Source organism: Xenopus laevis, chromosome 7S (assembly GCF_017654675.1).
Source record: "Xenopus laevis strain J_2021 chromosome 7S, Xenopus_laevis_v10.1, whole genome shotgun sequence".
Taxonomy (NCBI): domain Eukaryota; kingdom Metazoa; phylum Chordata; class Amphibia; order Anura; family Pipidae; genus Xenopus; species Xenopus laevis.
Window position 1 is genome coordinate 80,473,478 of NC_054384.1, and position 60,948 is coordinate 80,534,425.

At 38.5% G+C, this 60,948-nt stretch overlaps 1 protein-coding gene across 1 annotated transcript; it reads right to left on the reverse strand.

Moving 5' to 3' along the window:
• Nucleotides 1–9,698: 9,698 nt before the first annotated feature.
• On the reverse strand, nucleotides 9,699–59,253 carry c1qtnf12.S (C1q and TNF related 12). The gene is made up of 8 exons (XM_018227875.2): nucleotides 57,781–59,253; nucleotides 35,144–35,263; nucleotides 30,446–30,566; nucleotides 30,023–30,207; nucleotides 28,588–28,696; nucleotides 26,935–27,025; nucleotides 14,623–14,701; nucleotides 9,699–10,466 (listed from the first exon to the last, which is right to left on the reverse strand). The coding sequence occupies exons 1-8, from the start codon at nucleotides 57,949–57,951 to the stop codon at nucleotides 10,368–10,370; spliced, it is 975 nt and encodes a 324-aa protein (XP_018083364.1). The 5' UTR covers nucleotides 57,952–59,253; the 3' UTR covers nucleotides 9,699–10,367.
• Between the last annotated feature and the right edge of the window lie 1,695 nt (nucleotides 59,254–60,948).

The window sequence follows — 60,948 nt, forward strand, 5'->3', positions numbered from 1 at the left end:
AGTTTTTACTGTAGTTGAACTGTTAGCTAAACTCTTTATGCGGAAAGTTTTAATGAAATAGCATGGACTTCATTTTATTATTGTCAGTGCAGAGACACTTTTATCCATCCACAGAGACATTAGGTAAGGATGGCATCCCAGAACAAATCCCAAGGTCCCAATCTTGGCTCACACTTCTGCCTATAACAGCTGCCTTTGGCTTCGGGGGGTGCCCTCCGCTACTCTGATGCCGCCAGGTCTTAAAGTGAGAGGATCAGGGAGAAAGTTCTGTGCAGGGAAAGGGAACCGTAATGTATACATGAGGAACGTGGAACAGAGAGTGAAGTCATGGAACAGGCTCTGGCAGTACCAATACTGTACCAGTACAGAATCAGGAGCGTAGTCAGGATAAACAGGCTGGAACAGTACCAACTGGAACACTGTACAAAGTCAGAATCCAGAAGAGTGGTCAAACAGGCATGGGTCGGTTCAGGCAGCAATACAGCAAGGTCAAAAACAGGCAATGGCCACAAACAGAAAATCAGACAGGAATCACACCCAGGAACTATGGAACATAGACCTAAGTTGGGCGATGAGTCAGTGCAGAGCAGGGGGTATTATCAGCAGCCTAATGGCTTAAACTAATCACCTGTGGCCAGAATGGTAACAAGTGAAACAAGCCATTCCTACAGTACTTGCAGATACAAGTATAGCAAAAGGAGTTAACTTTTTCTACTCACATAGGGCAGAGGTAATGCAGACAGCATAGAAACACCAGGCCAGACTCCAGCCAGGATATTACACGTTATTTATTTCCCTTAATCATTTTTACATCTTGCAGTATAATCAGTGCAAGTGAAAAACATCTTTGGGTGGACCCATATTTTTCAGGGCAGCAAATATGGTATTTGGTGCAGTAATTATTAGATCATATTAAAGAATGACATGATCACAACACTTGAGGGTTTTGATTAATCTCCATGGAGACAGGACTTGGCCATTGGATTGGATATAACTCCTGCAGGGTAAGTGAAGTACAAAATTTGCCAGAATAAAAAAGAAGCTTCGATTGCGTTGCTACACTAACATCATACACATAAGAATGGTCTGTATATGTCACATTGCAGTTATAGTCAACATTGGCTATTGTAGACAAAATCGGGTAGGTGGTATATTGTCTTATCAACAGTATTTTATCTTATGGTGTCTGCAATGTTCAATGCTTCCTACTATGCTTTTAAATATCCAGACGCTGATTGCCTTTTTTGGATTTAAACACAAACGCAAAATAAATTAATTTTGTTTAATGCTCTGTCATTGCTCTCCAAATTGTCCCTTGACCCAAAGCTTTGACTTTTGATTTATGGAATTTCCTATTTATAAAAGGAGCTTAATAAGCTGCAGAAGCACTTTTGTGAGTGCCAGGAGAGAGATGAGGCAGCAAGCAAGTCATCTAACACAAATACCCACAAAGTCTGTCTGTGGGTAGGCGTCACAGTCATTTATACAACCTGAAACCTGAATCCAAGGTCAAGAAAGGCAAACCCTGTCCTACGCCAGCTGTAAGGGTGGTCCACTCAACAAGGCTACAGTGATGTCATATAGAGCAGACTAAAGTCCGAGATAAATGCCTTGACTTTTCACTACTTCAGAGCCCTGTGAGGCATCAAAGAGAATTCAATCAATGTATATTTTCTAGCACTGTGTATTTTTCTTAGTTAGGATTGACATATTAAGTGCTTTACATAAAATCTTTAAAGCCTAAGCTCCTAAAACATTGAAACACAGAACTGTACAAACGAAGGCACACATAACGGTATGTGTTACACAAATCAGTTTGATAATTGCTAGTTCTATAAATGAAAATGGTATTGTTTTTGAGACCTTATCATGGATTACTATAAATGAAACATTTTGGTATGCTGAGAGAAGTAAGTCTACACCTACCACTTATTGGACAAGAAGTCTACAAATCAAAACACAAGACCTGTCAAGATATATTTGTGTTTGGAGCACATGGGATCTTCTCATTCATATTGTGAGAATTCAGCTGTAGAAAACTGCCCGCAAGTGACTACACAAAGGAACAAACACACAAACAAATATATTCAAAATAAACTGTATCTTATTTACAGGTAAGGTACTGTATATGTCAGAAATGCAAAAAATATCAATACATTTGCTGTGTAATTAGCTCTATCTGTTCTTTTTTTATTACTATTTTACTCAAATATACAAATAATTTAATTTAGTTGCACCAAAAAAATTGATACAGCCAATAAATTTCATAAAACAGTTGAATAATACATTCATAGAATATAAAATATGAAAGGTGTTTTTTTTACTAAGGCTTCTTTTTCCCTGACCCAAGTCGCCCTAGTTGCAAAATAATACAAAATATAAATAAAAAATATAATGTAAATATAATATAAAAATGTATTTCCTAATAATTAGCCTGCTCTGTTATTGCAGCTATTCCATAACCAACACCAAACTATAGGCCTCAGATTTGGATAGGGAGATAGACTACACTTGGTTCTCTAGAGCACCTAGAGAAGATAAGATAACCTCCCTGGTAGAATAGAATGTAGTATTTGAGGGCCCTGGATATTGATAGAACATCTATAGGAAATCAAACACAGAATATTTTCGGCTGCTGGACCAGGATGCAGAATTTAAGGTTTAAGGCTTCCTGAGCCTATGAAAGGAATACTTAAAGGAGAAGGAAAAGCTTTGTGCACTTGGTGGTGCCAAATTTTAGGCACCCCCAAGTGATTGTATTGACTTATCTGAAACCCCATGCCTGTGCTCCTATCAGCAGAAAACTGCACCGGCCCAGGGTTATACCAATGAGCACCACTGAGCAATCCTGTTCTGTCTTCCTCTTTCTTCGCGTGGCTGAGCATGCGCAGTAGAATGTAAAGCCGAACTTTAACTAAAAAGTCGTCTATTTCGTTCTACTGCGCATGCATCTGTCCTGGGAAATTTGAAGAAAGAAGAAGCCAGAAGAGGATCACTCCGTGGTGCTCACTGGTATAACCCCAGGCCGGTGCAGTTTTCTGCTGATCGGAACCTGGGGTTTCAGGTAAGTCAATACAATCACTTGGGGTGCCTAACATTTGGCACCCCAAATGCACAAAGCCTTTCCTTCTCCTTTTAAGGACAACTATAGTCTGATCATTATAAAATATTCTGGTCAATAGCATCATTTTGGGGGTCCGGGTCCCCCTGCTGCAAACTTTTTCCCAGGCCCCCACCAGCCAAATTCATAGGTCACCCACCTGCCCCACTCCAGAGGAAGCAGGTTCAAGCCCCACTGCAGGCGGGTCTGCTTCCCCTGTAGGTATGCCAGTGATGCTGGTTCAGGAAGGCAAAGAAACCCTCTACAAGACAATTATTATAATTTCTTCAATGTCAGGTTTGGGCAAACTCTAGTAGTTTTCATTAAAAATATAACTTAAAATAAATTTTCTTTCTAGAAAGGCATTTACCGTAAACCACTCTTACATTTAAATATTGCATATCTTCTAATGCCTATGATAAAGAATTATTTTAACCATCTTATCCTAATCCCAAACCTCATTTTTTAAGCAATTTCCATTGGTACTCCATCTCAATGAAAGTGATCTAGTGTATACCAAAACTACAGTAGGTCAACCTTTATCATATGAGCTTTAAGAAGACTTGTAATACGATTTTAATAGCTTGCTTCCACCATACTGATGTATAAAACATATTTTTGTTCAAAGTCTCAAACATCAAGGGAAAACAAATCCATATGTGTCTATATACACACACACACACACACACATACACATATATATATATATATATATATATATATATATATATATATATATATATATATATATAATTTTTTGATTTTTGAGGAAGAATGCCTGGAGGGACTGAAACAAACAGAATAAAACTTGTTGTTGGAATACAAAACTGTGTATTATTTTATTCTATTGTATTCCTTACATTCGTTATCTATTTTTGAATGTTTGGCAAGGATGCATAAATAAATGTACATCAACAGACTTAAAAATTCCCTTTGCACATTTACCCTAAAAATTCTGGAACATGCAGCCATTCTCTGAATGTGTTAACAGAAACAGATCCTGTTGATTTATAACAAGCTACGTATAATACCAAACAGATCTTTGGACTAATCGGTGCTAAAAATAAAATATAAAGCTTACTTTGATCAGGCTGACTGACCCGCTGATTTACATACTTCATACTTGTCATTCTTTATCTGAGTTTCCATTAGAACATTAGAAGTGGTGCTTAGAAAAAGATAAAAGGCCAGAGCTTTGGATATGGGATAACACAGATCTTGCTAAAAAAATGTACATAAGTATAGAAAAAAAGTGTTTTGAATAAGGGGGAAATAAACAAGAGAGAATACCTGACACAATGCCTTTCAAAGAGAAACACTATGGTGCAAATTTACTAGAAATTCGCCAGTGTGACGTCATTGTGGAACTTCGTCGATTTACTAACGGTCGGCAGCGTAACTTCGCTAGCGAAGGAGACTCTATGGGCATTTCGCTCCCTAACGCCTGCCGAATTTTGTGCTCTGGCGAATGGACGTAACTACGCAAATTCACTAAGATGCGGATTTTACTGAACGTTACCTCTTACACCAGACTTGACTTCGCCATCTCAGACCAGGCGAAGTGCAATAGAGTAGATAGGACTTCCTCAAACTTTAGTTGAAAATTTTTCTAAGTCCCAAAAAACGCTGGCATCTTTTCCTTTTTTCAGGGTGATAGGCTGCAAAAGAGCGTAAACATATTTTGGGGTAACCCGCTTCCCCCCTACATTTCCTAACATATGGCACATAAATTATACAGTGGGCTCATGTGAAGGGCAATATAACAACTCTATTTTCATCATCATCATTTATTTATATAGCGCTGTCAAGATACGCAGTGCTTTGATTTTTCTATTTTATTTTATTAAGGTTTCCCTGGACTTGTGTAATGTATTTGCTGCAACATATACGTCCATTCAACTTTAACTTCCCACCGTATGCAAATTAGGCAACGCTAGAGCAACTTCACTTTGCTTGGTGCAGTAACGCTAGAGCAACTTCGCCAGCCTTCGACGCCCTGGACGCAAATTCGGATTTTAGTGAATTAGCTTTGTCCTGGCGAATCTATGCCTGGCGAAGTGTTGTGCTGTGAGCGAAGCCGTTGCTGTCGAATTTTCACCGGTTAGTGAATTTGCCCCTATAGGTGAAAAAAAACCAAATATGTTTTGTAGTTTAAAATATACTTACAGATGCATATAACTGTAGCAGGGCAAGTGTGTTAAATAGTTAAGTAAGATTGTGTATGTCTAGAGGTACATTTAATAAACAGACCCTGAACAAGTTCAAAATGCAAGATGCAATTTTCGTATCTGGGACTTATTTTTAAACTTCCTACAGCACAGTGGTCATATTTACCCTGCACATGGTTATATTTCTAAAACTGGATAAGAGTGGTGTATTTAATATGCACACAGAAATGTAAATTTTTATTCACACTGCAAAGATTGCAAAGAGCTTTTTAAACTTGTTAAAATTGTAAATTGTGAATGCTCACACTGCGTTTTTGTCACGTCAGAAAATATTCGCAATAAGGAGAAAATATTCACAATGTTCGAAAAAGGCGGGCACAGCATTGCAATAATTTAGCGTTCAGGAAAAAACATGGACAATATACCCACAAGGCAGTGTTTTGTCCCAAAATTCTAGCATTATGGGTACCCACTGATTGCAGGCAAAAAGGGATGAGCAAAATATTTATTTTGCCTAGTTTCACCACAAACAAATGCCCATAGACTCTAATGTATGGTAAAAAAAAGGTCACGTGGTGTGAAAAACGCTGCGTGAAAAAACACCCATTGACTTCAATGTATTTGCCGAAATTTTTGTTGTTTCGTGAATTTTCAGCGAAGGTAATGGGTGAGATTTGCCCATCCAGTATATATTGATGTTGGAAAGGTTTTGCTACTAGTGCTCAGCATTAATAATGATTGATCAGGATAATGGCATTAGCATCCAATTCAGTCAGTCATGGCAATTTCTACAACCTGCCAAGGGAACTCTTAAAAACACACCCATTCTCTAGTCTCAATCAGGCCTGGGCCAGGCTGGCCTCGGAGCATTCATGGCCTATGTGAAGATGTGGGGTGGGGGAGGAGGAGTGCGCACAGAGATGTGTTCATAGGTGAACAAGGGTCCGGAGCAGGGGTAGGTGAAAGATGAGGTATGTGCTTGGCGGCCCCAGCCCTAAGCACGTGCCTCTTCTGCCTACCAGAGAAGACTAGAGCGGCGCATTGGTGGCAAGTAGTAGGAGCAGGTATAGCAGTGTTCCCCAACCAGTAGCTCGTGAGCAACATGTTGCTCTCCAACCCCTTGGATGTTGCTCTCAGTGGCCTCAAAGCAGGGGCTTATTTTTGAATTCCAGGCTTGGAAGCAAGTTTTGCTTGTATAAAAACCAGATGTACTGCCAAACAGAGCCTCAATGTATGTTGACAATCCAAATAGGAGCTACTAAATGGCCAATCACAGCCCATATTTGGCACCCCAGGAACATTTTTCATGCTTGTGTTGCTCCCCAACTCCTTTTTACTTCTGAATGTTGCTCACGGGTTCAAAAGGTTGGGGATCCCTGAGGTATAGGCACGAATGCCTTCTCTAAAAAGCATTGTGCGCTTTATTATGTTTTTGTGTACACTAGTGCTTGTGTTATCAAATGAACCCTACAGAATGGCTATCAACCTAAGCTTTGCTGTGGACATATTAGGGGTATAGTTATTAAACATTGGCAACTCTGTACCTGGATGGTAACCCCTGTCAACCAGCCAGTGGCTAGCTCTGTTTAGCCAGCTGCAAGTCAAACAATGGAAGCAAAACTTTACTGCCAAGGTTCAGATTTGCCCAGTGTTAGTAAATAAACCTAACATCAGGATTGGCCTAAGACCCAGCTTTGCGCAGGGTGGGCTGTAGTGATGTGCGGGCTGGGCCGATACCCGCGGGGACCCTGGGTCGGGTAGGTTCAGGTCAACCTCGCCACCTTGCACTACCGGTCTGCCGGCTTCCGACTTACGGCTTCCTTTTTTTTATAGATGCATGCCTTATCACCCGCCCCTTTTTGTAACATCATCGGCGGGGCGAGTCGGCGTGGTTCTATAAAAGGAACCCGGAAGTCGCAGGCAGGCGCAGATGGTGGAAGGGTGCGCGGGAATGCGGGACAGCTACCAGAAGTGGAGGAACAAAGGTCCAGACTAGGGGTAGGACAACATAGGAGGTATGTGCTCAGCACCCCTACAGTGTTGTGCCCGTGCCTCTTCTGCTTACCCCTAGTTCCTGAGTAGCCTTTCATCCTTAAGAACTCCTGTGTTATAATACAATAGATTAAAGCTGATACACACTTTTTGCAGTTTATCTGTGAATTTTACTTTCCAAGCACATGTTCCCAAAACACCTTTTAACCTGCATTGGAACACAAGTATGCCGTGGAGTTCTGTACATTGGGAACATTTTTTATTTATAATAATAAAAGTACCATACAGGTTAATATAATATGTGAGAAATATGTGGGCAAAATACTATGCTGTATAAAATATATATATATATATATATATATATATATATATATTTAGATTTAGTGAGAAAAAGTTATCTCATGGTTTACCACATGAAAACTCCGAGATTCAATTCGAAGAGAAAAAACTTTAATTCACTTCCAGTTTTTCCCCTAGAATTCAATAACGATTTCACTTGATAAACCTTGAGATACTTTTTTCTGAATTAAATAGCATCTCAAATTGAATCTCGTCCATGAGTTTTCACGTGATAAACCTTTTTCTCACTGAATTAAATCTGGCCCTTTTTTGGAAATATGTCGTATATGTTGTAGGACTCCCCCTTTTAATGAAATACTGTACATAAGTCTCACATAGATATCCCATCTCCATTGTAACTTTGTGACTGCAGCGTAACGATAGGGGGTAATTCTGTTACTGTCTATGAAAGGGATTTGCCACCTACAACAGGTGAAAAGTAGCAACCCCAATACATTTTTGAATGGGGCCCCTCTTTTAGCAACCTCTCTTTGGACAGAGACACATGCTGCGACAAATCTCCCCGAACTGCCTCCCACCGGCGATTTAGATTGTAGCACTTGGAGCACTTTGTTTTCTAAAGTCACCCGAAGTTTCCTCGTGAGACAACTTCGGACGACTTCGGAAAACGTATTGCACTGATTGCCATCCCACCGGTGATTTACATTCTAGCCGGCGGGAGGCAGTTAGGGGAGATTAGTCGCCCCGAAGAAGAGGAGATTTGTCGCTGGGCGACTTATCTGCCCGGAATCTGAGCATTTGTCTCTACACTTAGAGACTTCATTTTAACCAAATAAAATATGTAACATATTTCCTTTCAAGAGATACCAGAGAGCAAATGGAACTCCCTTTTAAATATCATTTAGTGTAGAGGGCAGAGAAGTGTCCATTAAACTGTATGGGCTTATGCATTAGGGAATTAAAGGATACCTGCCAGCACCAGTTCCCTTTCTTTGTGCTGGCTTATTTTTTTGGGTACATGCTGTTTTGTGGTCTGCAAAAATAAAAAGCATTAGCTGATCTCTTCTTATTTGTGTTCTATAATGTTCCAAACCAGTTAATGTCTGGCTCAAATGTACTCAAAGTATAATTTCTCAGAGGCGACAGAGCAGAGAAAATCCATGTGGCAAGATGGCAATCACTTCAACATCTGGAGTAAGGTAAGGTTTTGGATGGTGTAGCAGAAATGTAAAAAAAAATAAATAAATATTTTAATGATGCAGGAAGAAAACTTTTGCTACCACTGGAAGCTGCAAGGTTTTATATTGCCTTGAGGTATTTGCATATTGTAGAGAAAAAAAAGCAAATTGGAGGAACTCTTTTTACTATTGTGAATCCTATTTACTAAATTGTCTGCTGTGGCAGCTTGTTATTTTCAACTGGAACACCATTGTGGCAATGTAACAATGATGACATGATGACATGGGTTACTAGACCTGGCAAAACCTTTTTTGTTGGCATTGGTTAGTGATCTATTGGATACCTTTCCGCTGTTGTTACCTTCACCCCCAATTATTATTGGAAATGTTGCTGTGATTGGTTAATTACAAACAGAAATTGAAAAAACTAGAGAATTTATGCATGACAGGCCCCTCTGAAGATTTGTTTGTTGTGGAGGCCCGGTGTAGTCTTGTTACACCAATGTCATTCTAATGGGTGCAACATTACATCCATCGGTGCACACTATACACAACAATTGATTCTGAAGAAGAGCAGCTAATCTCTGTATCCTTGTGTACTGGTTGCACCCTACAATCCAGCATAGGGAGCAAAGTGAAACTCAAGGGAGCCGTGTACTTAATGCTCCCCATCCACCTTTCAATATACAGTATACAAGGAAGGTGTTGGGTTATTGGATGCCCTTGAATAAAGTGTTAGCAGGCAATGCTAGAGCTTCAACAAGATAAAAAGATGAACATAACTTGGGATAGATAAGTCCACTGTGGACAAAAAATTTTATGACTTCACTTGCAATATGCGCCCTGCCCCCCTTCCCATTGTAATTTCCATTGTCATTTTAGGAGCAGATAGCATTAAAGGTTGTGCTATGTTTGTTTGTAAAGAAATTAAGCATAAAGTGGAGTCTATTTACCTTACTGTTGAATTAATATGAAAGTACTGTTTATTAACATACAGCCATTGTACGCAGCACTTTATGATATAAAAACAATACAGGGCCCCTAACAATCTGTGGAATAATAGTGTCACAAAAATAACCACATGATCCCTCTGTTGTGATTCTTTTTTCATTTTTCTTTGGTTCCTCACTGATCAACACAGGAACCACAGCAAATAGTTCTCATTAAAAAACATGTCCGTAGTAGTTGATTCATCAGTATCAGCAAAGTCTTAAAATATATGCACTTTTTGAGCTCCCCATCGTATTCCAGGACTCAACCCATAGCAAAAGAAATTAAAAGGGGGGGGGGACAGGTTCCTCTGCTTAAATCTATATTTTTACAGTGTCCAGAAGATATATTTATATATATATATATTAACTCCTTCGTTGGTAAACAAACTTGCAAAGCATTTTCTCTGAAATATGTTTCTCTGGAAGTGGAAAGTCTATAAGCAGCAGCGGCAGCAACAGGAAAAGTGTTGTACGTCATTTCCATCCCCCATGCTGTAATTGCCAAGCATTTCATCTGGAGCAGATCTCAACTGGACCACGTGGAATTGTCCTTCTTTGCATTTGTGTTAATGTGCATGTCGGAGTGTTGCTGGTTTTTGAAGTCAAGGAGAAGCTTTCTGCAATTCTTGGGGTTGGCTTAAAGACCCATAAGGATGCCCATAAAATCAGACCCATTTTGTACAGTGATCGGAGCTCCTGCACTATTGTCCACAAATATAGAGGTATACTGGCCAACCTATTGAGACACAAAAAAACTGGCATTATGGTGATGCACATATAGTGTAGATATATAATCTCTTGTTATTTGCACATATCTCAGCAGCTTTGAATGAACACGCCTGAGACGGTATTTGCACTCGTTGAAACACACAGCCCATTGCTTTTATAAACTATCACTACAATAATATTTCCCTGTTCTTGGAACCAAAGCAGAGGAACAAACCATATGCTTCAGGACTATTTTAAAGCTGCTCATCTACTAGAAAAACAAATTCTGCAGTGGAAGTCTAATGGCTCACAATATAATGTCTATTCAATCCAAAAACAATAACGCTCAGAGCTCGCTGTCTCATGCAGACAACTGCTAATGTTCCAGAAAACGAACCGAAGAAAGACCGGCTTTGCAGAATTTTATGATTCCAAGATTTTCAATGAAACAAAACAAATATCAAATAAACAGTCTCCAAAGGAACCTTTTCCCAGTACAGTTTGAAGTGGCATTAGCAAGATAAAATACAATGCTAAGCAGGATACTTAACAAAATAACATAAATCTTAGCTAATTGTTTGAACTGCATGAGAGAATTATGCCGCACCCTGTGAGTTTCCAATTGAAAGGTGTTCAACGTACAAAACAGTGAAGGTGTTTCTCTTAAGCACAATCAACTATTACTCTGCTTGTTACAAAACATCTATACATTTTGATTAATATAATGTATGAATTTACAATAAGAGGGGAAAAATGAACCTGTAAAGATATTTACTGTTCTCTTCTCCTTTCCTCTTACGGAAGAAAGAGGAGTTTATTAACATTTGTTATGAACATTTCCCCGAATAAAACGTTTTAGCACTAAAAATTGTGTATTCGAATGATTACACAAAAATGTTATTTATTTTGTGTAAAAACCACAAAAACCTCTAGTACACAATTTCTCCATCTAAAAGCTATGGAGGTCAAGTAGAAGTCAATGAGAACTGTCCTTTTCCAATTGTAAAATCTTTCTTTGCCTTGAGCATTTAGAGGTTTTCAAATTTTTTCATTTGTAATTGCACAAAAATTCTGAGGAAAACAAGGATTTTTAGGTTTTCAAATTCTTATTCAGATTCATTCTGCATTTTCATTCGTTCATATTATTATAATATTCGGATCTTTTGAGTAGACATTTGGGGGCAGATTTATCAAAGGTCGAAGTGAATTAGAGGGAAAAGTAAAAAAATTTGAAATTCAAAGTAATTTGTTGGATACTTCGACCATCGAATAGGATACTACAACTTAGAATTTACTTCGACTTCGATTCTAAGTAAAAATCCTTTGAATATTCGACCATTCGAAGTATTGTCTCTTTAAAAAAACTTCGACTTCAATACTTCGCCAAATGAAACCTGCCGAAGTGCTATGTTAACCTATGGGGAACTTTTTTAAAGTCTTCACACATCGAATAAAAATCCTTCGATCAAACAATTTTTATTCGAACGTACGATTGCAAAGTTTTTCAATTCGATGGTCGAATTTCAAAGTTTTTTGTACTTCAAAATTCGAACCTTGATAAATCTGCCCCTTGGGGTTTTTAAAAATGTGAGTTTCGCCGAGATTGAAAAAACTTCTTCAGAAAGGCCTATATAAATACACCAGTAAACAATTAAAGTAATGCTGTTATGACTCCTCTGTCAAAAGAAACACCACATTTCTTTTCTGCTATTGTGTACACATGGGCTTCTTTATCAGACTTTCAGCATAAACCTTTCAGGGCACAGGCTTGAGCATGCTCAGTTTGCTCCTCTTTCCCTCTCCTCCCCTACTTACTGTAATATGAGCCTAAGATCTATCAGTGAGCAAGAAGACTCAGGCAGGAAGTGATGTCACACCAAGCAAATATGGCAGCTCCTATCCTAAACAAACAGAGAGCTTCTAGAATTGTTTACTCAGGTATGGTAAAGCATTCTACAGAATAAAAATTATGTTCTAGTTTGGACTATTGTGGCTAAACTATTGTCAATAAGTTTTTTAAGTAATTACCTGCAATCCACCCAGTTGGCTCATATGTACCTTATGTGTGCTGCCAAACTGCATGTAAATCATTCACTCATACACTCATCAGTTGGATAACTGGCATGTATGTGACCAGCTTTAGAATGGAATCATTCTATATTCTTAACAAAAGGTTAACTGTTGTTAATAGCTATACTGACAGCATTCCATGCTGCAGTATATTTATACTCGCCATCTCTTTGTTTTTTCATTATATTAATTTCAAAAGATCTCAAACATTGCAGTCTAGAGTCTTATTTACGCCTCTTGTTATTTTAAGCAGAAGTAACTACTGTCATACAGAAGTGTAGAGATACTGTTTCAGGTCTAATACTGTAAATCACTAAAACTTCTTTATAGGAGGGGGGAAATATATTATATAAATAAGCAGAAGAGCAATATAGAATGGTGAGCCTTGAGGCCTCAAGTCCCTAAACATGATATAAAGGGATAGTGACAGTGGCTTTGCACTGTTCTTTGGTGATGTGATTTCTATATAAATATGCACATTTTGTATCCAAGTAATGCATCTTTGCTGGTGGTCTACACGTTATAGCATAACTACCAATGCATGTTTTTGAAAAATATCAAGCTTTTTACTTCTGTCTCAATCCCTAAATGTAATTGTTCTTATTTACCTCTCTGCTTTATTGAACATGGAAAATGATGTCTATCAGGTCCTGAAAAACCATAGCTTTACAGTCAAGCATCTTACTTTAGGGTCCATCAGTGGCACTTGGGGCACTATTCGGGCCCTCAAACTGGAGTCATTGGTCAGTTAAATTAGTCAGGCTGATCACCTTTGGTGTAATCACATCAAAGTTTCATTGGCCCCAGATACACACACACAAAAGATCATACAGTTCAGCTGGAAAACAGTTGAATTGAGAAGTCTGTGACCCTATAAGGTGGTGACACGCTAAGATTCCAGGGAGATCAGTCACTCATCGACAAATCTCCTCTTCTTCGGGCGACTAATCTCCCCAAAAAGCCTTCCTACCGGCTAGAATGTAAATTGCAGACGGGATGGGATTTGGTGCACTTTGTTTTCCAAAGTCGCCCAAACTTTGCTCGTGAGGCAACTTCGGGCGACTTTGGAAAACAAAATGTTCCCAGTGCCACCCTGCTGGCGGTTTACATTCTAGCTGGCGGGAGGGCTTTTCGGAAGATTAGTCACCCGAAGAAGAGGAGATTTGTCACTGGTCGACTTAATGATGTGTCACCACCCTTAATGATGGTCACACAAGGCCAATCTTTTAGCAGACTTTATAATGATCCCATACCAAACTGTTTGTTTTGTGGGTTGTGGATGGGTCCCTACTATAGACAAAAGACACCAAAGCTGATTTGGCAAAATAATTCAGATTAGTGATATATCAGCACACAGACTGATCTGAGTGATCACTGGTGAAAGTTGGATGTATGTTTGGACATAATGTCCAGTGAAGTGAATTACCTTCTAATACCCAATAACCAAATGAATACTGGAATATGCTATGTAGTAGGATAATACTGGTTTTCTATATCTCTGTCTCTCTATGGGTGATCTACATCATTTATTCTATAGGGTAGGGAATAGGAAGTTAAATATCACTGCTAAAAGGCTTAGAGTGTACTTTGTGCAGAATGTTTTTTCAGTTAAATCAATAAAATGGCTAGTGTGGACTAAAACACATAACATAATATATACACAGGGATGTCAGTTACCACATTTTATTTGTAAAGCAGATACAGTGCATGTGGCATAATATCAGATCTCTTCTAATTTGCCCCTGAGGGTATGCAACGGAGGGGTGGGGATATCCCAACTTGAACTTACTGCATTGTGGGGGATTGGTATCATGTTTTAAACAAGAGACGAGTAGTGAAAGATTGTTAGTACAAGAATACAATAGTCACTGTTAATGAGAGAGATGAGTTTACTGACTTGTTAAATCCTGTAAGGACTGGCAAGACAAAATGTTACATGATTCATCTTCATTTAAATCAGAAGGGTATAAATAAAAGGTACAATTACAGTAGGACAATTCAGTTTTCAGCACCCCCCCCCCAAGTGCAGACTTTTAAAAGATGTCTGGTGCTAATGAAGTGCTATTCATTTCACACATAGCTTGCATCCAAAGAATATTCCTTCTTTTTCTTACCTGCAACTGTAACAATCCCTGCACGTGAACAGTGAATATCTTACTGTTGCTTTCCAAACCAGCAATCACTTCCAGGGACCTAAAACAACAGCATTTGTCAAAATGAATGCCCTCGTTTAACTCTGTATTGCTGAGAAATGCAAACTAAAAAAAAAACTTTTATTTATAACACAGTAGAAAAAAATGTATTATGACAACTACTCAGCTACATAAGAACATTAATTAGATGATATGCTCTTCTGAGAAAAGGCTGATATGAAGGGTGAACATTTCCACGCAGGACATGCTATATTAAAGACTATGGTTATCTGTTTTATCTGGTTTTTTATGGGTTAACTGTGTGTTTGGATTAGGAGAGAGCTCAGTTACACCACGGTTTAATGTGTTTAGGATGAACATTGGCCTCATTTTTCAAGTTATATCAATTTAATTTGATCAGTCAATATTTTCACCAATTAAAATTTAAATAACACATTCATTCATAACAAAATTGGATTTCAGTTTAATGAAGAGATGTTTGTATTATTCAATTGGAAGCACCGTGTAAAGCAAAGAAAATTTAATTAACAACACATTGAAATGGATTTCAGTTTTTGAGTATTTTTAACTGGATGGTCAATTGTCACCACTCCATGAACGTCACACCCTGTGCTTCTGAACAATATTATTGGTGGAAAGAGTTTGACCACAATCTCTTTCCTGTTGGAGGGTAGCAGTGATTTTCAGACTTTTCTAGGTTCAAACACCCCTTATAGCTCTATCTTTGGTAACCCCCCCCCCCCTAAAGTCTAAGCAGGAATACAACCACATGAAAACATTGTTGAATTTATGATCTGCTTACAGCAGAGGTCACCTACTTTTTTTTACCAATGAGCCACATTCAAGCACATTGGGAGCTTCAGCCAAGGGCTTGGTGAGCAACATGTTGCTTGCGAGGTACTGGTTGGCGATCACTGGCCTAGAGTTTCAATAACATTAACTGGCCTTTTGGGCTACTCATTCAGGAATGGCAAAGCATTTGCCCTGTATCTAATTGTAAGGGGTTTTCAGAATGTGATTCCAGGAATATCTAGCAAATAAACCAGCTCCATGAACCTTTCCTCCATTTGGTCTTCAGGTTGGGTTTGTCATCCACTGCTTTTCCCCATAACACAACCGGTAGCCCTAGATTTTGGGAGCCTATGGGGCAAATTCACTAAGATGCGAAGTTGCGCCAGGCGCAACTTCGCCGCGCTTCGCAGCACTTCGCCAGGCGTAGTTTCGCCAGCGCTCCGCAAATTCACTAAAATCCAAAGTTGCGCTCAGGGTTAGCGTAAGGTTGCGAAGTTGCGCTAGCGTTGATTCGCTATGTAAAGCGAAGTTACGCTAGCGAAGGCTAATTTGCATACGGCGCCAAATTTCAATGGAGGAATACGTATCAGCACTACAAATGCCTAGAAAACCTTCAAGTCAGCAAATAAAAATTTTATTTTGCCTTACACATGTGCCCACTGTCTAGGTAAGTTGCCATGAGTCAGGAAATGTAGGGGGGAAGGAGGGGAGCCCCAAAAAATTTTTCGATCTTTTTCAGCCTATCACCCATAATGTAGAAAACACGCCAGCGTTTTTTGGGACTTAGAAAAAATTTTGACTTTTTTTGAAACAATCCCTATCTACTCTATTGCGCTTCGCCAGGTCTGAGGTGGCGAAGGAAGTCTAGCGTAAAAGGTAGCGTTCAGTACACTGCGCAAGTTAGTGAATTTGTGTAGTTACGTCGCTAGCGAAAATTCGCCAGGCGTAAGGGTGCAAAGTAACACTAGCGTAACTACGCCAGCGTGCGTTAGTGAATTTGCGCAGTAACGAAAATGCCAAACGCTAGCGAATTAACGCTAGCATTCGGCGCTTCGGCGCTTAGTGAATTTGCCCCTATGTGTTATGGTTACAAAAATACAAGAAAAATATTTGGGAAGTTAGTTTCCCTTTAGTTGTATTTGTTAAAATTCTCTATAGCCTTGTCTGAACAGTGCCTAGACTCATGAAAAAATGAATATTTCAGCTGATCTGCTGAGACAGTACATCAGCACTTAATTTGGTTGCAAAATGTAAAAGTAGCTGCCAAATTAGACTGAGCGGGTGGCAGCTGTTGTTATAGGAAGCAGAAGTGTTTTATCAGGTATTGGTAAAAGTGGGTAAGTCAAAACTTACTGTAAGGCTAAATAATACATACAGATAAATATATATCATCATCATCATCATTTATTTATATAGCGCTGTCAAGATACGCAGTGCTTTACTTGCAGTTATAGCAAACAGGGAATAAATGGTGGATAACAAACAAGGATTACAAAATACAATAGGGTTAGAAGGACCTAGAGATTAGAGTTTACAAACTAAAAGGTTAGGGTACAATTGAGACATTAGGATTATATAAACATTTTGTCATTTTGGATACAGCAATGATTAATTAAGGTACATCGAATAGGCCTCTTTAAACAGATGGGTCTTTAAGGAGCGCTTGAAAGTTTGGAAGGAAGGAGAAAGTCTGACAGCTTGTGGCAGAGAGTTCCAGAGAAAAGCAGAAGCCCGAGAGAAGTCTTGTAGACGAGAATGGGCAGAAGTGACCAGAGGAGAAGTGAGGCGAAGATCAGAAGCAGAGCGTAGGTTTCGTGAAGGAGTGTATTTGGAGATTAGAGATGAAATATAGGGAGGGGTTTCAATATTAAGGGCCTTGAATGTGAGTGTAAGTAATTTGAATTTGATTCTAGAAGAGATTGGGAGCCAGTGAAGGGACATACATATTGGGAGCAGCTGATGTTGAGCGGCGAGCTAGATGAATGAGTCTAGTGGCCGCATTTAGAACAGATTGGAGTTGTGAAAGGTGACTTGTTGGGATACCTGTGAGGAGTAAGTTGCAGTAATCAAGGCAACCTTTTGCCAGGGCATACCAGAACACATACTGTACTAAATAATTCAGTCTGCTTCCAGGGAATCGTGGTATGTACATTAACTAAGTCTAAGGAACCCTTTGTTCCAGAAATGATGCCTGGTGGTTAAAACAGTGCTCATTAAATAGCATCTTAGTGTTGTATAATTAATGTAATTATGAGTGGAGAAAACAATGGCTTTATTCACACAGCAAAACACATCTAAGGATCAGTTTGATAACCTAATAAAAATGGAGAACATAATTAAGACTGGCAAAAACATCATATTTATCCTTGCCCTACCTTACTTTCTAAATGTCCTTTAGTAACAAAGTCATTGTGTTGCGATTTTGTTTTGTATTAGAGTCCACTATTGTCTCGCCTGGTTCCATTTCTCTTATTATGCTACAACCACAATTGCACAAGCACTGAAATAAATGCTTTGCTAAACTGTGCTGCTTAATCATCCCCATGAAACTATTGTGACAGAGGCAGATACATTTTTTCAGTGTCAGCCACTTAAAATATTCCCAAATGTAAAATGTAGTTTAGAGATTTAGCACCAAATATTCGATTTTGTTTCGAATTTAGACAAATCCCATATTTTTTTGTATTTTTAAAATTTTGGAAGTTGTAGCCTTCAGCTGAGCCCCCACCACTTCTTTAAGCTTCTCCTTGGGGGTCCAGCCACACAGGGAATAACTGTTTAAGAGACTATTAAGCACTGGACACCAGAAGAGGTGACACATTCTATTTTCAGAGATGTTCTGGGGCTTGTTGCAGGGTTTTTTTATTTAAATATGAATATGTATTTAGGCTTCGCACCTGAGGAGGGAATTTGTCTAAATCCGACAATTCAATGTAACACATGGCTTCTTGTATTTATTGAAGGAGGAGAATCAATTCTCTGTTTATAGCAATAACAACCACTTCTACTGGTCATAAATAGACAGTGGCGTTGTAACTGGATGTAGAGAATTTAAAGCAGTATAGTAGCCATTCCTTGCGTAGGTGAAGAATGGTTTGTGCACATACTGCTATTTGTCTTATATATATAGTGGTAGAGTGACCACAGAGAAGTGTTTTGCCTTTAATTTCTCCATAGTGGGAGATGTTTGCTGTCTGGCAATGTTGGAGCTCACTTTCCACAGGAAGGCTGTCCTGTGGAACAGTATTTAATGGTAGTGAGAGCATTAGGAGGCTCTCTCTGAGCAGGACACAGAACAGGAAGGTTACCTGTCTGTGTTAGGAACTCCCAGAGGGGCTAGGGTTGCTGCCTGTCACTGCAAGGAGCAGAGGGAGATGTGAGCAGGTGACAAAAGTGATTGAGGAAAGCCAGAAGGTGAGACAAGCCAAAGGCTGGTGAATTGGTATCCCTGGAGTGGAGAGTCAACATGGCTTAGTGAGAAGCCCAGGATATTTCAGAATGTGGAAGCCAAAACCTGTCTACCAAAGATAATTCCCCCAAAAATTACATGTACTGTGAAAAATCTATCTGCAAAATCTAGAAGCTATTGTATTCTGCTGAAAATGTGTATTTTATCTGTGATACAACAGCAAAATGTGCTTACATAACCCTGACTCTAGTCCTACTACATTTATCATATTCAAAGCTGTTTGTCCAGTATAAAGAAGTTATCATTTTCACTCATTGCCTTTATACTATCTCAGCCTAATTAATACATTGAGAGGGCAGATACTGCTTGTACAGTAAGCATGCTAACAACATGTTATGATATATATCAGGTGGATCTAGTCCTGATTTGTGATTTTCTGCTTAGATTCTTCCATGATAATAGTGTCCATTCACCCACACTACAGATCATTGGTGAAACTCACAGGATAGAGTGTTAATGTTAGGGGCATATACAACAAACCAGGGAGAACTTCATAAAGTTAGACTGAACAAGCATAAATCAGAAGCCATGTTGTGTTCAGATGGAGCATGTTTACATAAAGATTTTGTTTACATTCCATTTAAGGAATATTATACACAACCTTTAATCTACCCAGTCAAGCAACCCCCATTATCAAAAGCTCAGTATTCTCCATTGTGTTGTATTATGCTCACATTATTCCAGCATTTATTTCAATGTATGATATGCTGCATATCAATAACATTGATTTATCTACATATGTCTTGGAGTTCACCCACAGCCTAAAAAGTATTTTTTCATCTCTAGTCAATGACCTTTTTTATGCAAGCCTAGAGTTGCACAGTCTGTCATCTCGAAAATTCCAAAATTTTTCTCAGTGAAGTAGGCCCACAACACACTTCTATGTGGTGTAAGGTTATTTTTGCCCAAGTACATAACAATGTATCTATCAACATTAAACCTGATTTGCCAATTTGCAGTTCTCTAATTTAGTTAAAACAACATGCTGCATGGAGAGTATCATTTTGCTTACAATGCCAACTTCAAAGTAATTTATAAACAAATTAAAAAGCAAAGGACAGAGCCCTATGCTCCAGATGCCACCATCCCTTGTAATCTAACCTTCAGCAAGTTCTATCTCCTAGTGTATAGATATATGTATAATTAAAGGGGACCCGTCAACCAAAATAAATATTCAAAATCCTATTTTCTCACATTAGTCAAGCAAAATAAAATTTACTTACGCTATATAAATTATTTGAATCTTGTTTGCTTCAGTCTGGGAATTCATAATTATAACAAGCAGGCAGGAGCCATTTTGTGGACACTGTTATTAAGACAAGCCTTGTATCATCTCAGAATCTTGTTTGTGCACCAGAATGGGGGACCTGATGTCCATCCCCATGCCCTGGTTACACAATTAAATGGTTTAGAGAACTGTGGGAATGTGGGGAGAGCAGTGACATATAGGAAGTGCTGAACGGAAAGTGAAAGTAATTGTCTGCCCCACCTCTATGCCTAGGCATAGAGGAGGGGCAGGCAATATTTGATGGACAGCTGAGATGTTTAAATGAGTTTATAACAGCTATGAATGCTTTAATAAAAAAATAGAAATTGGATTTCATGTTTAATTTGAAAAGGACTTTTATTATACAGATTTTTGTGTCTGTGTGACAGGTCCACTTTAACTACCGACTGACTAGACATGCTTAGCCACGTGTCTGTCCTCAGTCTCGCCAACATACTATCTCCTTGCCCCCACCTTGTTTGTAGTGGACCACACATGAATCTGAGCTATACAGCAGACCCCACAACCTCCAAACCCCCCTCTCCCCTGGGTTCTCTCACAGTCACAAAGTCTGCTATATGGTAGTTAGGTTACTAAAAATTACAGTAAACAGAGAAAATCTATATGTTCTATATAGGTCTACAAAAGCAGTAGGTGGTTTACTATCTATACTGAATTAGATGTTGTCAGGTACTTCAGGCCAAGGAAAGTACAGTATATGGGAGGGCTACTGTGGACACATCCAGTTAATAACACAAAAGTCAGCAAAGAAAAGCAAATAAAGCTTCTGGCTTTGTTACAGCCTTCCCTGACACATATGCCCATGGGCACAGGTGGTTTGCAGAACAAAGAAACTGTGCAATGGACAGTCTACCACATTTCTCATTTTTGTTGGCTGCCAAAAAAACCCAGAGTCTCTGGTAATAACACACAGAGACGTATTTGGTTATTAAGGTTTTCCCTTTCCTAGTTACACAGCTTTATTTATCTTAGTAAGTAATATGGAGGTGATGATGGCCACATGAGTGCTCATTACTGCTCGGTTGTCTATAGCACTATTCTGTTTTCCTGCCAAGATCTCCCTCTTGCTGTGAGGATCATTGTATTAAATACATTTCTGATGGCACCAAATTTAGTCACAACATTATTATCTTTATTTACAATTACTCCAAATTCCAATGGTATTACAAAATAAAAAATACAATACCTTTTATAACTCAAAGAATAGTATCAAAAAGGGGTATCAGGTATCCGGTATCCATCTTGCATACTTTAAAAGTTTAACTGCACCCTAATTAGGGATGCACCGAATCCACTATTTTGGATTTGGCCGAACCCCTGAATCCTTCAAGATTCGGCCAAATACCAAACCGAATCCTAATTTGCATATGCAAATTAGGATTTGGATTCATTTCGGCCGCGCAGAATGATTCAGCCAAATCAGAATCCTACTGAAAAAAGCTAAATCCTGGCCGAATCCCGAACCGAATGCTGGATTCGGTGCATCCCTAACCCTAATTATAACATGAGTTTAGCTCTCATGTAAAGTTCCTTGCCATTGTGTGACAAGATTTCTGTTGCTCTGTTTGAGTTGGAACTGTCATGCTGTTGCCTCAGCCGAGGTTCTGTTGAAGTTTGAGGATAGTGCTACACCTGGCAAGCAATATAGTAGCACCATAATGTCACATGTGTAAATGTGATTAAACCGATAAATTAAGCAATATGCTGTGGGAAACACTGAAACTACCACCAGGTCCAGGGTGTTGTTACCTCCAACAGACGCAGTTGCTCACTATTTATTAGGGATGCACCGAATCCAGGATTCGGTTCGGGATTCAGACAGGACTCTGCCTTTTTCAGCATGATTCGGCCGAATCCTTGTGCCTGGCCGAATTGAATCTGATTCCTAATTTGCATACGTAAATTAGGGGCAGGTAGGGAAATCACGTGACTTTTTGTCACCAAAGAAGATTTTTTCCACTTTTTCCTTTCCTGCCCCTAATTTGCATATGCAAATTAGGATTTGGATTCGGTTCGGTATCCGTCCGAATCTTTGACCAAGGATTCGGCCGAATCCCAAATAATGGATTCGGTGCATCCCTACTATTTATAAGTGATAGGATGGATTTAATTTTAACTTATACCAGAGCACAGGCATGCATCAACATATGATCTACATTGTGTCCAGTTTGGAATGTGTTCATGACCTCTTCATGTCCCTAAAGTGGCACTTTATGCAAACCCAACATTTTCACCTCCAGCACAGAGATAAAAAGCACGTTTCAAGATCTACAAACAGTTTTCTATTGCAAAAGCTAATTTGATGAGCAAACTGACACTTTATCTGCCTTGTTTGTAGACTCATTAAGCACAGAAGTGCACAGTCGTAACATGACTTCATACCCCTGTCTTCTACTGAGAGTTTAGCTAAAGAACAAACATATCAGGGAGTGCCTATGAGGAACCCCTCCATTTTTTTTAATCCAGCTCCCATATGTACTGTGCTTTATCTTTCCTACACTTTTCACTCCTGTCTAATCAGGATATTATTAGGAACAGCATTAAAATGTTAGAAATGCATCTTTTTCTTCATTAGATTAGTGAAAGCTGACTTCTCCTTGCTTTAAATCATTTAAACAAACAAAGATTGAATATTTACTGTCACTGTTTGAGCCCCTTGACATAGGGTCCAATAACATGTAGTAGAAAAAATAAATAATATGCAAGGTGGCTAAATTCAAGTGTTAATTAGATCAAAATAATCACAGCAAAAACATCAAAAACATGGCATCAATCTATATAACATATCACAAGGCAGTGTCCTCCCTCTGTCAGCATACCCCATATCAGCCACTCCCTCCTGACATGTTTCATGCCATTGAGCGCTTCCTTAGAGTATTTTTTAAAATAATGTGATACAATGTTTTTGACGTTGCTTGCTGTGATTGTTTTGCACTAATAAACCCTTCAATTGAGCCACCTTGTATGTTATTTATTTTGTGTACTCCTTGCTTTAAATCCCTGTGCAAGGCGGACAAAAAAACTATGCACTTGCCGCTAGATATTCTGTACAGTTTTTTTTTAGAGAATAGATTAACTACATTCTAGATTGGCAGACTTTCCAACTTTCTATATGTCAAGAAGACTTATTCAAATCCATGGTTCTCTCGGTTTTCTGCTATTTACTCTTAGAAGATCATATGAGAACCTCCAGCCTTTTCTCCCTGCATTTCCCAAAGCGAAACACACTCTATCCCCCCCCCCCCCAAAAAAATAACCAGGCTTTATCACCTTTGTATATATTTTGATAGTGATTATGAATCAGATTCCACTATGTGAAAAGCATATTTCAAAATTAACAGGTTTTCCCATGGACCAAAGTTTCACACTATAAACCAAGAGAGACACACACACACAGTTTTTAAGAGTAGAGGTCATAATGCTCCAGACACAAGTTGAAGAGCAACAAGGATGCTAATTTGCTCCCCATATCCATGAACTTTTGTGCCTAGTCACTTGGTAAAGTCTACAAAGCACAGAACTGTCATCCCAAAGGGTGTAGGCACCTCTAGTGATAGCTTGCACGTCTAAAGCTGTCCATAGCTGCAAAGATAAAGTTGTGTAAACCTTCTTTCCTATGATTTTCAGACTGTCTGTGGATTGTCCCATAATTTTTCGTACCATAGAGATCGGTCGTTTAGTCAGTCAGACAGGTTAGAAGATTTCTGTCGGCTAACGATTATATCTTTGCATGACGATATCAATGGGTGACTGTCACTACTATTTGTCGCAAATAACTTTGGTACGATTGCTGTCTGTCAATTAATTGTTATTTTTGCTACTTTATTTAATCTGACTGAGTAATTGTAGATCGTTACATTGAAATGAATGACCTTTCCTTGTACAAAGAATAAAATCCGCACGTCTATGGCCAGCTTTAATCATCAACATTGTAACTAGGTAATTGTCAAAGATTTGTTATTTATTTGTGAGTAGGAACAGCCACAGTGTACCCCATTAAAATGCATTCATAGAATTAGGGGCAAGAGTGGCCTCTGGTGGCCAATCTGTCATGACAAATTGGAGAATATTTGCTAAACTTTACCATGCCTTTCCTTTTGACTGTCACCTGCTAGATTCGCTTGTTCCACGCAGCAAAGAAAAACTGTTGAGAACTTTTCATTCTGGATCGATGTGTTGGAAAACAACAGACAGAGATTGTTCCAGTGGCTGTCACTTAATGCAAGGAGGGTCTATTGTTGCTTAGCAATGTGATGTCATGTTTGACCTGTAACCCCGTGTGTTTTTCTTCTTCCTCTTCCTGTGTATGCTCTCTATGAAAAGTTCCTGTCGCAGACATGTTATGTTGGAGTTCAATAAAGCAACCACGTTACTGTTCACACAGAAGTTGGTGTGTCTGTCTCACTTACAGAGAAGCTGCACATACAGTTCAGATCAGCTCTCTGCTAACACGTGTACGCATATATTGGCCATAGGGTTGCCACCTTTTCTGAAAAAATTTACCGGCTGGTGGGTGGGGGCGGGAATAAATGGGGTGGTCTGTGATGCAAAAAGGGGCAGAGCCACATACAGTGACAGGAAAGGGGCGGAGCAACATTGCGCGATAGCCAGAAGTCTGGGAAAAAAGTTCTGAGCAAATTGGGGGCCGGCCAAGGGATTTTTTTTAAGGCTACAAATTTGTAATACCGGCCCCGGCCTTGGCAGGTGTTTTACCGGCTAGGCCAGTAAAATACGGGCCCTAATTGGGCGTTGTATTGCCCCATGTTTTGTTTATGTCTGTACACATAGCTACTGGGCCTTGAAGCTGGTGATCCATAAATGCATAAAGCATGATTCCAAGTCCCTACGATTTCTAAGCTCATGAGACACAGTATCAGTCTGTCCCTTCAGAACAATAAAAAGACACAGCTTCCTGGAAAATGATGCAGTGAATAAATTCTGCTGGGAAATAATTGGTGCCAAGCCTGGTGGGCAGAGGAGGATGTGAATGGAACATTTCTAGTGCATGAGATCAGGCTGACAACAGAGAGGCTGTAACGGTACAAGTGCAAAACCTGATTCTGCCTTGGCATATACCTACCAAAGCTTAAAAGGAGGAGCAGGACCTGAGGGGGTGATTTGGGGAAGGTAAATACACTGATATGTTGAAAAGACATTTGGCTTCTACTTGTGTTTTTCATTTGTCAGACCTTCCTGTAAATTCACTTTTGTATAATTATTTTGAGCAGTTATTATGTGCTAGAGCTATGTGAATAGAAGAAAGAAAAGAAAGTAAGATTGGTTACCTTCATGTTTAACCAGTCCCTTGCCTAGAAGGGAAGTAAACTTCAGTTCATATTTTTTAGTAAATACACTAATTTCTCATAGAAATTCAGTATATTTTTTGATGAGTGCTCCAAATGTCCTGTAGAAATACTTATTGTAGCAAAGGCAATAATGTTAGTGTTCCAACAACAATATTTTCAGCTCACACTCTGGATCCTTGAAGAATGACAGTTCTTTGCTTTGCTGAGTGCCTGGTGTTACATCACTTAAAAAGATATGCTGCCATAACTACCACAATAAAGGAAACATTTGTACCAAGACGGTTGTACAAAAAGTTGACAATACAAGTTTCTTGAGCCAATTAACCAACATCTCATCATGCCAATGGCCAACTATAGAAAAGCAGGGCACTCCTATCTGCCAGTATTTAATCTTCTTTTTAACCTCAGTGATTTTAACACAAGGGTGATTATGAAGGTTTGACAAGAGCTACAGTGACATATATTACTCAACTTGCTGATTTTGGGTGTTGCTATGGAATTCTGGGTACGGAACAAAGAAAGAGACCTGTGACTAAGGGAGATAGTTGCGGTAGTTGGGGCAATTTTGGAAGGAGCCATAGTGGCTAAGGCTAACTAATCTGCTTGCTGATTCTGCATGAGGAGTATTGGTCTGTTACAAGAGGTAAAGGAACATCATGCCAGGCAAGGCCTATATAAAACTCAGTTTGTTTGGCTGAAAATATTAGTCTATAATATGATAATCAAATACTGTCCATTAGAGATACCACCATACATGATGTACTATATATGTCAACATTTCCTTTAACTTTTCAACCACTGATGTGGTCTACTTAATGTTAGTTATTACCTTTAATAAAGCGAGAACTTATATGGTGCAAGTGTTTCATTAAATATGGTCTGACCATAAAAAAAATCTCCCAAAAGATGGTTTACTAAGGGGTAAGTTCAAACTGGTGTCATCAGGTGGCCATTTCTAGATTCCGTATTTTAGATGGGAATTTTAACATTGTCTGTTTTGTTTTATCAAAACATTCATATGTGTATGGTACTTACAATCTACAGGTCTCTATCACATTTAGTGTTAATATAATCATCATCAGTCCGCATTCCATTATGTTCTTTTGTGATATAAATATCCTTCAAATAGTACCCTGGTAGACCCAAGACCCGAGTGCTACAATGTTAACCAGTGCATTGACTTGCTATTTCTAGGACCACAGGCTAATAACCTTGTGGTTGGGGGCAGTTTAGTAATATGGTATTTTAGGTTGGAAGTACTTGATTTAAGCATTTTTCGAACATCAGGCCCCCCCTGCATGCCACTGTAAAGGCATGAATAATCTCAAGAAATACTGAAGTCTGTATTCGCCCCAATACTGTGAACCAGTTGATAAGGGAGAGTCTTCAATTAGTTAACTATGTGCAGGATTACTTACGTATATCGATGGCACATAGACTCAATGCACATTGAGACTCGCACATTGTCACGAGGACGCAACTGAGCCTTACTCTTGATCTCACTGTGATCTAGAAAAGAGCCAGTAAACAAGTCAAATTCTGAAAAGTCTTACAGGTGCAAACATTAAGTGTGCTACATGGGGATGATTAACATTGAAATAAATAATTAAATATTTCCATTCAGACACATTTTCACCACCTCATCACAAAAAAATTTATATATAGAAATGCCTCACATGGTGATATGGAGAAACATCCCTTGGGAGGCATTTGTTCGGCACAGCCTAATTTAATTTGCAAATCTGTTAACTGCTTTTATGCTATCAAGCATTTTTTGGAAACCATATCATTTCTCAGTGTGTCCCTGTTACATTATAGTAACTTCCATTCACCCTTTTATTGTTTCCCTCAAGGCTGAATAACTGAAGCAGATTTGGCAGGAACACATTTTTTCTTAACTAGTTAAAATCTTCAGGTTTTTTTCCCACGTTGTATTGATTGTCGATTCTACAACTTTTTTTCCTTCAACCAGGGCCAGAACTAGGGGTAGGCAGAAGATTCTTGTGTCTAGGGCGCAACCAGGCACGTACCTTATATGCAGCCTACCCCATGTCCGACACTGAATGTATACATGTATACACTCTGTACACTCTGGAGATGATCCATCCTCCAATCAAGAAGGGTCATTGGTAGATGGAATTATCAGTTAAACTGCATCCCCTTCCCCCTAGGTTCCACACCTGCCCAGGTAGTTAGTATGGTCAAAATTGGCCAGCATCTCAACCAAATGTTGGCCTTCTAATATAAATCTATAAAACAAAATAGATTGGACTTTGACCAGAAAAGTGTCAATGGCCCAAAGTCATTGGTTGTATAACCGAAAGAGAAACAAGTGGTAATGACACAGAGGGGCTCATTTATAAACTCTGTGCATCGCAGAATGATTTGCACAGTGAATATATTTGCCTTGTACATGCTTATATTTATAAAGCTGGATGAGAGTGGTGCATGGGAAGGCACATTTATTTCTAATCCAGTTCTTTTAAACTCTATTTAATTTTAATATATATTCGAAATTCAACTGGGGGGTTATTTATTATATATATATTATAATAAAATAGAATATCTAAAACTAAACACTAATAAAAAAACTAAACACTAATTTTAAAGACTCGAAAACTCGAATCTAATTCGACTAAACTCAATTCAAGTTTTTTATAACAAAGTGACCCCTGAACTGACGCACATGCCCTGACAACTTGATGCTATGGTCAAAATAATCCAAACTGCCAGACTGATCCTGGACACAAATTCCAGCTTTCGCCATATTTCAACAAAGATACAACAGTGTTTTATGTACTTAAAAGCAAGTATGTTTGTGTGAGTAGAACCCCTTTAACTTTCATTAAATCTCAGCAACAGGAACAATGTTAATCCTTGAAGTGATAGATTTAGTTATCACCGTAATAATATTATTTATAAAATAAAATAATATTATTTAATGTACTTTAAGAGGCCACACTCCAAGCACACTACAAGATCAGTTTACTTTTTATACTGCAGCCTATAGCTCCAGTAGAAATACAGCTATAATGTAATGCCTCATGTTAAATAAAAGCTATAGAACTCACCAATATGAACATGGGCTGAGAACTGGTATATCCCAGGAACTGAAGCTGTGAAGCGCCCTGTTTCTAAATTCAGTCCAGATCCTCTCAGGAATGACCCTTTCGAAGATGGCTAGCATTATAAAGGAATATAATAATTACCTAAATATCAAAAATATGTCAATGAAAATTTAATAGGCTTATTCTGCAGATGGTTTTTAAGAGAGGAAAAAAATACAGTATCTACGTAGACTGTGACCTACATTTTGAGGACAGAGGAAGAATCTGCAAAGAAGGATAATGCATATACATTTAGACACCTTAACAGAAGCACATATCCCCCTACATACTCAGACATGTAAAAATACACACTCATTTCGATATATTAATACAAAAGCAAATCACTGGTATAATAACAGGTCTTGACCAGTCCACTGCTCCATGATCCTATGATGTCTAGATTTTAATGATGGCCTTTAAATGCAAAGGGACCTGGAGTTGCAGCTCCCTCTGTCCCATTTTGAATCTGGTCCTGCAGGCACCGCACATCCATATTGTAATGACAACTGCAGTTGTTCTGATACTATGGGCAGATTTACTAAAGGGCGAAGTGGCTAACGCTAGCGACATTTCACCAAAAATCCCATCCGCAGGGATATCGGCAATTTATTAACAGGTGTAGGTGAAAATTCGCTGGTGAACAGGACCGTCGCTAGCATTCATTCACACTCTATCGTCATGCGACTTTTCACTGGCAAATGGTCGTTGCTCCGCAAATTCAGTAAAGTTTGAATTTTACTGAACTTTACCTCTTTCGCCAGAGTTGACTTCGCTACCTTAGACCGGGCGAACTGCTAAAATGAACCTACATCTTCCTCAAGCTTGTGTCCCTTACATCATATCCTGTGTGCCGGAAATGTATTAAAGTTGTAAAAACGCTGGCGACTTTTTTTTTTTTTTTTAAGCGGGATTGCCTGCAAAAGTCCTAACTATTAAACTTTGTTGGGTTAACATTTTTCCTCAGACATTTGAGGGGCATCGAACATTTGTTTTAGGGAGGTCTCATGTGTAGGGCATTACAGGATCTCTCTTGTCTTTATTCAGGTTCATTGGACATTTGTAATAAAAAGTGGCCACTTCAAGCATTTGCACCAACATCTCTAATAAAAGACGTCCATACGACTTTAATGTACCCGCCCTATTTAAATTGACCTAAGCGTAAGCTAGGATTTACAAAATTTCCCTAGGCAGAAGCTTTCGCTAGTGTAATTTCACTTTGAAATGCTCACACTGCTGAATTAACACTATCGAAAAGTCGCCAGCATTCGCCACCCAGGACGCAACTTCGCATTTTAGTGAATCTGGTAGTGGTAACAAATTTTTGCCTGGTGAAGTGGCGCGAAGTGTGTGAAGCATTCGACAATTTGCCTCTATATTGGAAATAAGTATAGTCTCTTACCATTTGAAAGTTCTGGAGCTCCACCAAAGTCTTCTTGTCCACTATTACTTGTGCCTTAAGTCTGCAATGAAAAGCTTCATCCACCCGTCGATAAGGAGAAAGGTCCTCAACTGGCAGCACAATGGGGGGAAGCTCACTGGTGTGCTCTGGGATGTCACCTGACATCAAGCGACGTTCTGTGGCCTCTGGTAGAAAATATCAATTAGTGAATTACGTGTACTGCAGACCCAGGAATACTGTATATGGCTGAATTAATAGGCTGGAATAAAATATTATTTTCACTAACAGTTATATTTCTTCACTATTAATGCAATTTTTAGCAGCTAAATGCAAGACTAATAATAGTTAAATACTTTTATGAATAATACAGTTCCTTTTATTTTATTGTACCAGTGATTACATCGCTAAGTGCCCATATATTACCTTTCAGCAATTGTTTGAAATCCTGTAGCAAGACTTCATATGTAACTTCAGCTCCAGGCATTCCTGGAGGACCAGGTGGTCCTTGGGGTCCTGGAGGTCCTGGTGGTCCAAACAGTCCACGCTGATAAAACAAAAGTTAAAAAAATAAGTATGAGGAAAGTTATGTAAAAGACAGTGCTTATTTATTGTAGACAGTTGGTATTTTTTAGTGTGGTGTAGACGATTGCCAGGAACCGTCAATCAAATGTTTGTTTTCATTAACAGAAAGAAACAACAGTAATTGGTATGGGTTATTGAACCATTACAAACAGAAGTGCATTTTGCTAATCAATTCACAACATATTTCCATTCGAAATAACTGAAATTGCCGGCATAAAATCAACGCATCACTTCCTTCTTCCAAAATCGCCCTAAGTTGCCTTTGGGGGAAACTTTGGGCAACTTCGCGATATGTAAGTTTTCAGTTATTTCCAATGGAGATACAATTTAGGAGATTTGATGCCTCCAGTCGTGTATTTTTATTGCTGGTCGAATACTCAAGGACCGGACAGATCTCACACTCCATCTGACCTTATTGTATAAATAAATAGCCATTGGATACAATCGTTCTCTATGAGCACATCTGAACTTTATCATGGTCTTTATCATGTTCTTGCTACTGTCATATCACAATGATACACCCATCATGTCTGATGTTTAGCATTATTTACTTAACATATTACATCTGCTGAGTGTGCATTGTCTTGTCCTGTCCCTGCACTAAACTGTCCTGTCTTGCAGGAGTTGCATATTTTTGCACTTGCACTTTTTGTCTGTTGTCCGGTACATCAATGTTGTGTGTAGCAACATGGTCCTAGAGGAACATTGTTTCGTTTCACTGTGTACTGTACAAACGTATATGGATGAAATGACACTCTTGACTCTTGACAAATCTCCCAGTCAGTCACTGCCCTACATGTTCCTTACCTGAAACTGTCACCATATGGCTGACAAATGTGCAAACCCTCTGAGTGGCCCAGTTCTTCAAATGAGATAAGTGGATGGGGTACTCAGGGGATTAGAATTTGTGCAAAGAGATAGAGATGCACTGAGATACATAGCTTGGTAAGTCAGTCTGTTCCCTCCCTTGGGCACTTATGGATTGTCCTGTGGCTGTGAGGGCATTCAGACAAAAGCAATGATTCTAATGCAAACATCAGTAGATAATTTGGGATGTGCAGCTCAGCACACTGGGAATTAAAAGATAGAGTCTAGAAAACTGATTCCATAAACTGTCTTTAAGTATTTTGCATCTATCTAGTTAGGCTCCATACACCAACCCCAAAAGTCGTTTGGACCTGGATCTTTCTTATTAATATCCTGCATATGTTCTACATGAATGGGTGATTTACCTTCAAAACATATCTGATGTTTTAACACATTTTGCTATTACAATTGGTGAATTGTCAACTATTATTAATGCATAATTATCATATTAAAAAAACTCCACAGTGAATAAAGAAATGATTTTGTAATGGTTAAAAAATCCTGGTGTGCATCTGTCTTCCAAGGATCTATATATATATATATATAGACAAATACAAGATTCCTCTGCACTCAACCCATTATCAATATATTTAAGACAGCGACATTTTGTGCATACTGCTACTGAAAAATGCCTTACCCTTTAAACAAAACAGGGATTGTTTGTCCATATATTGCAATATATTTAAGCTGGCCAACTACGTCAAAGTCATCCCATATCTGGCCAGTCCTATGCTCAATTTTCATCTGATTCATTAAGAATTCTATGGTTTAATTATACATTTTATAAAAGGGACGAATACGTTTTACCTGCAACTTACTAGCTGCTTTCAAAGTAAAACTCCCAAACTTGGCTGCCCTTTTATTAGACACCAGTGGGATCACCTGACTATAGTTGGAGGGGGTGGGAGCTACAACATGGAGCTGGTCACTGCTCCTGTATAACTATAACAAACAGGGGAAGTTGTGCTCACCACTAGTTTTTAAAATCATTAGGCGGGGGTGCAATGAGGGTGTGACCACAAAAAACATAGACAAATACAAGATTCCTCTGCACTCAACCCATTATCAATATATTTAAGACAGCGACATTTGTGCATACTGCTACTGAAAAATGCCTTACCCTTTAAACAAAACAGGGATTGTTTGTCCATATATTGCAATATATTTAAGCTGGCCAACTACGTCAAAGTCATCCCATATCTGGCCAGTCCTATGCTCAATTTTCATCTGATTCATTAAGAATTCTATGGTTTAATTATACATTTTATAAAAGGGACGAATACGTTTTACCTGCAACTTACTAGCTGCTTTCAAAGTAAAACTCCCAAACTTGGCTGCCCTTTTATTAGACACCAGTGGGATCACCTGACTATAGTTGGAGGGGGTGGGAGCTACAACATGGAGCTGGTCACTGCTCCTGTATAACTATAACAAACAGGGGAAGTTGTGCTCACCACTAGTTTTTAAAAAACACACAACTTCCCCTGTTTGTTATAGTTATACAGGAGCAGTGACCAGCTCCATGTTGTAGCTCCCACCCCCTCCAACTATAGTCAGGTGATCCCACTGGTGTCTAATAAAAGGGCAGCCAAGTTTGGGAGTTTTACTTTGAAAGCAGCTAGTAAGTTGCAGGTAAAACGTATTCGTCCCTTTTATAAAATGTATAATTAAACCATAGAATTCTTAATGAATCAGATGAAAATTGAGCATAGGACTGGCCAGATATGGGATGACTTTGACGTAGTTGGCCAGCTTAAATATATTGCAATATATGGACAAACAATCCCTGTTTTGTTTAAAGGGTAAGGCATTTTTCAGTAGCAGTATGCACAAAATGTCGCTGTCTTAAATATATTGATAATGGGTTGAGTGCAGAGGAATCTTGTATTTGTCTATGTTTTTTGTGGTCACACCCTCATTGCACCCCCGCCTAATGATTTTAAAAACTAGTGGTGAGCACAACTTCCCCTGTTTGTTATAGTTATACAGGAGCAGTGACCAGCTCCATGTTGTAGCTCCCACCCCCTCCAACTATAGTCAGGTGATCCCACTGGTGTCTAATAAAAGGGCAGCCAAGTTTGGGAGTTTTACTTTGAAAGCAGCTAGTAAGTTGCAGGTAAAACGTATTCGTCCCTTTTATAAAATGTATAATTAAACCATAGAATTCTTAATGAATCAGATGAAAATTGAGCATAGGACTGGCCAGATATGGGATGACTTTGACGTAGTTGGCCAGCTTAAATATATTGCAATATATGGACAAACAATCCCTGTTTTGTTTAAAGGGTAAGGCATTTTTCAGTAGCAGTATGCACAAAATGTCGCTGTCTTAAATATATTGATAATGGGTTGAGTGCAGAGGAATCTTGTATTTGTCTATGTTTTTTGTGGTCACACCCTCATTGCACCCCCGCCTAATGATTTTTAAAAACTAGTGGTGAGCACAACTTCCCCTGTTTGTTATAGTTATACAGGAGCAGTGACCAGCTCCATGTTGTAGCTCCCACCCCCTCCAACTATAGTCAGGTGATCCCACTGGTGTCTAATAAAAGGGCAGCCAAGTTTGGGAGTTTTACTTTGAAAGCAGCTAGTAAGTTGCAGGTAAAACGTATTCGTCCCTTTTATAAAATGTATAATTAAACCATAGAATTCTTAATGAATCAGATGAAAATTGAGCATAGGACTGGCCAGATATGGGATGACTTTGACGTAGTTGGCCAGCTTAAATATATTGCAATATATGGACAAACAATCCCTGTTTTGTTTAAAGGGTAAGGCATTTTTCAGTAGCAGTATGCACAAAATGTCGCTGTCTTAAATATATTGATAATGGGTTGAGTGCAGAGGAATCTTGTATTTGTCTATGTTTTTTGTGGTCACACCCTCATTGCACCCCCGCCTAATGATTTTAAAAACTAGTGGTGAGCACAACTTCCCCTGTTTGTTATATATATATATATATATATATATATATATATATATATATATATATATATATATATATATATATATATATATATATATATATATATATATATATATATATATATATATATATATATAATTACAGTTATTCACAATTCAATCTTTAGCGTTTGTGCACCCAGGCTCATGTGGACTTCTGTAATATATAGTATATATATATATATTGAATAAAGTACGCCCTGTTGTAAAACATAAGGATATTATAAGATACCGAGGAGTTTCTTGAGCATATAAAAACACGAGGCCGAAGGTAACGGAACTTCGGGGTAACTTCAGATATCCTCATATTTTGCAACTGGGGGTACTTTATTATAACACACAAATTTCAGTGAGTCTTTATAAGGATATAATTTACAAGATATTCATAGCTTTTGTGTAATATATATATATATTTTTATATATATATATATATATATATATATATATATATATATATATATATATATATATATATATATATATATTACCTATGTATGTGCAATTCTTTATTTGTTTACTTAAAATGTATGTTTTTTCTCTTATTGTATTCTTTAAGGCTACTTGTTGTTGCTCCCTAAAATAATTGTTTCAATTTCCACTGCTTACCGTGGTCCCTTGCTTTGAATACACTATTATACAAACACTATTCTAGTTGCCCTTATTGTGAATATATTAAAATAAATATAATTTAATTCCATTGGAACTTACCAGTTTCTTTTCCTTCCCCTTACATTTCTTTTTAGAGTTTGCCCCATCATCAGTTCGGGCAACAAACCTCAACCAGGTTGTATAAGCATCTGGTAGTCCAGGATCTGGAGTTTCAGAAAGCTATGAGATAAAAAAAAGCAAAAGAACGCAATAATTTTTTAACATTCCATTTAAATAAGATGTCTGTCTAGCTGGTGGCCTACTCCTCTGATGGAGCTCATATTGGCCTCTGTCAGATACATACCCTGGCTCTGAATTTGATAGATTTCATTGTATTACATCATTTTATAGGCTTTAGACGGCCAGCACACATGTCTAAAGAAATACAGACCACCCAGGCAAAAGTTGGACAACTTTTGGCGAGGGAAAGTATTTAAAAGAAGGTAATAATTTAGAAATTCACAATGAGCAGGTTTAAGGTCTTCACGTTGCCGAAGACAACTGGGTGTAAACTACTGAGTACATATGTATATTCATCTCGATATTTTTTATTTTTCAAGAAAATGACAGCTTTTTTAACGACTCCAGGCCTTCCATTCTTCCAGTTTTAATTAATGTGATCCAATTTCACCTGACTTCAGCATCTTAAAATATGCATGTCTGTCTAATTTGCCTTTTACATTCTGCAACACCTCAGCCCTGCCAAAGAGGGAGGCGAAGAGAAACAAAGAAAGCTATCTATGGTTGTAGAATAGATGATGTGTCTGCGGCAATGACTAAATTAATGAGCCAGTTTTTGGACACGCTGATGTTATTTATGAAAACTGCTAGGGAAATGAACACTGAACAAAGGCAGGGGATTTTACAGAAGCTGGTAGCTAGATAGTTCCAAGTGTCGATTGAAAGTGTTGCTTAGTTGACCTGTAACCCTTCGTTTTTATTATGCCACCATTTTTATGCCTAACAAATATCTTACTTTTCCTTCACAACTGGAAGGCCACAAGTCGGACATCCCTAGAGCAGCTGGAGATAGCTACCCCCATGGTAACCCTTAAGATTTACAATCTATAATGCTTTTTCCCATAATATTTCATGGTACCTAGGGTTACTTAAAACCTACAGCATGGAAGTTTTTCTTTAATCTAACTGCCCTATAGTATGAGAGAGATGAAATGACTAGTTTCAGATTGCTCATACCTTTTGGCAAAAGCAACCTTTAAGAAAACCCTGCATGAGTTTACTAATCATGCTGGGTTTTCTGCCAAAAAAAACCTCTGCGATACTTGTCATTTTAGCTTTGTAATATCTTAGTTTTAAGTACAGAAGTTCTTCTTTGTTCCAAAAGCTTGTTCGGGTAAAATGACAAAAATTGCCGAGGTTTTTTTCTCCACAAAACCCTGCATGGTAAACTCAAACTAAAATATAATTAATCCTTATTGGATGCAAAACCAGCTTATTGGGTTTATTTAATGTTTACATGATTTTCTAGTAGACTTAACATATGAAGATCCAGATTACAGAAAAATCCAACAGGACCCAAGCATTCTAGATAAATCCGATATCTGTGCTGGCAGAAAGAAAGACCCCAGAAAGCTAAGAAACCCTTATAATTTTTTTTCAAAGTAATCTCTGCCAAATGAAATAATACAAATATTCCAGCAATATAAAATAACCATTGAATATTTAGTAGACAAAGCAAAGTATGATTACATTTAGAGGCACATTTATCAAGGGTCGAATTTCAAATTCATGTGCGTTTATTTAAACTCCCTTAAAAGCGAATGAATTAGAAATTCGACTTGGAGAGATCTATAAATAAAATGGAATTGTTAAAACTCGGTCAAATTTTACCGATCCAAAAACTTGAATCGAATTAGACTTGAGTTTTTTCCCCCCGAAAAAAACGTGAATGTCAGGAAGGCTACAAACATCACCAAATTGATGCCTGGGCCTCTCCCAATGACTTATACAGTAATTCGGAAGGTTTTAGGTGGCGAATAGTTGAGACACGGGCAGATTCGGGGAGATTTAGTCGCCTGGCGACTAATTGCATCTTTGTCTGGGCGACAATCTCGCGTGTCTTCCCATCCACTATAATGAAAAGTCGCCTGTGTTAAGCACACGTGGCGCTTCGTTTTCGGAAGTCGCCCAAAGTTGCCTCACGAGTGACACAACAGGATTTTGGGAGACTGGAGCGACACATGGGTTTATAGGGACACGTTATGCTAAATCTTGAAATTCAAATTCGAATTAAAACTCGAATTGAATTTGGATAATTCACAATTTGAATTTGAGAGTTTTGACCCTTAATAAATCAGCCCCTTACTATAAATAAAATTAGATATTTATACCCATGACCATGTTCTATGAGGATAACATGATGTAGCTGCAGCACACGTGTGCTTTCCCCATTAGTGAAATCAGGGTGTGTCATGGAACCTGCCAGCTACAGGATGCAATAAAATACAGCAATGAAAATAATGGTTATTGGGCAAGACTTCTCGGCTTGTAAATGTCTATTTTATTTTTAACAATAAAGAAGCAAAAAAGGATTTCCTTTACATTTGTTTTAAGGGAAAAAAAAGTAGCGGCAACAATGCAGAGCTTAATTCAACTCTTTATAGATTTTTCCTCTTTCAGGTGTTCACTTCAGAAGACTTAAGATAAGACGCTATAAGGCAACTGAAGTGTGACACGTGAAGGACTGAGATATATTACATTTCTCACATTTTGACATAATGAGATCTGTGTTCCTTTTTTCTGAAAGCATGGCATGTAATCCTGTAGAAAAACTACATGTGGGTGGGTTTTCTTCACTTGCGCTGAACAAGGACAAACACCTTTCACTGAATAGGGACAAACACTATACAATGAATAAAGACAAACACCTCATTTTGCTTTTCTCTGTTCTGCGTGCTTCTGCAGGCAATATGTGACTTTCTCACTGTTTAGGAGCATGATGACATCATTTTACAGAACAACATAACGGTAGCTGGGTACATAAAAATGGTTCCCAGGACTGGCTTGGCAATAGCAGCAGGAGTGTCCATTATTCCATAATATAATCCCGTAACAAATACAAACATATTTATGCTGTTCAGATCTAGGACTGTGAATTGCTTCAGGAACTTTCCCTTTGAAAAAGTAGAGGATGTGCCAACAAACCTTCTTGATTGATAAACTTAGCATATAGTAAAGTATAAAGAGGCTGTAAGAAGTATTTGCCTAACTCTCAGCCCCAGGCTGTTTCCTATTCATACTGAAATTCCTGAGCCCTGAAAAGCACAAAACTACTTCCTCCTATCAAGATCATAGCTGTGAGGCATTTGTTATAACTACTGATAGGAGAGTGTATTTTCCTCATCTCATACAATATTCTGAACCTAAACAACAACAAGACTGACTGCACTGTGTTTAGTATCTAAATGCTAATACTTTAGGGCAGAGACACATGTGGAAATTCGGGAAGAGGAGATTTAGTTGCCCGGTGACAAATCACCTATTCTTTGGGCGACTATTCTCCACGAACTGCCTTCCCGCCGGTTAGAATTGAAATCACTTGCGGGATGGCACTCGGATCCAAAGCCGCCTGAATTTGCCTCGTGAGGAAACTTTGGCGACTTTGGAAAACGAAGCGTTCCAAGTGCCATCCCGCAGGCGATTTCAATTCTAGCAGGCGTGAAGGCATTGTGGGGAGATTAGTTGCCCGAATAAGAGGTGGTTTGTCGCTGGGTTCTTTCTGTCCTCAAAACACTCTCCTAAATCTTCTGTTAATAAATAAGCTCCAGTTGGAATTACCTTGAGCTTGATAGAAATCATTATGGAACAGTACCTTTGTTATCATTCTTTATTTATATAGGGATTGAATGGTTAATAGGGAATGATCTGTTAATTCACTTGATATCATATGATAGAGCCTGCGTTGATCGCTGGGGACATATTAAGGAAAATTGTTGGGATTAAATCTATCCATACATACATTCATATACTGTAGATTATAATGCACCTTATGCTGGCTGAATATCTTTTTTTTTTTTTAATCCTGATAGGCATAAATTAAAGGGAAACTCCACAAAAACATAACTTGAGCTTTTTGAAAAGTAAACATAATTTCAAGCAACTTTGCAATATACATCAATTAAAAAATATGCAGATTTTTAATGGTTTGGAACAATTCCCTCAGCCTAGCCCCCTGCTCTCTTGCTGATATGTCTGACTACTTTGCTGAGCTGGCTGACTACTGTTACTTTGTATCAACAGCCATCTGTCCTCAGCCTCCAAACCCCACAATTCCCTGCACACGTGATTTCAATAAGAAATGTAACATCACAGTGCAATGCATTGTGGGGTATGTAGTTCCTGCATGCTGTCTGTAAGCTGTGGAGAAGTTGTTACAATTTGTAACATCAGTATTTAGTACTTCCTTCCCTGCCAAGATTTCAAATGATGCACAAAGAGAAGGACTGTTAAACAGCTGGATTTCAGCATAGAAAATGCATTTATTCAAACTTTTTGAAGAAACAGGTAACTGTAATGGGTATATTAGGGGTTTCTGTGTTATGTTATCAAATTTTGGTTTGGAACTTGAGTTCCTCTTTAATCATTCATTCATGAAATATTCTTGTTAATTATTCACACTCGTATGCACCAGATATGATTACAAATTTGACTTTTCTGACCTATAGGAAGGCCTTTCATGGGATTAGGGGTTCCCTGTAACCATAAAAGGCTAAGAGGGGGAGTTTCCCTACTGGTGGCGACAGGGTTACAGGGTTATGGATTCTGCACGTTGCCCTATTCCCACGACCTCACACTGTGAGTCCCATGACAGTATTTAACACTGAACTTGTTACTCTTCACAGGGGATTTGCAATATTAAGTTCAGACTTTCCCCACCACTGTATCCTGCGAGAGGGAAAAAAAAAAAAGAGTGAAAGGAAAAACACCACCCAGCCTTGTCATGCCCCACTCCATTTGTACATAAGATCAACTTGTACATTAATCTTACTGATCTTTTAATGATCCATCGTGACTGAGACAAAAACAAAAAGAGAAAAATCCTAATTATTTTTTTTCCTTCAATTTCACTGAGCCCTTGATTCTTTAAAAGTTCTTGGGAAGTGCTGGATTAGAAAGAGATATTTAGAGAGGAATGTTAATGAATATCCTATTTTTTATTGCTTTGAAACAGGTTAGAGCTAGTTTCTGCCTTACTGTAGATTTAGGCTAAAGTTAAGCATTGGAATTATTCAGTTTTTTAATAAATGGAGCTGTAGCTGCTTCTTAGTTTCAAGGCAGACAACAGCTCATGTAGATATACAGGGAGTGGAATACTTATTTACTGAGCTTTAATAACAATAAACCATTGGCACGGGAGCACTGTCCACTGTGCTGGACTAAGCCTGTTTCTAAAGTCCCCATCGTGCTCATTTCACATTCTACAAATGCTCACAAAATCAATTGGTAACTTTTCCAGAACCAGCCATTCATTTACCAATTTTCACAACAGTTTTGGCTTTGTGGTGTTTTTATAATTATACTAATCTGATTTCAGAAACTGCTCCTTGTGTTATTTTTTACCATTATGGAAAAATAGCTATAAATTCCCTTTTGGCTTCATTGTACCATTGACATAAATGATAAGACAGCAATGAGCAGCCTCTATAGTACAGGCCTGCCAACTCTTTGGGGGTTATTTATTAAAGGCATACATACCCTTAAAAGGGTGGTTCACCTTTAGGTTAACTTTTAGTATGTTATAAAATTACCAATTCTAAGAAATTTTTCAATTGGTCTTCATTATTTATTTTTTTATAGTTCTGGAATTATTTGCCTTCTTCTTCTGACTCTTTCCAGCTTTCAAAAGAGGGTCACTGACCCCATCTAAAAAACGAATGCTCCGTAAGTCTACAAATGTATTGTTACTGCTACTTTTTATTACCCATCTTTTTATTCAGGCCTCTCCCATTCATATTCCTGTCTCTTATTCAAATCAGTGCTTGGTTGCTGGGGTAATTTGGAGTAATGTGGAGCCTAGCAACCAGATTGTTGAAATTGCAAACTGGAGAGCTGCTGAATAAAAAGCTAAATAACTAAAAAACCACAAACTGCAACTTGTCTCACTCTCTACATCATACTAAACTTATTTTTAGTGGTGAACAACCCTTTTAAAGTCAGAATGCAAAAAAACTAAAAAAAAACTAAATTGTTTTTTTACTATAAAATCTGAATTTTTAGTGGAAAAAACTTTGAATTTCTTTGAGATTAATTATACCCTGAGGATGGAAAAAGTCTGAATCAAAAAATCTTCCATCTCAGACCAGCCGAGGTTGTATCCTATTTGGAACTTTCTGTGGTCTACACTGGATTTAGCTTGAAAATCGGGGATTCTGGGATTTTTGCTCTATTTTATTGAGTTTGTCCCCTATCCGTTTTTTTTAAAAATAATAAATAAGGTCCAATTGTGGATTCTAGTTTGGTCTGGCTTTTTTTATTTAAATACTTAGAAAATTTCGGATTTTGATAAATAAGGCCCTTTGACAGCAGCAAAGGAGCTGCAGTATAATCTGAGAATACAATACAGGTATGGGATCCGTTATCCTGAAACTCATAATCCAAAAAGCTCTGAATTACGGAAAGGCTGTCTCCCATGGACTCCATTTTATCCAAATAATCATTTTCCTCTGTAATAATAAAACAGCACCTTGTACTTGATTCTAACTAAGATATAACCGATTGGGTTTATTGAATAGGTATATGATATTCTAGTAGATTTAGGGGGTTATTTACTAAACTCCGAATGCAAAACTCGTGATTTTTTTTTATATAATTCGGACTTTGAAAAAATCATTTTGGAATTTATTAAACCCCCGAGGATGGAAAAGTCAGAATCAGAAAATCCAGCATCTCAGACCTGTCAAGGTTGCATATAAGTCAAAGGGAGAAGTCCCAATGATTTTTTGGTGGATTTTTCACGATTTTTTTCCGCAAACAACATTTTTACCAAAGTGTATTAATAAATAGTCCCATTTGGATTTGGTTGGAGTTTTGTTCAGAAAATATTGAGATAAATTCGGACTTTGAATAAATAACCCCCTTAAGGTATGAAGATCCAAATTACAGAAAGATCCATTATCCAGAAAACCCCAGGTCCCAAACAGATCCTATACCTGTACCTGTATACATCACAGAAGTTCATTAAATCCATATTTACTGGGACAAACAATAATTCACTCTGCAGTAGTGAATCCTGAATGACGGCTGGAATGAGACCCATAGTGCAGTGATTATTTAATTACTACGGCATGCACAAGCAGTCGGAGCTTGGGCTGGCTGGGCTTTTCTTTGTTTTGGCAGGATTACGTCAAGACACAGAGGCAACACTGCCAATTCAGGTGCTGTGCTGCTGCCAGAATTCTTTCACATTAAACCTGTAGTTAAATACATAGCAGCTTGGGACAGTGCTTTGCAGGGACACTAAAGCCCAATAAATTTGCTGGTGTAATCATCTAGGCTACACTATATTGTATATATATCCAGAGAGAAATACTTGCCTGAGGATATTCATTAGTCTTGTATACAGGGGGAATATGGACACATACAAGATATAAGGGTTTTTCCGCAGGCATTTTCCTGCCTCATACTGTATATTGAGCATGTGCAGCCTGTTGTTGACTAGAATAGAAATCTACAGACAAGTCTCATGTGGAGTATTTTTGCAAGAATAGTATTTAATAACCAAGGTATTTTTATCTATTTACTATTTATTTACTATATAAATTTTATTTTTAACTGGAGCATCTGTTTTTACATCAGTTTTTGATTCTCACTAGACTCTTGTTTATCTTTAATTTGGAAATTAATGTGATGGGGCAGTCCGTTTTGGTTTGTACTGTATGTAGTTTTATAAGGCAAGATACCCTATGGAATTGTGGCACATTATATATCATACAGTGTGCAAGGTTTCTATAATGTAATCGTGGATTTCAGGCCAAAATCTGACTGAATCTGTGATGTTCAGGGTGTTTATGAGATCAGGCATTTTTATGATGGTGTAAAAACAGCTTAAGGTATAGAGATCCAAATCCTGATTATATAGTGAACCTTTATCTGGAAAACTCCAGGTCCCAGCCTTTATTATTATTTGTTATTAATTTCTAAGAGAGCTACCATACTGCTACAAACTACAATTTTGATCCACAGACTTTAGTAAGATTCTTCCCAGTATTGTCAGATAGTCCCTAACTATTGTTCTTAAGGGGTTAAGGAGAGTATGAAGGACAAGGTGACCAAAGCACTGTATAAAGATACAGACCCAGATAAAGACTTGAAATGTCTGCTTCTCCTCAGCATTTTGCCTTTTTTGTAATAAGAGGTAAGGTAGAAATCAATGTGTTTAATACTGAAATAAGAAGAGTAACAAGCAGTTTTGCCTTTTAAATTTTTATTATGTATCTAAATGATTGGTGTCATACTGGTACCATAATTAATAATAATTATGGTATGTACGTTATATAGAAAGTACAAAAACACTTTTTTCCAGTTGCCAAAAAAGTGAGTGTTTATTTCATGAGTTCAAAATTTGACACCATGTACCAACATATCAGGGAGGTGTGTTACCCTAACCCTTCATTGAATACTGGAAGAAAGGTACCAGTTATTTCCACTTGAGCTCCACCATTTGCTCATCTTTTGAACTACTTTGTATATGCCATCCCTCTTAACATTTATTTTATAGCATATCAAATAAGTTCCTTTGTTTAAGATATACTGCTTTGTAAAAAAAAATATTTAAATTACTCTTGGAGTGATAAGGAAAGAGGTAGTTCACCTTTAAATTAACTTTAAGTATGATGTAGATCAGTGGTCCTCAACCAATAACTCACGAGCAACATGTTGCTCACCAACCCATTGGATGTTTCTCTCAGTGGCCTCAAATACTTATTTTTAAATTCCAGGCTTAGAGGCAAGTTTTGGTTGCATAAAAATCAGGTGTACTGCCAAACAAAGCCTCCTGTAGGCTGTCAGTACACATAGGGGCTACCAAACAGCCAATCACATCCCTTATTTGACATCCCCAGGGATGTTTTCATGCTTGAGTTGCTCCCCAACTCCTTTTACATTTAAATGTGGCTCATGGGTAAAAAGAGGTTGGGAACCCCTGTTGTAGATAATGATGTTCTGAGATCATTTGCATTTGGACTTTATTTTTTATTATGCAGTTCTCCAGTTTGGGATTTTAGCAGATGATCTGGTTATTATTGTCCCACTTACCCTAGCAACCAGGTATCATTTGTGACAATCTCTAAGCTTGCTTCTCAACAGCTGATCAGAGTACACTGTGTATGCGCACATTTAAGATGAGAAACACCTGTGACTACATTAAAGGCCTGGATCATTACTGCTATAGAGATGCTGAACCTTTAGGCTACTTCACTATGTTCAGTATATAAAATAAAGCATTTCTAGCCATATTTTTCCGGGTTTAGTTCTCCTTTAAGCAATCCATCCAAATACTTCTAGACTGTTCAACAATATACGTCCATGTAATTAAATTACAAATTCATTTATGTTCCATGTAAAGGATTAGAAATATTTTTTATGTTTAAAGAAAAATTATTGGGCCAGTAAAGTTTACTTGGGGTCATTTACAAAGACCCTAGACAATATAACGCCCCTTGCTCATTCATTTAATGGTCATTAAGGGGCCTCACGACTCTTCTTACTGCCGGCCATGATACATCTCCTGTTTTTTTTGGATTTTCTTGCCAGTAATCTCTACTTTCTTTTCATCTGCAGTTTTTTAGAAGTGATACCCACCAAACTTGAATGCATGTGAAAAAAACATTGATGGTCATGAAGTTCCATGGAAATTAGAAATTTTTGGCCCAGATTACTACAAACCCTAAAGTTTCATTTGCCAGAAGCACTGGGCATGAATAATTTCCATGGCATTTATTTAAGACAGCTAAAGTTGAATGTATTAGTAGATATAAACACAATTCCTCTTATGCTTAAGTAAGAACTAAATAAGTGTTGCAGTAGCAGGTCCATACTGCCTTTTCCATTTATGAAACTAGATAAAATAATGGGTTTTATTTTTACATACATACAAAGGATTGTGTAGGGTATGACAATTTAGGGTGATTACACCAGAACTAAGTGTGTCCCCAGAGGTTGCAGTCTGCGCATGATATCACATTCAGTGGTGCATAACCTCACATTGCCAGTGTCGGGCCAGGTACCCATCACCCAGGCTCTGCCCCACCAGCTCCGCTGCCAAATTTACAAAGTAATTATGTGTGGGTCAAAAAAAACTCGACTCTAACCCTCTGCGCCCCAGTCCACACCTGACCTTAACCCAGTGCGCTGCCCTCTTTATATTCCCGCCCTGCTTTGATGTCACAAAAGGGGTGGGGCCTGTGCCAGTATTTAAAAAGGCACGTGCAGAGGTGGATGTGGGGCAGAAGAAGGCTGCGGGCAGGTAGAATGGAGGCTGAAGTTCAGCCTGAACCCGACCGCAGCCCGAGGACATACTGCGGAAGTTGGCCCAAACCCGCCCGATCCACAGGTTCCGTGGGTCCCGCGGGCTTCGGGCCGGCATGCACATCACTATTATAAAGTAAGTTTCTGAGGTGGTTGGGGAAATTTTATTGCTCGAAAAATTGTAATTTATTATACAGGCAATTGATGGCCACCCCCTAAACCTGCTGCCCTAGGTACAGGCCCTTGGATACCTGTAAATAAATACGACCCTAACTATACGTACAAATCTGTTTTCCTCAGTACCTACAAATGTCATTATATAGAAGCTGTGCGGTCTGACGCACGGATGATTCAGTAATTTGCGTTCATTACTTGACTGATCAAAAATAACTGAAGATTGGTTGTTATAAATCACCAAACTGCTGCAAGCTTACACTCATAAAAGCACTGTAACGTAAATATTTTAAATAAGCTTTAGATAATATTCATGACTATGGGTAAAGTGTGTAGGTTATTTACAAATAAAGATCAAAAAACACATCATGCTCCATCACACTATGCTCCATACTGCCTCCAAGCTAAGGCCCTGTACTTCACTTGTAGCAATGGAAAGATTGTACCAGTTACACGACCCTGATGCCTGTACCACTTGCTTCTGTCCCAATGAAGCTCACGCCAATGTAAAAGAGTTAAAGATTGTGGAAACAACCAGGCTCCAGAAACCGCAGAAACTGTGCTGCAAGGTTTAATCACATGAGTGATTAAACCTTGCAGCACAGTTTCTGCGGTTCCTGGAGCCTGGTTGTTTCCACAAACTTTAACTCTTTTACATTCACTTGTAGCAATTGTCTGAAAGAAAAAGTATGAGATTACGCATCCACCCTGAAATGTTTCTTACTGTGTCTTCAAGCAAAATCTAAAACAATCTTCCCAGAAATGTCTTTTTATAGTAGAATATTTATATGATTTTCAATCCCAACACTCATATTTGTTATGACTGCAATTCTTTATGCCAGTCTAAACTTTACCAATCTGCACACAAGATGACATGCCATACAAACTCTGTTCCGTTTTGGTCTTGTTTTAAAGAAATTATAACATTGGAAAGAAACATTGGTAAGAAAACAATTCAAAGTATGCAGATAGGTGCAGGCAAGACATTTAAATGGAGCTTAGGGGTACATTTAAAATTAGCCATTTTTATGCATCCTCTCTGGCTCATTACAAAATCATGTATGTTGCGAGATTCAGAAAGGGGGTGCATTGCACTTTTTCTCTTGCACTTTGCTGCACCCTAAGTTGTGACTCTGAACTTCCTAGAAAGGAGCCACTAAGTTTTGCTGCTCATTCTTTTAGCAACTATGACTCCTTTTGGCAGAACTGCATACGGAAGGGACAAGAGGTTAAATAGGTTATTTTAACAGTATTTCGCTTTAGTTTCGATGACCTTGTCAAATTAACTAGCGCATTACAATTTGTACTTATCTGACTACATGCTTGTTTAAATGAGCTGCATAATACAATTGACGGTTTTCAACTTTCCTTTTCCTTTCTTTGGCTCCAAGTTTCCTCAAATAATTCTCTATTTCCACTTCAAACAAATAATTTTCTAAACAGTGCGGCTTGATAGCAACAAGCAACCGACAACACTAAACTTGTGCTTTTACTGTTGTGCCAAAAGTCACTGCTGTCCTCAACCATTGTCCTGAGCTTTAGGAAAACATTCTTGCTCAATGGGAAAGCCAAATCTTTACTGTATGATGCTGGTTCACTCATGTAAGAAACCATAAATAAGGCATCATGCTTTCTTTCACCCAGTTAAAAATAAAATTACAGCATTCAGTTAATGTGCATAAAAGCCACGCAGATCCTCCATCTTCTCAGACAGAGCATTATAACTGTTTCATGTAAAATAGAGTTATATATAATGTACAGTATATCTTATGTATGTTTATGTATTTCCCCTCTCAATTAATGGCTATTCATGATTGTAACTGGCATTGAACGATGCAAAAATTCTTTATCAGCTCCAGTAAGATGTACTGGGTTTCCAGCAAGGGGATAGAGGGCATTCTTGATTCATTTTCCCATTACAGTACTCCCAGCTGATTCTCTCTCTAGAAACATGGGGGCAAATTCACTAAAGGGAGAATTTTCGCCTGCGAAGGCTCCGCCACAATTCGTGCCAATATGTCAGCCGCAAATTTGTTACCACTACGCTACTTCACTAAAATGTGAAGCTACGTCTCTGTAGCCGAATGCTGGAGAAGTTTTACTAGTGTGAATTCGTCGGTACGAGCATTTCATAGTGAACTTTTGCTAGCATTCATTTCTGCCTAGCGAAACTTCATTAATACACTTACGCTTAGGCTAATTTGAATAGGACGGGTACATATAAGTCCAAGGAAGCAAAATAAAGACAAAATAGATTCTCTAATGCCCTAGACAGGAGCCCACCCTAAAATAAATGTGCCATTCCCCTCAAATGGTTGAAAAAAAATGTAAACACAAACATTTTTAATAGATAGAACTTTTAAAGGCAATCCTGCTTTAAAATATGGCAAAACTACAATTGGGCAACTTGCAGTTTTTACTGCAGTGGTGGGACATCAGGAAAAACCTGGTGGGCCCTGGCCTTAATGGATCCCAACAAAACACAGACCCGATTCCCTGCCCAGACTGCCCCCTTCCCTTTGCCCCTGGAGGGACCCGATCACAGTAGAGGAAGGAAATATGAGTTGCACCCAGGAGGGCAGGCTGGCAGTGGTGCAAGGTTGGGTGCTGGGAGGTTTGCATGTCAGTCTCACTCCCAGTGGGCTCCAGACGCACCAGTACGAACCCTGGTCTGAAGGTACTTGCATCAAAATGTGCTCTTCAGACTTCCTTATAGTTGCCTCTCAGTCCCTCCTGTCTTCTATTCCGAATTGGCTGCTGCTATGCCTAATAATGCAGGAAAACACTGGAGCTACCACCACCCAGTAGCTTCAGGCTTCCCTTGGTGCCCTGCATCAATCATCATAGTTGGCTTGTGCCAAGAGAATAGGTTGCACATGTCACTCACACAGAAAACACCAATTGATGCCATTCAGAATTCAAAACTACACACAACTGCACCCAATATGCGACAAAGCCCTAGTGTGGTGAATTGCACACAATTTCAGTATGCACAGTGCAAATGCCTCAAGAGAATAGCCCATTTGCTTTTGAAATGACACTGGGAAAAATAGTGTATTGTGAGAAAAAAACATGCGATTGAACTCGATTGCACTTTGTTCACTGTAGCTTGGTAAGTGAATGCGCCCTACTGTATTGTTAAGTAAAACAACATGGTGTGCATTTGTGCAGCTATCGCTATGCACTTGTGTTAGTAATGAGCCTTATGCTATATCCTTTAAACCATGCTGGAAGACTAAGTATTCTTGGTTGACAGCCTTCAGCCTTGTGCCTTGTGCCTTAATAGGGTCATGGAAAACCAAAGTGTCCTTATATTTTGGAATAGAGGGTATATTATTCACTGTATAACATCCCTGTTCAATGTATTGTTAGTGCCTACGGTACTGGAAATGTAAGAGTTTTACGCACAGTGAAATTGACTTGAGAGGGTTCAGCAACCTAACAACTGATGCATGTCTTCCACCTGTAGACTGTATCTGTCATTGGTCAGCAGAAGGTGTCAGAAGAAATGCAACAAATGCATTAATATTTAAGGGTTAAAGAACATGTATTAGAATCATGATACTCATTCCCTGTTTTGCATATGGCAGCCTCTGGTGGTAACAGCTTGGCAGAACTAGGAAAGGAACATTAAAAACCTTATGGGCATAAGGCTAAACATTTAAATTCTATGAATCAAAAGCAGGTATTGTGGCAGCTACAGAATTGTGTATTAGATAGAACTTACTGTTCAGAGTTATAGCTTCATTCCACATAAATATACATTTACACATGCAAGCAGGTTTGTTTGGGTTTGCTGGAACCTTATTGGAATCAAAAGTGACATAATTTCTTGAAGAATGCTTATCTAGAATATCAGGACATATAGGAAATGGTATATGTCATCTTAAGGAAATCTTAGGGGGGGTTATTTACTAAAATTAGATTTTTTTTTTATGGTTGGACTTTTAAAGGAAAAAACACAATTTTTTTGCAGTAAAAAACCTAAAATTTTTCGTGATTTATTAAAACCCTGATGGTGTTAAAAGTCAGAATCAAAATGTAGTCCGTCTCGGACCTGCTGAAGTCAATGGCAGATGTACAGTTTACAATTGGAAGACATCATGATCTGCGCTGAGTTTTGTTCAATAATCTGAAGACTTTGTGGTTTTCAGGCGATAATCTGAAAAGGTTTCAGCCATCAAATCCGAAAAAGTCGCAGGTTTCGGCGACAAATCAGATTTTTTCATGACTTTTTTCGATTTTTATTCCCGCCCAAGAAATTTTTGTCAAAACGTATTGATAAATAGGGGAGGAAAGTCACTGCTGATTTGGTCGGAGGGGTTTTCAGAAAATAGTGAGAAAATTTTGGATTTTGAAAAATAACCCCTTAATATTATATAATATGCGCAGGCATGACATCTGTAGAATAGGTCCATGCATATCCACTATTTTCAGTGAGAAAAATGCAGTGGATAAACAACACTTGTCCATGTGGTTATAAACTTGAGACAAAGCTATTTTAGTTGGAAAAGCAAATTATAAAATAAAAAAAATGCTGGCGCCTAGAGTAAGAAGAAACAGATTTGCAGTGAAACGTCAAATAGCTATGATTTCTTTTATCTACATCTGGCCTTAAATATAATATACACAGAAATGCAAGTGTAGTATGTAATGTGCCATTTCTGACACAATTTGTCAATGACAATGTTTTTTTTTTTTGTCCAAAATGCAGCATTTTTTTAACCACCATTTCAGCATAATTGCAACCATTTATGGGTTTATGCTCAGCATACTGAGTTGTTAAAAGAAATGCAATTCCACTCGTAGGGGCTGATATATCAATGTTTCTATTTGATTCAAGTATTTTTGTTCTAAAACCCACAAACTTGAATTATACATTCAAATCAAGTATGTATTATGCTTAAGACTCAAAACATCCACATCTAAAATTGCAAGGTAATGTAAAAGTCATTGGGAGCTGTCCTAAGCAACATTTAATTCAACATCAATTTTAAAAAGCCCTAGAAGCTCTTTGTTTGTTTAGGATAGCAGCTGCAGTATTAGCTTGGTGTAAAATCACTTCCTGCCTGAGTCTCTCCCTGCTCACTTATAGCTCTGTGCTCAGATTATAGCAGAGAAGGGGGGGAAGAGGAGCAAACTGAGCATGCTCAAGCCCGGGGCAATGAGGTTTAAGTTGAAGGCAGGAAGTCTGATACAGAAGCCCATGTGTACACAATAGCAGGAAAGAAATGTAGTGTTTCGTTTGACAGAGGACTCAGAGCAGCATTACTTTGAGGGTTTACTGGTATATTTAAGTGGACCTTTATGATAAGGCTTATTTAGTTTTAACCTTTCCTTCTCCTTTAAGCTTCTAAACTCACAAGTTCAAGTTTTTTTGCTATGATTTTATTGGATCAAGTTTTTTATATTTGGATTTTTAATTATTCAAAATGGAAAAAAATAGAAAAAAACCTCTACAATTACACAAATAAAAATGTTGGTAAATAGGTGTCTAAGTGTGATGTCTGTGTGTGATTCTTTAGATTCTCTGTGATTTTTGATGCAGCCCATATCTGCGGAATCACCTCCACCTTTGAGCTGGGTACCCCTGTGCCAATAAGTACATTTGCCCATGGTGGACGGATTGTGAACAAACGCAAATACACACAAGTATGGAAAGAGTATTTAGGAACAAGTTCCTTTAATGAACACCACCACTGTGTCCATTTTATGCAACTTCAATTGCAGCAATTGGCAGCAAGTTGCCTTTTATAAACACTCAGCAAATTTACACCTGGGCAGAAACTTATGGCCACCAATCAGGTTTTTGCATTCTTTGTTCTACTAGCATCTGGCTGGGAAAAATGCTAATCACTGATTGGCTGCTACGGGTTACTGCCCAAATGCAGTGTTTATTTGCCCAGTGTATTCTCTGTCAAAGGAATGAACCCACTTTATCCTGCAGGGCTGGAACTAGGGGTAGGTAGCAGAGGCACATGCCTAGGGAGCAAAGCTGGGGGGGCTCCAGGCACGTACCTTTTCTGCCTCCTGTCCCTAGTCCGGTCCCCTGCCTCCACTTTCCTCACTCATGTTGTGATGTTCTCCTGTAGTGGGAGACTGTGCGCATCTCTTCGAGTGCACTCCTTTGTGCGTACACACTCGTTTGTGTCAGGGGGTGGGAGGCAACGCAACCAGTTGGGTTGCCTAGGGCGTCTGCCTGGCCTGGCCCAGCCAGGGGCATTTCTGCCATGAGGAAAGGGGAGAACTTTGCCTCAGGCAGCATTTCCCCACAAGTTACCAGGGGTGGCAAAAACTTTAAAAGCCAAATTTCCAGGAGAGTGCACCTGGACCCCCATCAGCTATGTTTAGGTGAGTGTGGGCGGGGAGGGGGGCAGCAGCATCGAACCCCGTCTCAGGCGGCTTTAACACTAGATTCTTCCCTGGACCTAGCACTGCTATCCTGGCCAATATCGTTCTGCATGTTCTCAAAATTGCACTTTCCTATCATGTTCTCACTTGGTGCACCTAAACTTGCACTTAAAGGAGAACTAAACCCTGTGTCTGCAACACTCACATGCTCAATGGGCTCTGAGCAGCTGTTACGAAGCTAAGCTTAGGGGTCGTTGCAAATTATCATGCAGAAAATGAGGTTTGTCTGTAATATAAGCTGATGCTTCAGGGATGATTATTAAATTCTGATGCTAGTTGCACTGGTTTCTGTGCTGCCATGTAATAATTATCTGTATTAATTACTAATCAGCCTTATATTGTGACATTTCTATTCTATGTGTACTGTATATTGTGAGTGGGTCCCTAAGCTCAGTAAGTGACAGCAGCACAGAGCATATTCAATGAATCAGCAGAAAAGAAGATGGGGAGCTACTGGGGCATCTTTGGAGACCCAGATCTTTACTGCTAAATGGTTGTGGTTGCCTTGGGCTGGTACGGAAGCACAAAACATAATTTACAACATTTCTACCTACTTCTTTAGCTAATCTTTAGTTCTCCTTTCAAGTCACAGCATGGTTAAATATAAGGAACACCTCATAATCATTTCTATTATTTGCACTTTAATAACCTTATGGACAGCCAACAGAATTGTTTTGCAATGACTAAATGCTGCATACACACATTATTGTCTGCATTTTCCAGTGTTTTTAAATACAACATGGTTTGAATGTAATTATTACACCGCACACCTCCTCAGGATAATCCTGATGAAGGGAGGGTTCTTCCCCCCGGAACATTGAAGGTTAGCTCCCCGTTTCTAAACGATTGCTTTAAATACAACACAACACTGATTTTTGTTTCATAGCAAACTTTGTTTTACTGATGCTAGAAAAAAAGGATTATAGATATTTTTATCAATTGAATGGGTCTCTAACAGACAAGTTTATAATGCGTGAAAGAGTGTGTTGTCACGCTTACAAATATATTTCATAACGTTCCCATTAGCTGGAAAAGCTAAATATAAGTGATGGTGATTACGTCGTGTTTTTTTAAAAAAATTTTTGCAGGTCTGGAGAATCAATTTATCTGGACTGGTTTCATCCTGTCAGAGAATGTTATACTGAATAACTGTTACAACATGTTCCTTGACAAAAATATATATATATACACAGGCAGTTACTATTAGTAATACTGGGGCACTTGTTGCCCCAGTTCTTTGTAAGATGTTGATTTTAGAGGGCAAGGCATTACATTGCAGCACTACTTGTTGGGAGTTCCCTATGGCATATCTGTAAGTCTGTGCCAGAACTTTATTTATGCAAGGCCAGGCAAGGGTGATCCAAATCAAAGTTAAGTATGCCGAGCCATTGAGCATGCACTCCATTGCTGGCTTCAAAGAATGGGCTTACCAAGATAGGGGAACTCCTGTGGACAAGTTTGGTAGCATATGGATTTTCATTGTTGCAGAATAACGCATCCTGATATGTCTGTAAGAACTCTATAGATTCTGCGATCACACTGAAAGTGTCAAAATCAGTTCATAAACAACAACACAACACATGGTGGCCCAAAATAGAATGGGATAGCTATACAGCAATCAAGGGAAGAAGCAGAGAAATTTCTACTTTGTATAATCTAATTGTTTTAACTTCATCTTTTTGAGTGTTATTTTCTGTTACATTTGGTGTAGGTTTAGCATTCAGATTCCTTGGGTTTTGGTGGGTTTTCTCTGTGTACCCTGATTTCTTCCAAAGATTAAAAACATACTGACATATTACTGGTTAACTGGCTCATGTTTAAACTAGCTCTAGCAAATGTGTGTGCACATTCATGTATCCGTGATAGTGAATTTGAAGCTCCACAGGGCAGCAACTGAAGTGTAACGTGTGCACAACATACTTTTCTTGCACTTTTGTAACATGCAGTACATGATTTCAAATTATGGTACAGTAGCACAAGATATATAATACTAATGGGCTGGGCAGTCAAAAGCTATTGAGTAGTGTTAGTGGTATTAGGGCTCCATTTATTATCACCAGAGTTGAGATCCAGCGGTTAAAGGGCATGTAAAGGCAAACAAACAAAATCCCATTTTTACTTTCTTTAATGAAAAAGAAACCTATCTCCAATATACTTTAATTAAAAAATGTGTACCGTTTTTATAAGAAACCTGACTGTATGCAGTGAAATTCTCCCTTCATTTACTGCTGTGGATAGGAATTGTCAGATGGTCCCTAACTGCTGAGCAGGGAAACAATCATACTTATGAACAGCAGGGGGAGCCCCCGCCTTACTTCCCAGCCATGCAGAACTCAAGCAGCTTTGTTTATGATGATCCCTATGCAGCCCAGACCACACTGAGCATGTGCACAGTCTTGGTCCTGCAAAGATGTTTAACAAAGTTACAAGATGGTGACCCCCTGTAGCCAACTTTGAAAGCATAAATCATTTTTTTGATTAGGCTTGTGGGGCAGTAAGTTCATGTTTATATTTAGTATACAAAATACAGCATTTCAAGCCCTATTCTATTTTAGACTTTACATGCCCTTTAAGAGCAGCAGTGGTATGAAGTCACTTAAAATGTTCCAGTAAGGCGACAGGAGGTGAGTTGTGAGAAGTGTGAGCACTTCTGATTGTACTTGTTGAAAGCGATAGTGGATTTTCAAGGAAAAAGCAAGTTAAGAAGCAATTTATTACTTTCTGTGTCTCAGTTTTTCTCTTTCCTATAACCTAACATCTGCCTGCTGAGTGCTAGCACAGGCATAGGACATTTTATCCAGAATGCTCAAAACCTGAAGTTTTCCAGATAAGGGGTCTTTCGGTAATTTGGATCTCCATGCCTTACGTCTGCTAAAAAATCATTTAAACATTAGGGGCAGATTTATCAAGGGTCTAATTTTGAATTCATGGAAGTTTTTTAAAACTCCCATAAACTCCTACGAACTCGAAATTCGACCAATCCAAAAGTATTTAAAAAATAGAATTTTCAAAACTTGGGTGAATAGGACCGACCTGAAAACTCGAATCAAATTCTCCGAAAAAACCTCAAATGTCAGGAAGGAAGTAAACCACTCCAAATTGATCCCAGGATGTCTACAATTGACTAAAACAGCAATTCGGCAGGTTTTAGGTGGGGAACAGTCGAATTTGAGTACTTAATGGGCCAGAGTATGATAAATCTCTAAAATTTAAAATTTTTAAAAAAACTTGCATCAAATTTTAACAATTGAATTTGAAAGTTTTGGCCATAAAAAAAGTTGAAAATTCGAATTCTAAATTAGAATTTTCAATTCAAAACTTGCCTCCAAGCCTGGGATTCAAAAATAAGCACCTGCTTTGAGGCGACTGAGAGCAACATCCAAGGGGTTGGAGAGCAACATGTTGCTCACGAGCTGCTGGTTGGGGATCACTGTTCTACATGAATAACATTGGTTTTCTGCAATATTTGTTAATAGAGCAGCTGTTCCATCACAAAGATTTTCATGATGAGTTCAGTTCCTCGGGAGGAAAATATTTGATTTAATTTGTTTCATCACATTTGAAGTAAGAAGATTAAACAGAATGTGAAAGATGTAAAGGAAAATTGCTCCCCCCTGCTGTCTGGCACAAGCACATTTCTAACGTAACAGCGTGTTTTTCAGCTAAGCTCTCAATTTAAGATGAAAGATAGGGTAAATGTGATGGAAACCTATGTACTGGTGGCTGGGATCCTTCTAAGGTTAACTGGCGTTTCATGCTATGGGACCCACAGGGAAGCCATAGTCTGTTACCGCTGCACATTTTAAAGGAGAACTAAACCCTAAAAATAATTAGGGCTAAAAATGCCATGTTTTATATACTGAACTTATTGCACCAGCCTAAAGATTCAGCTTCTCAATAGCAGCAATGATCCAGGACTTCAAACTTGTCACAGGGGGTCACCATCTTTGAAAGTGTCTGTGACACTCACATGCTCAGTAGGCTCTGAGCAGCTGTTGAGAAGCTAAGTTTAGGGGTTGCTACTAATTATCAAGCAGAAAATGAGGTTTGTAATACACTCCACATTGTCAAACAAGTCAATACAGTGATGTGTTATATAGTGAATAAAGTAATAAAGTACCCCTATTTATAACTGATGACATCAGAACTCACCGTTTATAAGGATATCATTTACAAGATAGTCATAGCTTTTGTGTATTATAAATAGTTATAATGGTTCATTAGCATTTAATTAAACCAAGGGATACATTTTTAGGGACAAATTAATACATTAATGGAGACATGACCAACCTTTGGGATAGTTGATATCCTTCTCTCATTAAAAGGTATGTTTTTAGAATTATTGTTTTGTGCTTTACAACAGTCAGGGGTCATATGTGAAATGCCTGAATTCATTTATTTTGAACATCACTAGCCTATTTAATCAGCCAATCACTGAACAATATATACAGCTCCACATTCTAATTTAACTGTTCTTGATTTGCTCTTGGCATTCTAGGCACCAGCAAACCTGCCTACCGTATCCTTGAGGGTGAATAACGCTATGCACCACATATGTACTCAAATGCCCCTATATGTCTCAATGTCTATAGAGCAGCATAAAATATCATTTGTAAAAACTGGCCACTGACCGCTACCGCTACCCATAATTTTTTTCTTAATTCAGACATTCCCGTGCTTTTCTGCATGTCCTCTTTCATGTCTTACCAGTTGAGGCTACACAGCAATCCATCTTCTGTCCAGCTACTACTCAAAACATACATGACATGTCTGTCCTGGTCCAGCACTTCCTCCACATTCTGACACTTGCCACAAAGTAAACAACTTTCTCTTCTTGCACTCTTCCTTTCCCAGCATTCCTACTCTCTCTTGTCTCCTTCAAATAATATTGTTTCTAATATCCCTGCTCTGCTCTGCATAGGAATTGCCTCTGTATTTCTGTCTCCAACAATCTGCTCCATTCATTGCTGCAACCTCTGTAATAAAGCTTATAAAATGCTGTATACAAGAACAGAATTCCATAACTCAGCAATGTCTTGGGCTCTGCGCTAGGTAATGTAATCTGTCACACTTTGCATGAAAGAAAACACAGTCATGGTTGTTTAACAAGCCTGTCATGCTGTCTCTAGCTATTCCTCATAGACCGAGTCTTTACTACAGACTTGTAAAAACTGAAACTTTTCACTGCTGTGCTCTCGTGAACTTTAAACAGTCGTGAATCTCTATTCTGCAAGCATTGTAATTGCTGTAGGACAATATTTTTCTAAATATATGTATCCAATATACATTGCATGTATACTGTATGCCTTTGTGTGCTCCAGTAATAAAATATCTTACAGCTGCATATCTAAGATTCTCTGAATTAACCCTTAAGCCTTTTAAATCAACCACTCTTCTGGCTACTGGCTTAGCTTATTGCGAGTTGTCGTTGAACAGCAGCAAAAAGACTGCAGGTTGAATGCATTAGAGATGTGTTCTAGTGTCACCTAGAGGTTCCTTTGGTGCTAAGAAGCCAGTGGCATTTTAAGGCAAGATTTCACAATTGAAGAAATTGTTTTTATTCTATGGGGTCAGACAGCAAATGTTGAAGTACTGCAAGGTGCAGGTGTGGCAAATGACTTACGTACCTTGTCAGTTTCATGTAACTCCTCACTGTTAGACAAGGAGACATTAAAGGGTTCAGTGAACTGATGTGGGTCTTTTCCTTTCTTGCGTTCCTTTTTAGCTGCCAGGACTCGGACGACAGAAAGCTGCTGGCACAGAACTATGGCCACTAACAGCCATACCCAACACCTCATTATGTTCTGGGAAATATATCCTTCAGGAGTTAGAAGCTGAGCTGGAAAGCACTCCAGGTGTCTTTGAAAGATACTTAACAGCACAAAACAAGTGAAAAGAATAGCTCCTTCAGTGTAGATAAGGACTGGCCAAGACAAAAGGTTTGAGATAAAACATCAATTAATCCAACCAGGTCTTTCTCCGCATAAAAGGATGGGTTGAAAACAAATTCTCTCCTACTGACTTGCTCAAAAGTCCATAAAGTATAATTAAAACTCACTGAGCTATGAAGCCTGTAAAGTCTGAAGTATCAGGGCAGCATCTCAGCCCACATCTGTCATAGAGACCCATCGGTGTATGCAGTGATTCGCAGTGAAAGATCACACACAGAAACAATCATCAATAAATCCTGAGCTCATCAAACAAATTATGGGGCAATGACATCCTCACGCTCATCACAAGATCATCTTCTTCTCCTCAGTGACTATCAGTGTCCAGATGAACTTCTCGCCTTAAAAAAAACAAAAGTTAAAGGCTTTAAGGTATAATCCACATTTAATGGCCTCTTTTGCCAGCTTTCTTCTGGGAATTACTTATTTTTCAAGCAATGAATATACCAAAGACATCTCCTTATTCGGTAAAAATACCTTAATGTATGTTTAGTATTTTTATGCTCTGTTCTTGGCTTTAAAGCGAGGACAATAATTCAGCTCTTTTGCTTTAAACAGCAGCCAGGATTATCTTTAAAAAAAAAGTCTGAATTTCTACTGCAGATAAAAAAAATAGAGAAAAATCCAGCAATTCTCTGAAATAACTCCTTCCTTATTCCTACACACGTGCAGTGTTCTAATGACTGTTTGGATAGATGGCAGTTTGCTCTCAGCTCCAGCATATATATTCTCTCTGTCTCTTACTGTCTCTTCTCAACTGCAAATTGGCAGTTGTTCTGCAGGCTAGTTCATTTCCCCAAATATATACTTCTTTCCTGTAACAGCCCTACTAACAACTTGAGAGAGAAAGGGAGGGGCCTTCCATGCTCATCTGTCAATCCTTTTTTTTTCACAGTCCAATTAAATAAGGGCTGATAAGCAGATCAGACCCCTCTCTCTGGAGAGATGTTAATCACTTTTTAATGACTCATAACCCTCCATTTTTTCCCCAGCATGGTGGACTTTTCATGTTGTGAAATGATCATGTGAAACGGTTTGGTGGGGAGCCAGGGAACCAGAGAATATTTTTGTGACTTTCAATTTCAATAGGATATAGTGACAGAATTATAGAAAGCATATCTGTTGGCACTATGTTTTTTTTAATAAAAAATGAATATAACCTTGACATATCTGTTTTTAAACTCACATATTTTAATCTAATTGTGACATTCTGCCTGAGACCAGTATCCAACTACACACGTGTTTTAGGAGGTGACCACCTTACAAGCTTTGCTTGCAGTACAGTTCATACATACATGATATAGATATACACAGTACACATGCCATTGCTTAGTTCGGTCTGCCTTTTGTGTACAGAGCCTTCTATCTGCCACAGTGTCTCCAGTATTCCAAATATAGTGAAGAGACTGGGCAAGGTGTGAAATTTGGGACCAGTTAGATATGTGACTGCCATGAGCACCATAATTCTGGCCCTGTTTGCCTTGTTCCTTTCTGCACCATTACTAACACAATTACATTTGCATGATATTGTCAGAATGGGTCATGCCAACTACATGAAATGACCTTGTCCTTATTACTATATGGTCACTGCCCTCTTGGGTGGAGAAGATGCCCATGTCCAATTTTCATTGCTCCTGAAAGCAGCGAATAAAAAGTGCCATATTGGATACATAAGAATTGGTGACAGTCAGACTTCAGTATCATTAAACTCACACTTCCTCCCGTAGCCCTAAAATGTTTGTTACACAGGAATTAGCACTAACTTCTTCTACCTCTATAGATATATCTGGCATGGGTCTTATTTATATCTTAATCACTTCCATAACCAATACTGCTATTTCCACACCTTTTGAGAAGTAAAAACTGTGAAGTAAGGGGCCATTAGACATATTCAACCTTTCCTGAATTGCCTTTTTTTACTTGCTCCCGAAAGATATATTTCCAGAAAAGGGTCACCTGATTGGAAAGGAGAAATGCATAAATATTGCAATAGAGTAAGCGTCGGGACAGCAGAAGTCTCAAAGAAAAAATGGCTTTTATTTCAGCCCACGACAAACAGGTACAAAATAAAGGCAGTTTTTGTTTCCAAAGAACAAAAATAGCTTTCAGCAGCAGTATCAGTTCAATAATAACAAAAAAGACAGCAGAATCACAGACCTTACAGGGTCATCGTGTGTGTACAGGCACATAGGATCCTTAACGTCAGGATCTCAGATGTCTCTCCCAGATAGAGCCATTGAGAGACTGACCAGCCTGGGTTTTAACGACTACTGATTAGCCACCTGAGGCTAATTAAACCCATCTGCTCAACCTGTAGCACCTCACTCTGCTAATAACTCCCCTGTTTGTAGAAGGCCCTGACTTCTGCGGCTGAAGCCCGACTCTATAAACCTTGTCTGGAAAGGAAAACCCCATTTTGATTTTCCTTTACAGGCCTGTATTTGACCCTAAAGGAAAAGGGTTGGAGAGCTTATGCATTTCCCGCACTTCATCCTCACCAGCCTTTTCCTAATGTGAAGAAGGTGATAAGGGCGAGACCCACTTTCTAGCCCTGGGTCTGTTTTCCCCTAAAGTATGGGCTGCTGACCCATAGGTACCTGGGGACTTCTTGTACCTTTACCGATTGGAAAGTGTGAGAAGTTATTAGAAATGTCCTTGGATCATCAGAGAAATATCCTTGGATCATCAGACTGTCTCATTTTTAAGAGGACAGTTCTAGGCATGGGTGCTGTCTCCAGACTGGTCTATGTGGCCTGGAGTTGCAGCAATTGCTTCTGCTGTTTGGAGAGATGATCCTGTAACTGTCTGATTAGTTGGATCTGGATGATTTCTTGAACAAGCACAATA

Excerpts from the sequence above, each read along its gene's own strand:
- c1qtnf12.S (XM_018227875.2), bottom strand. The coding sequence starts at position 57,951 with ATGAGGTGTTGGGTATGGCTGTTAGTGGCCATAGTTCTGTGCCAGCAG. Across the intron at positions 35,264-57,780 it reads AGTTACATGAAACTGACAAG|CTTTCTGAAACTCCAGATCC; the intron begins GTACGTAAGTCA and ends TTTATCTCATAG. Across the intron at positions 30,567-35,143 it reads AGGGGAAGGAAAAGAAACTG|CGTGGACTGTTTGGACCACC; the intron begins GTAAGTTCCAAT and ends TTGTTTTATCAG.